Genomic DNA, 71,884 nt, shown 5'->3' on the forward strand with positions numbered 1-71,884 from the left:
AGGCTCTCTGACTTAGTGCAATGGTTTGTGGGATGGTAGATTTTCCATCTCTGGTCCATGAATTAAGGTTAATAAGGAGTCATGGCTGAGGCTAAGATCCTAAAGGTTAGCACTGGATTTCAAAACCCTCAGCTCTGCTTGTGGAATTCTGCTCACACACTCAGGGAATGGTGGATTTGGGATCTGAATTCCAAATGGAAGATGGAATTAACTTATTCCCATTCTTAAGCAACGAGGCTCTGGGAAAGTGCAAGTCTCCTTCAGGGCTTCCAATATCTCAGCCAGTCTTACGTGATGCTCAAAGGAAAGAATGTTCACCACCACCACCACCACCATCATCATCAATAACAACAACAAAAAATAGATATTGAGCACCTCTGCTGGGCAAGATGCTGCGTCCCATGTGGAGTACAAAGATGAGTAGGTGTAGGGACCCTATTCAGAGTATGCCGGATGCTCAAGGCCACTCTGAGTGTGAGAAACATAATCAGGGTGTCCAAGGACTATACACAGGTGCAAGACCAAGGCCATAGCACAAGCATGCCCTTCTATAACCTAAAAGACTGAGTCACTATTTGGCAAGGAGCCTCTTTTGTCTAAGTAGTATAAAGTTGTTACTGACCAGCCACAGGAGGCTTTTCCTATGTAAGGCTGGACTGCTTAGTATGGGGCTGTATTATGCGAAAGATGTGTTACTGACCAGCAGGCTGCTGCTGTGTGGGAAAGATGTATTGTTACCTAGCTGGTGTGCCGCTACTGTATGGGACTTTGCTTTGAAGAACTCTTTTGTCTAGTGGCTCCTTGTTAGCATGGCCATGGCTTCTACAATAAAGACTGTCTTATATACCCATGACTTCTCATGTGTTCTCTGTCTTCCGATACCCAGGGTACCAGAAGGTCCAGTCCCTGGCAGAGGGGCTCGGACCCGGCAGTTGACGTAGTCAGGCAGGATCAGGACCTGTGCACCCAACAGTAGGATAAAACCCCGCCTTTAAGTAGCTTCCAGTCTAGAAGCACATAACTGTAATTCAAGGAAAAATGTCACAGTGTCATGAAGTGTTCTATCTCTGCTTCTAGCTTTTGGCCAGTTTTGTTCTTAATCAACTCCAAAGTGGGGGCACTAAAGGAAAGTAGGTGGGAGCACTAGCTGGTGAGTGTAGCTGGGGCTGCATTTCCTGAGCAGAGCAGGCTTGAGTCAAACTAAGCAGAGACAGTACACCCTGTTAATCAGGGGGCAATAGCCAGGCTGAAATTTGATAGTAAGAAAGGATTTTTGAAAAGACATGCTGAGAAACAGGAAATAACTAGAAGAATGGAAGGACCTCTAGGGCAGCAGAGATGAAGGAAGTTAAAAGCAGGGGGAAAGGACTAGAAAAACAGGCAGGAGCGTGCACAGGAGACTTCCTAGTAGGTCTGTGCTGAGGACACAAAGATTATAACTCAGCAGGTGATAAGCAACAGACAGAAGAGTCCCCCAAGGGCAAGTCCTCCCAGGACAACCTACAGCCAAGTTCTGCGTTATAATGGGACAGCAGTAGGCTCCCTCTGGTGGCACTCGCCAGAGGAAATCCAGACTGAACTTGAAGGGACCTGGCTCTAGGAATAAGGAATTCCGTTTCACAGGGGCACACTCTACAGTCTTCTTTGGCTTTAAACTTTCCTGAGTCTGCTAATTCCGTAGGCAGGGCGGTCTCTTCAAGAGCATTTGGGGTGAAGGGATGCTGGTTGTGGGAGGGGAGCTGAATTTTCTGAATCCCCAGTCGACTGATTTATTGCTGAGTTTGCTGTGTCCCTACAATACAATCATTCAATAAGATTCCAGCTTATTTTGAGTTTGGATTTTAAAGCACCTCCTGAGGAACCAAGATGGCGGCATGGTTAAACAACTAATCTGCTGCCTCGCACAACAATTTCAAAAATACAACTAAAAGACAAAACGTCTACCACCCAGAACCACGGGAAAGCTGGCTGAGTGGTAGATTTACAACTAAGGGGAGAAAGGAGCACAAACGCTAACGCTAAAAAGCTGAGGTACGGAGGCACGCGAATCGGGCTGGCGGCGGGCGACTGGGTGCACGGTTTTTCTTCAACCAACAGGGAGACAAGCTCCCAATCACTCTGAAATCCAGTTTCTGGGGACACTCGGGGGACCCAGACACCTACAGGGAGAAGCTGGACTCTCAGCCATCAGGTCGGAAAGTGAGAGTGACTTTTTTGCAGAGGTGTGCCCAGCAATCATTGTTTTACTGCGCTGGAACGCGGGGCGCAGGGACTTGGAAACGTGGAAAGCCAGAGACGGCTGATGGCAGCCATCGCTGTTGGCCACGCCCCAGCCTAGTGACGCCCTGAGACCCCGCCCAGCCCTGAGACCCCGCCCCGCACATTCTACAAACCCGCCCAGGCTCCACACATCGGCTTTTGCATATAAATGGCCTGTTCTGTGGCAGCTTAACCAAATAAACTGCAGCTCCAATCAGACTGCTCCAAAACCGCCCAAGCAAAGGAGGAGAAAACTAGTTCTTGCTGTAGCTCCTGCTGGGGGACACACAATACACAAGGGTACACCAAGAGTGTCCACCTCAGGTAACTGGGAGGCTGACCCATTGAACCAATAGGACATCTAGTACACAAAGCTACCCTACCAATTCAGGGAAGCAGCGAAAATGAGGAGGCAAGGAAACAGATCACAAACCAAAGAAATGGAGGAGAACAAGTGACTGGACATAGAGTTCAAAACCACAGTTATAAGGTTTTTCAAGAATTTCATGGAAAACGCCGATAAATTCAATGAGACCCTCGAGGATATGAAAAAGGACCAACTAGAAATTAAACATACACTGACTGAGATAAAAAATATTATACAGAGACCCAACAGCAGACTAGAGGATCGCAAGCATCAACTCAAAGATTTGGAACACAAAGAGGCGAAGGACACTCCTCCAGAGAAACATGAAGAAAAGAGAATTCAGAAAGTTGAAGATAGTGTAAGAAGCCTCTGGGACAACTTCAAGCGAACCAACATCAGAATTATGGGGGTACCAGAAGAAGAGAGAGAGCAAGATGCTGAAAACCTATTTGAAGAAATAATGAATGAAAACTTCCCCCACCTGATGAAAGAAATAGACTTTCAAGTCCAGGAAGCACACAGAACCCCAAACAAAAGGAATCCAAAGAGGACCACACCAAGACACATCATAATTAAAATGCCAAGGGCAAAAGACAAAGAGAGAATCTTACAAGCAGCAAGAGAAAAACAGTTAGTTACCTACACGGGAGCTCCCATATGATTATCAGCTAATTTCTCAACAGAAACCATGCAGGCCAGACGGGAGTGGCAAGAAATATTCAAAGTGATGAATAGCAGGAACCTATAACCAAGACTACTCTACCCAGCAAAGCTATCATTCAGAATTGAAGGGCAGATAAAGAGCTTCACAGATAAGAAAAAGCTAAAGGAGTTCATCACCACCAAACCAGTATTATATGAAACTAGTAGCCCGTTTGCACGAAGATTCGTGCAATAGACCTTCATTCACCTGGCTGCCTGCACCAGTTTTCTGCCGGCACCGGGGACCCAGGCCTTGGCTGTGGCCACCGCCTTCTACCTTCTTTCAGGGTCCCGGTGCCAGCAGAAAACTGGTGCAGGTGAAAACTGCACCCTAGCGTCCCTGTGACCCGATCGCAGGAGCGAGCCAACCCCCCAGGTCGGCTCGCTCCTGCGATCAGAGCACGCACCCGGCCGGCGCCCAAGGCCCGGAAAGCCCCGGGCGGCTTCCCGGGCCTTGGGCTCCGCCCGCACCCCAGCGTCCCTGCGATCGGAGCAGGCACCCGGCTGGCGCCCAAGGCCCGGAAAGCCCCAGGAGGCTTCCCGGGCCTTGGGCCCCGCCTGCACCCCAGCGTCCCTGCGACCCAATCGCAGGAGCGAGCCGACCCCCCAGGTCGGCTCGCTCCTGCGATCGGAGCAGGCACCCGGCTGGCGCCCAAGGCCCGGAAAGCCTTGGGCGGCTTCCCGGGCCTTGGGCCCCGCCTGCACCCCAGCGTCCCTGCGATCGGAGCACGCACCCGGCTGGCGCCCAAGGCCCGGAAAGCCCCGGGCAGCTTCCCGGGCCTTGGGCCCCGCCGCACCCCAGTGTCCCTGCGACCCGATCGCAGGAGCGAGCCGACCCCCCAGGTCGGCTCACTCCTGCAATCGGAGCACGCACCCGGCTGGCGCCCAAGGCCCGGAAAGCCCCGGGCGGCTTCCCAGGCCTTGGGCTCCGCCCGCACCCCAGCGTCCCTGCGACCCGATCGCAGGAGCGGGTTCGGCTGGCTCCTGTGATCGGAGCAGGTGCTTCCCTGCAACGGTTTCCTGGTGGGCGTGGTTGATGGGCGTGGCTTCGTTGGTGGGCGTGGCTTGGCGTAGCGAAGGTGCGGTCAATTTGCATATTTGTCTATTATAAGGTAAGATGCTGAAAGGTATTCTTTAAAAAGAGGAAAAAGAAGAAAGATAAAAAATTATGAACAACAAATGCATATCTATCAACAAGTGAATCTAAAAGTCAAGTGAATTAAAAATCTGAGGAACAGAATAAACTGGTGAACTTAATAGAATCAGAGGCATAGAATGGGAGTGGATTGATAATTCTCAGGAGGAAAGGGGTGTCAGTGTGGGGAGTACGGGAAGAGACTGGACAAAAATCATACACCTATGGATCAGGACAGTGGTGGGGGGAGGTAAAGGGAGAGGAGGGGTGGGAACTGAGTGGTGGGGAGATATGGGGGGGAAAAGGAGAAACAATTGTAATCTGAACAATAAAGATTCATTAAAAAATAAAAATAAAAATAAAAATAAAGCACCTCCTTCTCCTTTATCTGCAGCAAAACTCTTCCCTCACTTTACCATGCCCAGCAACTCCCTACCTTTTTGGGCACAGATCCACCCCTCAGGTCCACAGTGCCATGTGGATGATAGCCATAGAGTAACACCTTCCTGGCCTTCTTTTCAAAGGCCTGTGGCAGAAACCAAACCTCTCCAGTCCAAGCCTGGAACACTGACATATGCTCGATATAAGAGGAAGTCTGAACTGCTGTTAAGTATTTGAACAGTAAGAGAAACAGGAAGCAATGAGAAACAAAAGCACCCTCCAGGTCTGAGTGAGTCACAGGACCATCTACTCTGGCAGGCCATATCAGCCACGGCCAAAGGTAAGTGTAATTAGGTTATACATGTTAATTGGTCCCGAGAAAAAGCTGTCTGTCTGATGATGCTGTGTGGCAGCCTCTTTCACTGGAGTGATAACAGAACCACCGCTGAAAAGCCTCAGACTCCCTGGCCGGTGTGGCTCAGTGGTTGAGCATTGACTCATGAACCAAGAGGTCGCCAATTCAATTCCCAGTCAGGGCACATGCCCAGGTTGTGGGCTTGATCCCAGTGGGGTCGTGCAGGGGGCAGCAGATCGATGTGTCTCTCTCATTGGTGTTTCTCCCTCTCTCTCTCCCTTCCTCTCTCTCTAAAATCAACAAAAACATGTGATTTTCATTCCAGAATTATATATAAAAAAAATAAAAGACCCTCAGACTTCCATTGCAGTCTCGATTGCTCTCAGCATCCCGCTCTGGCCAGAAATCATTGGTCCCTATCCAGGACTCAGAGTCCACTAGTCTATATACATACAGACCGAGCTATTACAGTTTACTGGTTTTTATTTTAAATTTTTTTCCACTGTAATTTAGATAAACTTTAAATTTTCCCATAATTTTGCCATTTAGCATAATCACTAACATAGTTTAGGTGTATTTGTTCCATTTATATGGAGCTTCTATAGGTCTATAATTGCAATGTACATAAATGTGGGTTTTTTTGTTAATCCTCACCCGAGGATATTTTATTTCTCCATTGGAGGGGAAAGGGAGAGACAGAAACATCGATGTGAGAGGCACACATCAATTGATTGCCTCCTGCACGTGCCCCAACCAGGGCCAGGGATCGAGCCTGCAACCTGCAACTGAGACTTAAAAGACAAAAAGGTACGTGCCCCTGACCAGAATCAAACCCGGGACCATTTAGTCTGAGGACCAACACTCTACCCTAACCACTGAGCCAAACGGGTTAGGGCCATAAATATTTTGTAAAACATTTTTAATTGTGGTTAAAATATATGTGACATAAAATCTATTATCTGAACCATTTTTAAGTGTAAATTTCAGTAGTACTAAGCATATTCACATTGTTGTCCAATTAACAAATCTCCAGAAGTTTTTCAGCTTTCAAAACTAAAACTCTGAATCCATTAAACAACTTTTCATTTCTTCCTCTCCCCAGACACTGGAAACCACCATTCTACTTTCTGTTTCTGTGAATTTGATTACTTTAAATACCTCATATAAGTGAAATCATACAGTATTTGTCTTTTTGTTACTGACTTAATTAACTCTGCATAATGTCCTCAAGATTGTCCATGTCTATGTGGTAGTGTGTGTCAGAATTTCCTTCCTTGTTAAGGCTGAGTAAAATTCCACTGTTTGCATAGAGCATATTTTGTTTATCCATTCATCTACTGATAAACATTTGGGTTGCTTCCACCTTTTGACTATTGTGCATAATGCTGTTCTATGAATGTATATAAAGTTTTATATCCTACCTTTACACTTCCCATTATAATAGCTGTGTATATTCATATACAAATTTTTTCCCAGGTTGCCCTGGTTGATGTGGCTTCATAGATAGAGTGTCATTCCGTACACCAAAGGGTCTCAGGTTCAGTTTCTGGTCAGGGCACATACCTGGATTGGGGATTTGATCTCCAGTCAAGATGAGGCAACCAATCAATTTTTCTCTCTCACATTAATATTTTTCTCTCTGTGTGTCTCCCCTTCCTTTCCTCTCTCTCCAGAATTCAGTTAAAAGGCAAATCCTCAGGTGAGGATTAAAAAAAATTTTTTTTCTAGGTTGATATATAGCCTTCATGATAATATTTTTTTTTCTCTGTTTCAGTAGTAGCATGAGTCTTTTAAGCCCATTCATGTAAAATTTTTCTACAGTTGGATACTTGAGATATTTTCAATTTTTTTCTAACTGCTATGGTAATTTTGTACCTAGGATATTCCCCCCATATTTTAGCTTTTTTAAAGAATAGATTCCTAAGAAGTGAAATTACTGAATTTAAAAAATACAAATGTTTTATGACTTAAAAGACAAAAGATAGAAAACCAAACCACTTTCTGAAAGAATTGTGTCTACTTGCATCGCTACTAATAGTGTCTACAAAGTTCCATTTCACCATACTCACACCAGCTTCATTGGGTTTTTCTTTACATTAAAAAATTAGACAGGAGGAAGATAAGAGCTCATTTCTGTTTAACAGACAACACTCTGATGATTAATAGTGATGGGCATTTGTGAATGCTAGCATGGTTACCATTGACTGAAATATATATATAATGTATAATATATATGTATTATTAGAAACATGCCTGACATGTAGTAGGTGCTCAATAAATGATGGCTATTATTATTGTTGCTATAGTTTTTATTAATGCCCAAAGTCTGATGATTCTCAGCCTATACCTGCTTTCTCAGACCCTCAGCTCCTCCAAACCATGGTTTTCCAATTATTTGGGGGCATTCCCAGTTTGATGATATCTCAGAAAAGCTTCTTCTTCCCTGTGGAGGTGCTCTACCTAAACCCTTGGCTGCTGGTGTTCTCTACTAGACACAGTTTTGCTTTGCTGGTGGCTGCCTCAGCCCTCAGAGTAACAAAACTGTACTTAGGATGGAGTCAAGGTGGCAGAAGTGTCACTTGGACTCCAAACTGGACTCTACCTTATGCCCAGAGTCTTGTAACTTTTTAAATACAGTTAGTTCCTCCATTCTTGGGCCCTAAGCCCCTCTCTCCATAGAGACTCAGGCCACAGGGTGTGTAAAGGGGCTGAAATTCCATGCTCCCTACAGTAGACAGAACAATGCCACTCCCCCACCTCCACCACCCACCCAGATATATTCACATTCTAATCTTGGAACCTGTGAATGTGTTAACTTACTTGGTAAAAAGGACTTTGCAGATCTGATTCAGTTCAGGATCTTGAGATGGCGATATTATCTTGTAATATCTGGATGGACCCAATGTAATTACATCAGTTCTTATAAGTGAAGAAGGGAAGCAACTGAAAGAGAGAAAGAGAGAGAGAGAGAGAGAGAGAGAGAGAGAGAGAGAGAGAGAGAGAGAGAGAGAGTTAATGTAGGTGGCCTCTAGGACAGTGGTCGGCAAACTGCGGCTCGCGAGCCACATGTGACTCTTTGGCCCCTTGAGTTTTTAGCAAAGGCCAGCTTACAAGTACCCTAAGTTAATAACAATGTACTTACCTATATAGTTTAAGTTTAAAAAATTTGGCTCTCAAAAGAAATTTCAGTCGTTGTACTGTTGATATTTGGCTCTATTGACTAATGAGTTTGCTGACCACTGCTCTAGGAGCTGAAAGAGGTAAGGAAACAGATTCTGTCCCAGAGTCTCCAGAAGAATTGCAGCAATGCTGAGACCTTGATTTTTAGCCCAATAAGACCTCCAGAACTCCAAGATAATAAATCTGTATTGTTTTAAGTCATTAACTTTGTGGTCATTGTTTTAGCAACCATAAAAAACTCATACACTCACCTATTTCTCTTCCCAGGTTTCTTTAAAGATCTTTCCACCTTTTTGCCCTGAATTGTAAGTTCCTAAGTTAATTCATACAATTAGGAGGTTCTCACCAGTTCCACAGTTAGGACATTTCTGCTTCTACTTTTGCTCATTAGTTGTATTTGTTCTTTTTGTAAATTGTTTATGGTCTTTCCCCCACTGACTCTTCTCTTTTTTTCCTCCCATTTTCCTTCTCCTTCCTCCTTTTTAGTTTTTCTCTTTCCTTTCTTTTTCCCCCCTTTTAAAAATTGATCTTCTTTATCTATCTGTTTTATCAGGAAAAAAATGAGACCTGTGGTGCCATTTCGAAATCCCACAATGAGCAATTCTCTCTCACGTGTGCAGCCATCCATTTGTCATCCAACCAAGGAATGTTTACTACGTGGCGGGGGGAAATGGCGACTGAATAGACAGTCCTGTCGTGCATCTCGTCCCAGGGCCAGACTGGAAATACAACTAAATTGGAGAACATTCACCCGGAATTAGCAAAGGAGGCCCAGCTGAGGAGGCGACTTATAGCAAAGAAGGACAGAAGACACCTGGAGACTGGTAGGAAGGGCGGCGAGGTTGCATGATGGGTGGCAGGCTGGTGGGCCGAGAGGGAAAGGAGGAAGCTGCGTTATAGAAAAATCTGTTCCCTTAGAAAAATAGAAGCCCAGCCCACGCTGAGCACCAGAGCTGCATCCCTTGGTGGCAGGCGTAACATCCAACTGTGAAAAGGAAAAGCCACACGGCTGCCAGGGTTTCTGGACCTGAGACCCTAGCCACGAAAGGCAGCCCTCCGAAAAGGCGTCCCCCACCAAAGGTGACCCCTACAAAGGCAGCCCCTGAGAAAGGCGATAGCAGCGTGGTGCTGGTGGGAGCAGAAGCCAAAGTTTTGTTGTTGTTTTTGTTTTGTTTTGTTTTATTTGTAATCTTTAAACCCAGAACACAGGAGTTTTCAGTTGCAACCACTCACCCAAGGCTTTGGCGCAGAGAGGGAGGCATGGACTTGAGGTGCCTGAGGAGAGGCTGGGGAGGGAAACAGGGCAGGGAGATGTGGACAAGCATTAGCCAGGAGTCCTGCATTGGGTCGTTCAGAGGCTTCCAACCCGAAAACGACCATTTCTCCACAAAGGAGCTAGCCCAGTAGCCTCAGGGCAGGTGACAGAACCTGCAATTTGAGCTTTACAGAGGAAACAAAGGCAGAGGCCAACTTTACGGGTCTAAACAGTCTCAAGGAGCCCTCAGTGGCTGGATTAGAAGAGGGAACCAGACTGATAAAAACTCCAGGGTTCCAGCTGATCCCATTGGTCTCCATACAAGGATATATTTTGGGCCACTCGTGGAGGAGTAGCTCTGAGACAGGGAAAAACGTCCATCATATTCCCTGCAAGCAAAACAGCACCAGCCCCACCTAAAGCCCTGTCAGAAACAGACTCATGAGTGATTAGGATTGGCATCTGGCTGACAGGCAAAGAGGGCTGTTTGGCCCTTCCTGCTCGCAGCCAAGGCCTGTGGAGACAAACACAAGCAGGGAACTGATGGATTGCTTGGAGCTTCAACCAGGGTGCTAAACACCAAAACACCGTGCCTGACAGTGGTTAGCACCTAAGTATCTAATAGGAAGCCCAGAACTGGCAGACAGAACAGAAGAGAGGGGCCCTAAGTCAGCTCCTATTGGGCATTAAAACTCAGCTGAAGTGAACTTCTTTCTTTTTTGCACCTTTTTCTTCCTTTCTTCTCTTTTTTTTTACCTCCCATTTTTCTTCTCCTTTCTCCTTTTTAGTGTTTCTCTTTCCTTTCTTTTTCCACCTTTTAAAAATTGATCTTCTCTACCTATCTGCTTTATTGATTTGTTATTATTCTAGTCTCTGTTGCTTTGTTCATGTATCTAATTTCCTCTTCCCTGCTCCTACTCAATTTATTTTTCCCTTTTTCTTCACTACTCATTTTTTCTCTCTCTTCTCTTGCTCTTTTCTTCTTCTCCTAATTTTTTAACTTGTTTCATTTCCTAAATTTAGGCCTATCTGCTCTCTCTTCTTTTATCCTTTTCAATTTTTTTCTGGTCTTCTCATTTCTTTTCTCCCTCCTCTATTCTAAATCATGGTGTCCTCCCCCTATTCCTCTAATTCATTAACCTTACTATTTAATTTAATCTCTGCACCTACAGATTCTGCCCCCTCCCTTTTCTGTGTGAGTGTGAGTGTGTTTGGTTTATTTTTCTTTTCGTTCTGTTGTGTGTTCTCCCCATTTTTTCCTTTTTTCCCCCTATCATTCTTGCTCTATTTTCTCTTTCCTAATTCTCTTTTCTCTAGTGGGCAATTTTGTTGGGGCTATAGGGGTCTTGTGTACATTCTTGTTTTGTTCTTTTTGTGTCATGTATTGTCTTGTATTTTATGCTGTTCGGTCAGCACCTCCATAATGGCTGGCACAACCTGGTAGGGAATGAGCCACATAATCAGACACCCTGAAAGGAGACTCCATCCATGAATAGGACAATAGCATTGAAGACCCACCTACAACAGGAGAACCCAAATATCTCAAGTAGAGGGCCTTCCTAGAACACCCAGCACCACTGGGTCCCACAAAATATCTACTACATAAGACCAACCCCAAAAAATCTGTGTGACATGGCAGTTTGATCTAATACATAGAAACAAATAAAATGGAAGAGCAAATATTGGGAGACAAAGAAACAATCCCAAAATGAAAGAAAAGGAGGAATCACCAGAAAAGGAACTAAGTGAAATGGAGGCAAGTAATTTGTCAGAGAAAGAATTCAGAGTAATGGTTTTAAGGATGCTCCAACAGCTGAATGAGAAGTATGAGCAACTCAATGAGAATTATAAGGTGCTGAATAAGAAATACACCAACATGAATAAGAATTCAGAGGAAATAAAGAATGGCATAGCTTCAATAAAGAACACCATGGAAAGTTTCAACAGTAGACTAGAAGAAGCTGGGAACTGAATTAGTGAGTTAGAAAACAAGGTAGAAAAAAAATGCCTAAGCAGAGCAGCAACTGAGAAAAAAATTAAAAAGCAGGAGAGTTTAAGGGAGCTTTGGGATAACATGAAATGAAACAACATCTGCATAATAGAAGTGCTTGAAGGAGAGAAAGCTGAGCAAAGAATAGAAAACCTGTTTGAAGAAATAATGACAGAAAACTTCCCTGACTTGGGGAAGAAAAAAGTTACACAAGTCCAGGAAGCAAGAAGGTCCCAATCAAGATGAATCCAAAAAGACCTACACCAAGACACATCATAATTAAATTGGCAAACATAAAAGACAAAGAAAGAATCTTAAAGGCTACAAGAGAGAGACAGAAAGTCACCTACAAGGGATTTCCCATTAGAATATCAACTGATTTCTCAACAGAAACACATCAGGAGAGGTCAATGGGGGAAAGGAGAGACATATGTAATTCTTTCAACAATAAAGATTTTCAAAAATAAAAATGTAAAAGATATCCATAGGGAAATTTTGTGGTCAGGATTTTATTTTAAGAGGATGGACTGAATAAAAAATAAATTTTATATGTACAACGAAAGAAAGAAAGAAAGAAAGAAAGAAAGAAAGAAAGAAAGAAAGAAAGAAAAAGAAAAAGAAAAATATGTTTACTAGAGGCTACTGTAGGCAAGACATTGGGATAATATTGGAATGCTAGTGCACAATCTATGACTTTACAGAGGCCAAGGATGTTGAATTTTTATGGCTTGAGAACAACATGTATAGATTATTAAATATTTATTTTCTTTGGTCCCTTGGGTGTTCTAAGATTTGTTTCTTTCCAGAAAGCAATTGGGAGCACGGGAGCTTCTTTGACTAAGTAGCAAGGGACAGGAATTGCATTCTGGTTCCATTTTGTCCTCCAATTTGTATTCAGACTCAGGCAAGAGTTAAAGAGTTTGATGACAGATAAGCACAGATGAAAAACAGTGCAGCCCAGTGCATCTTTGCATAGGGTAATTTCTCTTCTACCTTTCTCCTCTCCAGTCCTGCTTTCCTGCCTCTGACGCAGGGAGCTAAGGGTCTGAATGAAACCTGCTGGAGGTTCCAATTAAATTTTTGTGGACAAAGGGCAAGCTCGGCTTCCTCAGATAACAGCTGGCAATAAATCCATCAGCACATCCACTTTCAGAGAACAGTCCCTGCTGAACTGCTAACAGCTGCCAATATCTCGTTGAGTACCTCACACAAGATGGGCTCTCCGGTAAGAAATTTCTCTGGACAAATTTAATCCTTCCTTGTATTTGTGTCTCTCAAAAGAGAATTTTTATTCTAAAGTAAAGTTTACTACTAATTAGTTAGCAAACGCCTGGTTTGGTTTTTGTTGGTATTTTTAGGTTTATCCTTAGAGTACATATTTTGAACCATTTTACATCATTTAGTTTTCTTTTGCTTTCCTTTTAGCCTCTTTATTTCCTTCCTTACAAATTCTAACTAAATTTGTATTTAGAAATGTCTTGTTGATACAGGATCTTAAGTGACTGCTTGCATTTTCGGTTTGAAACTTAATGGGATTTGGTTCAGTGGGAACCACTTGGTTGCTTAGAGCTGTGGTGTGAATAATGTTCTTCTTCCAGCCCTGATCTTAGAACAGAGTAGCTCAGTACTTGGGATACTTCCAACACTGGAGGCTGACTATTGAATCCCAGTGATAAACATTTAACTTTATTTACTTTTTGTATTATGAAAATAGTCAATAACAAAACATTTAGAAATTATAGAAAAAAATGAAAAAGAAGATAATTTAAGCATCAGTTATAATAGCTGACATTTGGTTATGTATCTTTCTAGTCTTTTAAAAATGTGCAAATCAATTTCTTATATAACTGAAGTCAAACAATAAATAAAGTTTAGTATCCTTTTTAAAACTTGACATCATATTGAGTATTTCCTAAGTCATTGAAATTGTTTGAAAACATGATTTTAAGAGCTATTTATGTATCTCCATTAAAATATTTCATTTATATTATATGAATAATTCAGCAATTTGTCATTTTAAACCTAAATTTTGGACTGCACTTCTGATCATTTTCTAAGGATATGTTCTTAGAAGTAGAGTTACCAAATAAAAGGATATCCGATCATTAGAGTCTGATGCATTTCATGGCAGTAAACTATGTTAAAATTTGTATGATTGGTATTGTTGATACCATAACAGAAGCCATATAAAAGAAAATAAAAAATTTCCCTGAAACTGTTATTACCTGAAAACAGTACAGCCCACTGCATCTTTGCTTAGGGTAATCTCTCTCTCTCTCTCTCTCTCTCTCTCTCTCTCTCTCTCTCTCTCTCCCCTTCAAAATACAGTTACTTAACCAAATAACAGTTTAATAAAATGCTGTTACTTAATGCTGACTAATGATGACATGAAATCCTAAATAGAAAACTAATCATGAATGTTAATATTTTATTTACACAGAGTAACACATCATTCCGAGCAGGGATTTAGAGCTTACACTAAAGGATAGGCGTACTTCTAGTACCACAGAGCAAAGGGAGGTGGTGGGGTACATGCCTACAAGTTAAAAAGTTTGGATTTCATTCTAGCTTGACACCCACTGTGTGACCTGAGACAAACCTCCCAGTTCGAGTCTCAGATTTCTCATCTGTGAGAGGAAAGTGCTGGTCTAGGTCAGTGTTTCTCAGTCGGCAGCATGAGTCACACTTGTGACCATGAGGTATTGTTGTGTGTTACATAGAGACAGACCATAATTTGGTTTTGGCATGGCACATAACGTTATTTTTTAAAACAAGCATTTCAGTTGGTTATTTTAAGTGGATTTGGAAGAAAAGATTGCATAAGTAATAGTGTAAGTAATCCTTAGATATGATGTGATCATGGAAGGTCCTGACACTGATAGGCAGGTGTCTGACACTTAAGAAGGAGCAAGATCTCAAGAATCCTCATCCTATGCTGGGTAGAATTCCAGTCATGAAAAACTGGTAAGCAGTGGTTGGCAGGCCCGCTGGGAACGAGGCAGAGTTATTAAGCTGTATAAGTTGTGAACAGAGCTATGATCAGGTGGCTCAGTTGGTTGGAGCATCCTCCTATACACCAAGAGGTGGCAGGTTCTATTCCCGGTCAGGGCATATACCTAGGTTGCGAGTTTGATTCCAAGTTGGGGCATGTACGGGAAGCAACCGATCTATGTTTTTTCTCCCACATCAGTGTTTCTCTCTATCTCTCTCTCCTTTCCTCCCTCTAAAAATCAATAAACATATCCTTGAGTGAGGATTAAAAAAAAAAAAAAGTGAATAGAGACAGGCTTGGAAAAGTTTCCAAATTCCTGAAACTCTGTACTTTTTATTTAATAGTGAGTTTCACTGGTCTGGGCAGACTTCCCCCTCTACTGAAAAGGCTGCTGAAGACCTGCATTGTAACAGGACCTTCCCTAAGAACCTGGAAGAGAAGACCCTCAGCCCAGTACTCACCATGCTCAGGGCTGTATGGAATGCCCCTCAGCATTGGCTGCAGGAGGGGAGAGAGTCCAGGAAGTTGGTGCTGGTGGTTGTGTTCGTGGCTCTGCTCCTGGACAACACGCTGCTTACTGTGGTCGGTACGTCTGGAGTCTTGGTGTCGGGGATAATTTGCTCTGGGCCCAGCAATACCCACCCCTCTAGCTTTCAGCAGTGAATGGACTTTCATGCTTGAAACGGCCCAGAAGTTTCTGGGAATTGGAAGAGACAGCAGGAAATGGAGTCCGAAGCTTGCCAACCATTGCTGAAAGTTCCAGGGGTTCGAAGATAAAGAGATTCAGAGAGTATCTGACCAAAAAAAGATAGACTGGAACCAGAACTGGTATTACTTCCTCCCCATGCTATCTTCCCAAGGTGCTAATGACTCCAAGTGGCCTCTGGGACAATGAGCCCCTTCTCACTGTTACCTTCCCAGCTTCTGCTCCACCAAAATAGCATACTTTACATGGATACCTAGCTTTGTATCAAAACCTACCTTTCTGGTAGTTCATTCCCTCAGAGTCCTGCTTTTTTCAGTTGGTAGTTATTCATCTTTACATTTGGCTATGCCAGTGTCTAAATGAGTGCTAATGTGTTGCCTCTCTTGGGTAAAATATCTGCTTTGAAACAAGAATCTTTCTGAGACAAATCATTAACACAATATAGTCAGTTCTCGATATGTGGTAGTTCGGCTCTCTAAAGTTGCTGCAAAGACTGAATTTAGCCAATACTGAATCATTGCTCCTAGGGGAACTATATACACACACATCCCATATAGATTATAATCTTAAATCCTAAAAACACCCATCCTTGTAGTTTGTGTTTTTTAAAACACACACACACAACAGTATTTTTTTTTTTATTGATTTTGGAGAGAGTGGAAGGGAGAGGGAGAGAGAAAGGTAGAAACATCAATAAGAGAGAACATCAATCGACTGCCTCCTGCACAGCCCCTACTGGGGATCGAGCCTGAGATCTGGGCATGTGCCCTGACCAGAATCAAACCAGTGACCTCCTGGTGCATGGGTCGACACTCATTGAGCCACACCTGCTGGGAAATTCTTTTTTTTTTTTTAACTTTTTAAATGTTTCAGGTACAGTTGACATTTAATATTATATTATTTTCAAGTGTACAGAGTAGTGATTGGACATTTATATAACTTACGAAGTGATCCCCCTCTAAGTCTAGTCACCTGGCATTATACACAGTTACTACAATACTAGAGGCCTGGTGCATGAAATTTGTGCACTCAGGGAGGTCCCTCAGCCCGGCCTGTGCCCTCTCACAGTCCAGGAGCCCTCGGGGGATGTCCGACTGCTGCCATGAGCCTGGCTTCTCGCTGAGTGGCACTCCCCCTGTGGGAGCGCACTGACCACCAGGGGGCAGCTCTTGCATTGAACATCTGCCCCCTGGCAATCAGTGCATGTCATAGCGACCAGTCGTTCTGCTGTTTGGTCAATTTGCATATTAGCCTTTTATTATATAGGATTATTGATTGTATTCCCTATGCTGTACTTTACATCCCCATGACTAATCTGTAACTACCAATTTATATTTCTTAATCCCTTCACTTTTATTCACCCAGACCCCCAAGCCCTCTCTCACCAGGCAACCATCAGTTTGTTCTCTGTATCTATGAGTCTGTTTCCTATTTACAAAAGAGAAAACAAGGTCTGGAGAGCCGGCCTAGTCCAACCTCAGCTGGGAAAGTTAGCATCTGGTGACTCAAAATTTTCCCTGCTCTCTGCATGCATGTCCGAGAAAACTCATGACAACTCTGCTAGTATTGACTTTGTGGTCACAAATAAATTTTAGCCAGTAGGTGAATTAGCCAATATGGAATCTATGAATGATGAGGACCAATTGTATGATGGTTGAGATCCAGGTACTTTAGCTGATAGTATAATGTGGGTGGGCACAATCTGTTATTGGGATTCAAATCATGTCACTTAGACACCTGCCTTGAACATGAAACTGAACCTCATAGCAATGACCCTGGACCTACTAGTGGTAAAAAGACTGTGTGTTCTTAGCCCTCACCACATGTCCTTCTTGACTTTCAGTGCCCATTGTGCCCACCTTCCTCTATGCCACAGAATTCAAAGAAGTCAACACTTCTCTGCACCTCAGCACTGCCACAACTTCCCGGCATGCCCTCACCTCTCCTGCCTTTTCTACTATCTTCTCCTTCTTTGATAACAACACCATGGCTGTTGAAGAAAGTGCGCCCAATGCCACAGCATGGACAAATGCCACTTCTGGCACCATCGCCCCTCCAGTCACAGGGGCCATTTCATCCCATAAAAACAACTGCCTGCAACACTCAGAGTTCTTGGAGGAAGAGAACATACGAGTCGGGCTTCTGTTTGCTTCAAAGGCCGTGATGCAACTTCTGGTCAACCCATTCGTGGGGCCTCTCACCAACAGGTATCTCGTGGGTGCTCAGGGGCTCAGGAACAAGAGAATGGGTTAAGCCTTAACCGCTAAGGTATCCTAAAGGTGGTTAGAAGGGAGAAAGAAGGAAACTCTCTTGTCTGCACCCCAGGATAGTCAGCTGTTAGAAAAGCTGGTTACCCCAAAGCAGTGGTCGGCAAACTCATTAGTCAACAGAGCCAAATATCAACAGTACAACGATTGAAATTTCTTTTGAGAGCCAAAAACCGACTTCTGTGCATGGGCCACGAAGTTTCAATCGCACTGTACATGTGCGCCCGCGCGTGGTATTTTGTGGAAGAGCCACACTCAAGGGGCCAAAGAGCCGCATGTGGCTCGCGAGCTGCAGTTTGCCGATCACGGCCCCAAAGGATAGCATGATGTTGATGAAATGCCATGGGCTTCCAATTTTCTTAGTGATGTAATGACTAGAATGCCAAGAAGGGAACCATGAAGAGAAGTATGCCATTGATGTTTATTTTAGTGTCCTAGAACTTGGCTCCCGTAGGATAAGGATAGGAATGGAACAGTCCTATTGTAAGCTAGAAAACAGGCTTCTTAGCAAGTTGTGCTTGGGATTACCTGACTTTTCAAAGGGGTGTACACCCTGACTAGACTATCATTTCTGGAAAAGAAAATTTTAGCCCTGGTCTATGGGAAATTTTTTATGTTTGTTTACTTGTTTATATGCATTCACATGTCATATCTGTTCTCTACATCTGCACTCAAATAAATGAATTTCTCTTCCCAATTACATGAAAATATATAGTCCAAGTTTATGGATGCCTACTGGAGCTATATCTTTTTTTTTAAATTCCCTTTTAGGATTGGATATCACATTCCCATGTTTGCTGGCTTTGTTATCATGTTTCTCTCCACAGTTAGTAAGTAATTTGCTTCCTCGTTTCTTCCCTTCACTGATTACCTTTGATTTTATCACATGCACTGCAGGGAAGACAGCAGGATCAAGCTAGCTCAGTGGCCTATGATACTGATTTAAATGCTTTGCACCTTCTGGTATGGGGACTAGAGCAATAATGGCAATTCAGCCTGGTTGGAATTTGTATATTCTGCTATAGACGATACTTCACTTTCTTCAGCAGGGGAAAACTATGAAGGCTGTTTTACTGTGTATGTTATAGTGTGTGTGTAATCCCTTGGGTGAGTTCAGAACAAACCTCGCATCTTCGGGAAGAGGTCATATTTTTTTTTTTTATATGAAAAGGTAAAGGACAACTAACAAAGAATCTAAATTGGACAAGAGCAATTGGAAAAGTCCCCAAAGTCTGCTGCCTTCAAATAAGAACATTAAAGGTCAGGAAATGTTCTAACTTAGGAAAGTAAATTTGCTAAAGAAACAAGAGAAAGACAAATAGTTCATCCAGTAACCAATAAACATTCCTAATAAAATATAGATGGAATAAGAGCAGTAAGTGAAAAAAAAATATGTCTGGAAATTGACCCTGAGAATTGAAATAAGCAGGAATGAATGAAGTGGGGTTCATGCGGGGAAGGCAGCCTATGGACCCACTGCTGACTCTCCTACTGGAACCACGGACTTTCTTATCCCTCCGGTTTTTCTCACCACCTTTCTGTTACTTTCCTGCCTTTTTATTGCTTCTCCTCAGGCGTTCTTCCCTTCCAGCACAGGGCTTGCCTCCTATCTTTAACAGGAGTTTGTCTCATTCAGGGCGAAGGCCGCAAAGTGCAGGAGCTGGATGAAGTTCTGTCTTAAGCTTACTTAAGACAATTCTAGCTGAATCAAAGAAAATGAGGATATTCAAGTTAGACATGTTTATTGAACTTCTGGGGGCTCAGCCTACACTAACCAGTACGTTAAAAATGAATAATTTACTCTGTTTCATCAAATGAGACGTAATTCATTCCACAAAAGTTGATGGCAAAAGTCACTGAAGGTTTCTAGTTCCCCAGGACTTTATGATGCTGTTACTGAACCGAAAGTGTTTGTCCACCCAGTGGGAGAGAGCCAAACCCTAAACACTGAGAATTGCAGGGGAGAAATATTGGCTATTTTATTATGAATGGCACCACTCAAAAGCCCAAACTCTCTGATGGCATGTAGGGTACAGTTACATAGGGCAAAATCACAAGACACCATGGGTTAGGGGCTCAGGGTCATGCTAAGAGCTGATTGGTTGGAGATGAGGTAAGAGTAATAAATAATTTTTTTGTAAAGGATATAGGAAGAATCAACCTTGAACAGATTGGAAATCAGAAGGCCTGGGAGAGGGCCCTGGAGGCCAGGCAAGGAAAGACCAAGTGTATGCATGTTTGTAGACAATGTGATCATGTCGGGAAGGAGTAAGGAGTTTATAAGACATCAAACAAGGGAAGACATCTGTAATGAATGGGCAAAGGGATTTCAGTTCTGCTGATGCAGACACTCTGGGAAGGAGTCTTCTGTCTTTCGGGGGCTTTGCCCTGAAACTGGAGTGAGACATGTCTGCAATTACCAGCCTTACCACCAACACCCTATAATTTAGTTTTTGATAACATATTTCTATTTGGTTCTCAGTTTTGTGTATGTTAGTCTCTAGTAGACTGAATCTCTTCAAGGGCATGAACTGAATGTCTCTTTAGTTCACATCTGCTAAGAGCCTAGCACAGCTGCATAGTCAGTGTTGCAGTACAAGATAAGGGAAAATATCTGATTGGATAGAAAGATATTACTTTAATATCTACCCATCGCTTGTGGCCCTTCAAGTACACATAGCTTTTTAGCCCCATCCTTCAGATGACCCAGTAGGGCCCAAAAGTGGCAAAAGCCAAACCCAGGTGTTGCATATGGATGATCCAGAAGTAGGGTCTAAGAACAAGTTCCCAGTCCTGGGCATTGGACTTGGTAGACAACCCTGATTCCGGTGGATAGAATGTTGGATGTTGGGCTATGGAAATGTGGAAATCCAGCTTCCATCTAACATGTGGTGAATCGATTTATGCTTCTGTGGTGTCTCAGTCTCATGCTAATTAAAATGCAATCCTCATTAAGGGTGGGGGGTTAGAAAGACAACTCCAAGAACAGGGAGCAGTGAGCATGCTTAATTAAAACATATGCAAATGGCTCATCTTTGTAATATCACGGGCAGGTTTTCTGGTGGCCAGGGGACAAAGACAATCTGCTAACTGGAGTATTCTTGCTGTTCTCTTTGTCCAGTGTTTGCTTTTTCTGATACCTATACCCTGCTCTTTGTGGCTCGAACCCTTCAAGGCATTGGATCTTCATTTTCATCTGTTGCAGGTAACACTGACATCTTACACACACACCTGCACACACCACCTTGTTTATCATCGTAAGACCCTATTATATAATTTATATGAAAAAAATATTTTAAAAATAGCCTAGAAGGCAGAAATTATGATTCAAAAACAAGGTAATTATAGTGTTGCCAGCAGTGCCTATTAATTCCTCAGGCTGACATAACTCCCTCTGGTCATGTTAGATGCAGCTAGTTCAGGTCAAAGCAAGCCCTAGGTAAAACCATGAAGTAGGCCAGGCTTTTACTTAATGCCACTCTGTGGCCTTTCCTCTGTTCCCTCTTACCACTTAATAGGAATAGTAATGTCCATGCTACCAGTAACGCCAGCACAGTTTGCAAAGTGTTATCAAATACAATATTAATGTTTACACATGAGGGAATGGACATGAGAGCCCAGCTCACACTCTTGTCCAGGCACTTGGCACTGTCCTCCTTTTCCTTGGGCACCCCCATTGAATAGAGCAATGCTCTGTGTTCATATGCGTTCCCTTCCTTGGTCTAGTCACTCAGGGAAATGTGCTAGGAAATCATAACATGATATGAAGTGCAATGTCATGGGACAATGGTATTCTGTGTTCCCTTCTAAGAGACTTGCACTTGCAACAATATTCTGAACAGAGGGAATGAGCAATGTGGGAGTTTGGGGGAGCAGCGGGAAAATATTTGTAAAATACTATGGGTTAAGTGTTGTAAAACCCCTCAAGCTGAAACTCAAGCTAAGATGATCCCTGAAGATATATCAGGGTGAAGGCCATGGACCCTGTGAGAAGGCAGACAGAAAACTCCTGCATTTTCACTCCTCCTGTCACCTCCTTCAGGTCTTGGGATGCTGGCAAGTGTCTACACTGATGACTGTGAGAGAGGCCGTGCCATGGGAATCGCCTTGGGAGGCCTGGCTTTGGGAGTGCTGGGTAAGTGGCATCTGGCCCCAGATCTAGGTTCATAAGGGTGGAGTGCTGCAGACTCTTTGAAGATGGCTCCAGGAGGCAGGTGATCTGCCGGGTCATGGAAAACAATATTTTCCTTCTTTCTCTGTCCAATCAGAGTTTGAGTCCTTCTGAAAGTTGGCCCTGGAAAGGTGAAATCCCTTTCCCTTTAAGAAGCTGAATAGCTCTTTGGGGCCTGGGAATGGTCCAGAAACCTATTCTAGTCAAGGGAGTGAATCTCCCCATGTCAGCAGCCACTGCCTCACCTCTGCATCCACACATGGCCAGCTTTCAACATGAGAACATGCTCTTTGTCAGATTTTGCGCTAAATGCATTACAGACATAATCTCCTTCATTTCTCAGCACCATGCTGCGAAGGAGGAATGATTACTGCAGTGTAGAGATGAGAATAGGAACGTTTAGATAACCATCCAAGGTCACACAGCCAGGGAATGCCGGAGCCACGATACAGATGCAGATTTTCCGGGCTTGACCCCCAAGCTTCAAGCCATAAGGCTGTCCTTTCTTTGAAGTTCATCCCTGTTAAGGTTTAATTGACTAGTCCAACAAGCCACATACTTTTACTGAGCACTTACTACATGCCAACCACAATGCTAGGCCAGAGGGGCTATAGGTAAGTAGGAGCTTACAAGCTAATTAGGGAGAAAACACTAAAAGTCTCTTCCCTGGCTCACACCCCACCCTCTACCACCACAGGGAAGAGATGGAACAAAAGCCCTGCTCTTTGTTAGTACCCACCTACCCAAACACCCAAGCTAAAACTGCTGCATCCCTGTCTCCTTTCTCTCCTCTCACTCCCAAATGAATACGCCCATTGTATTCTCTACAGCCACTTCCTCACAGTCAGCTCCTCATCATGTCTCAGTAGGAATGTGGCACCAGTCTCCTGCCTGATCTCTTCCACAGTCTCCTTCCTTCAAGGTGCTCCAGAAAAAGCTCCCAAGCCCAGAGCTGGGGGTATTTCTCCCCTGCTTAAAAGCACTGATGTTTCTCCCTAGCCTTCAAAGCCAAGTAGATGCTTTATCTGGATATACGGGCCCTTAACTATTTGCCTTCAACCTTCCCAACTCTACTCTTTCTCTCCCAAATACTCATATTCTAGTAGAACTGACTTTCTTCTATTTCTTTTCCAACCACACTCTCGTTTCTGACACTTCTGTGTTCTTCACACACCGTTCTTCCCCACACCAGTATTATGCACCTGACAAAGCCCAGGTGGCTTCCTGAACGCACTACACTGTGCTTACACAGCACTTTGTAGCTGGAACCTTTACTGTTGAACTTTACTTTTTATACCACGTTCTAATTATTTGGGTTCACCACCATGCTCATTTTCTCCACTAAAATGGAAAGACCTTGGAACCAGGTCTTCTTCATCTCCGAATCCCCAGAACCTCCTGTGGAGCTCAGCCCCAAGTAGGCCTTCGGGACACACTCACTGGGGCCATGTGGGCAAGTCACGCTGGCTGGGAACTGGCCCTCACCTCTGCAGTCTCCCTGCTTTGCCTTTCCAGTGGGAGCTCCCTTCGGAAGTGTGATGTATGAGTTTGTTGGGAAGTCTGCACCCTTCCTCATCCTGGCCTTCCTGGCACTGCTGGATGGAGGTAAGTCACCACAAGAGGCACGTGCAGGCGATAGCCCCGATCAGGTTGGGAATGCAGTGTGCTGTGGTGTCAGTCTTGGCATGTTTGAATGGATTGAGGACTAGGAAAGTAGAGAGTTAGATCTATATGTGACAGAGTGAGAGCAATGTGGCTGTTATTGGAGCCGCCAACAAATCAGTGGTTAAACTGAACTGTCTCTTTCCCTCTTTCCTTCTTAGCACTCCAGTTTTGTATTTTACAGCCTTCCAAATTCTCTCCTGAGGTAAGTAGACACCAAGCTCCATTGCCAAGAGATTTATAGAATGACTAAGGTGGTGACCCAAACGTCCCTAGACCATCCCTCCAAATTACAAGAAGAAAGATGAAGGGAAATGGAGTCAGGGGAAGTGAGAATTGTACTGTGATTCCCAGATAGGGTCGTATTTAAGGTAGTGTGCGGGGTGGTGTGGGAGTCTGGCTTGATATTGGACAAAGGTGGAGGAAGGGCCTTATGAACAATCAAAGAAACCTTTTGAAGTACACACACACACACACACACACACACACACATACATATATACAGCCATGCATCGCATAACAATGTTTTGGTCAACAATAGACTGCACATACCATGGTGGTCCCTTAAGATTATAACAGAGCCAAAAAATTCCCATTGTTTAACAACCCTGTAGCTGTTCTGACAGTATAGCCATGGTAATGTAGCAGCATGTATCACTCGTGTTTGTGGTGTAAACAAACCTAAGGGGCCCTAGCCAGTTTGGTTGAGTGGATAGAGCATGGCCTGCAGACCAAAGGGTCCCGGGTTTGATTCCAGTCAAGGGCACGTACCTTGGTTCCAGACTCCTCCCCGACCCGGGCCCTGGTCAGGTCTTGTGCAGGAGGCAACCAACTGATGTGTTTCTCCCACATTGATGTTTCTCTCTGTCTTCCTCTCCCTTCCACTCTCCCTAAAAATCAATGGAAAAATATCCTTAGGTGACAATGAACAAAAACAAAACAAAACAAAACACCTACTGGGCTGCCAGTTGTATAAAAGTATAACACATTAAATTAGGTGCAGTACATTAGGATAATGATAATAAGCAACTATGTTACTGTTTTATGTACTTACTATAGTATACTATTTATCATTATTTTATAGTGTGCTCTTTCTACTTATTAAAAAAGGGATTGCAGTACACCATCAGTGGCCTCATATATCTCATGTTTACTGTGTCTCATGTTTGCATAATTTTCTCTTGTGCTTGATTTAATTTCATGTTGTTTGTATAGTAATATGCTCTTCAAGCATGTCAAACTTAAAGGCTAATGTGGGCCAAATAAACAAGGTTAAAGTTTATGTGGGCTGCAAAAAAACAAAAGCTTCAATTTTCATAGAAACATAGGTTTATTTCGATAGAGACATGCTGAATACAAAGGGATGAAATAAAGGAATAATCGTTAACATAAAATAATGGAACATTTTAATAAAAATTAATATTTTTTTCTTGAACATTAACTTACCAGACACTGAATAACTGTACAAATTATAAGCGTAATGCAAATAAACCTATTTTTCTTGTTCTCCAAAAGCGAAATATTTCCTGTTGTGCACACCAAACAAGTCAGTACAAGACTAATGACATGGCAATCGGCTGCTAAAATATTCGCTGCTAGTATTAGTGGAAAGAAATAGTGCACCTGCGCATAAGGGAAGTGAATGTAAAATGATTATAGTAATCAGTCATTAGCAAATGTTGTATTTCATCATTAATAACTAGTAGCCCTGCACACGTATCTGTGCACCAGTAGGTCGCTGCTGCCCTCCTGTAGCTCTCCGCCAGCTTCCCCGCAGCTTGCTGCCCTCCTGTAGCTCTCTGCTGCCCACTTGTAGTTCGCTGGCCCACCCTCCTGCAGATCTGTGATCCGGTCATTATGTGGTCAGTTGTTACGCCTCACGGCGTAATGAATAATTGGCATATTCCTCTCTTATTATAAAGGATTATGTATAACAGGATATTGTAAAAATTAAGTTACAAAATTTTTATTAAAATGTTTCTTACATACCGTTATATTGGCTAGGCCACAAAAATATTTGTTGTGGGCTGCATGCGGCCCACAGGCCACGAGTTTGACATGCTTGTTGTACATGCTTGTAGACTAGAAGCAATTAGCTATATCACATACCCTAGGTGTGTAGTAGGCGATACCATCTAGGTTTGTGTAAGTGCACTCTGTGATGTTCACCCTAAGACAAAATTGCCTATTCGCATTTCTTAGGATGTATTCCTGTTGTTAAGCAGTATGTGACTATATATATATATATATATATATATATATATATATACCCATCCTATATAATAAAACCCTAATATGCAAATCGACTGAATGGCAGAACGACCAGTCGCTATGATGCACACTGACCACCAGGGGGCAGATACTCAATGCAGGAGCTTCCCCCTGGTGGTCAGTGTGCTCCCAGAGGGGGAGCGCTGCTCAGCCAGAAGCCAGGCTCATGGGGAGTACAGCGGCAGTGGTAGGAGCCTCTCCCACCTCCATAGCAGCGCTAAGGACCCCTTGGGGGATGTCTGACTGCCAGCTTAGGCCCGCTTCCCACACTGCCGGCTTAGGCCCGTGGGGAGCAGGCCTAAGCTGGCAGTTGGACATCCCCCAAGGGGTCCCAGACTGCGAGAGGGTACAGGCTGGGCTGAGGGACCCCCCTGTCCCATGCACAAATGTTGTGCACCGGGCCTCTAGATAGGTAGATAGATAGATAGATAGATAGAGCCATATATATATAAATATTTTTGCCACACCTGTGTATTAAATATCTATATTAAACTCATGACTATATATGTATATATAAACTTAGTGCATGAATATATGTAGATATATATAGATATATATCTACAATATATATATATATATGTAGATGTATATATAGATATATATATACATCTACAATATATATATCTATATTGTAGATATATATCTACTTAGTGCATGAATATATGTAGATATATATATTGTAGATGTATATATATACATCTACAATATATACAATATATATATCTACAATATGTAGATATATATCTACTTAGTGCATGAATATATGTAGATATATATATATGTAGATGTATATATATATCTATATATACATCTACATATATATATATCTACATATATTCATGCACTAAGTTTATATATACAAATGTAGTCATGAGTTTAATATAGATATTTAATACACAGGTGTGGCAAAAGAACCAGGAAGGAGACAATGACTTTGGGATCTGCACATCCATAGTTATAACACCCCAGATCTAGAGAACACCTTAGAAGCCATCCAGGCAACCTGTCCCCAAAGAGCATCCTTACAGACTGTCATTCTGTCTCAGTTAAATATCAGAGTTTATTTGATTCCAAGCCAAAGATGGCTCTGGGAAATCCATATCAAACCAGGAAGAAGGGGAGAGAAGAAAAGAATGCAAAAATCATGGCAACATTTGTTCTAAATACCTTGAATTTGTTGCCACGTCAGGCCAAAGTGTGGGTAACCTGGGAACCCACTACTTGTAATTGGCATCTGAAGTTGGGGTAGCCTTGAGGGACTGAGCCCTGGCCCTGTGGGGTCTGTGCTAACTCCAGATCTGTACATTCTCAGATTCTGTGAAAATAGGAGAAATTTATATACCATACAAATGGAGTTTTATTGTCCATGTTCTCAGAGTGCCAAGGGGACTCCGCTCCTTACACTTCTCAAAGACCCTTATATCCTGGTGGCTGCAGGTAAGTTGACAAAACTCCCCCTTGGGTTGGGAGAGTCTGGGTTTCAGGGCCATGTGGTTCACAAAACTGTCCCCCCAGGTTCCCTCTGCTTTGCCAACATGGGAGTGGCCATGCTGGAGCCCACACTGCCCATCTGGATGATGCAGACCATGTGTTCCCCTGAGTGGCAGCTGGGTAAGTGACCTTGGTCCCCAACTCAGGCTTGAGCAGAAGTGTGTGCCACAGCCCTTCCTCAGGGATTAGAGAAGCATCACTAGGTCCAGGTCTTCAGGGTCACAGGGAGACAATGTGCTTCCTTCATAGAATGACCTGCCCATCCACACCTGTAAATCAAGCCTGTTTGGGTGGGTAGTGCCTCCAAGAAGTAGCTCAAGAAGGACAGGGTGGGAGGGGCTGCAGGGCTGTAGAGCAGCAACTTCCTGTGTGGTAGAACCATTAATGATTTCTAGTCAGAGGACCTAGATCAGTGATGGCGAACCTATGACACGCTTGTCAGCACTGACACGCGTAGCCATTTCTGATGACACGCGGCCGCATGCCGAGGATGAAACATTTGCTGCTCCTGAGGATGAAACATTTGCGACTAGAGTCTTGGAGTTAGTTTTTTCCTCAAAGTGACACACTACCCGAGTTATGCTCAGTTTGTTGGCGAAGTTTGACACACCAAGCTCAAAAGGTTGCCCATCACTGACGTAGATTTTCATTTCTATTGATTGGCTATGCAAACTCTGCAAATCACAGAAACTTTCTAAGCATCACTTTTCTCATCTCTAAAATAGACATCAGAATACTATCTAGTTCAAGGGTAATTAGAGGAATAAATGGCAGTCGTGCACTGTAGAACATTAATATGCATCCCAATTACCATCCATATTTTCTCTCTTCAACTCTCCTTTGCCCACATTGCTTTTTTTGCTACCTTTTCACCTCTGAAAAGGAGCCCTCACCTAGGGAAGGTGCTGGTCTCTGTACCCCAGTGGAGAGCTCTGGGCCCAGGAGAGAGGCCTGCAGCCTCCTCTGCTCCGTGGAGAGATGTCCTTGTGACCTATCTGAGCTTAAAGAGGAGGCACTGGCCCTTTCCAGGAAGCCCGAGGACAGGGACAGAGAAGTCTACGTGCAAATCGCTCAGTCACTGCAGGGAGGAGAGGCTCATGGGGCCAGAGGGGAAGCCGATAAGGACCTGATACGGCTCAGCATGCAATAAAAAGCACTAAATCTAATTTTTTAGGGGACGATTCTAAGCAAGGTTACCAGCCCCAAATTGAATTTTTCTGGGCTGCAGCTGCCTCTGACCATGACAATTAATTGAGTTAGTCAGTGCTTGGTGCCAATCAGCATCCCTGACCTGAGGTTCTGGCTGTGCAGGTGGGAACCACAGCTCAAAATAGCCCTTCTCCAGCCTTCTTTACTCAAAAGAGAGAATATTAAAAGCAAACCAGCATCTGTCAGTGACGGGTGAATTGTTGACTTTGGGCTTAATTGTAATCGTCACAATAGTTTCCATTAGGCAGCACTATTGCCTCTCCGTGGGAGAGGCAGAGTGGCAGGTGAGACCTGAGGAAGCGCACAGGGTGATTTCCGGGGGTCCCCCTTGCAGGCCAGGCTGTGACAGTAAGTCAGAGTTCAAGGAGGCTTTGTCTCCCCCGTCCTTTACAGCGTTCCTCGGAGCTATCTTTATCAAAACTGCCTGGAAAGCTTGTTGAAACTCAGATATGGAGGCCCCGCCCAGCAATTCAGTGAAACAAGTTTGCATGCCTAGTCAGTTTCCGGGTGATGCTGACCCGGCCTCGGTGACCACACTGAAAAATATTGTTCTACGTGAAGATCACCTCTCAGTGCTGGGAGGAAAGGAGACGAGGCTTTGGGAGGGATTGTTGTCCGTGACTGAGCACTCTAATGGCCCACGTGCCTGCTGCTCTCACCGAGGGGGCGGGAGAAATACTCGAGCTTTGGAAACAGGCCGCCTGGGTTTGAATCCTGGTGGCCACTTACTGATTGTGACCTTGGATAAGTTTCCTAACCTCTTGTGGATTCCACTCTTTTTATTTATAAAAATGGAGCCGCTTTTCAGAGTTGTTTTCAGGATTAAGTGGATCTATGAATTCTAAAAGGATTCGCACCATGTATGGACTATAGGATATACTCAGGAAATCAAAATCATTACTGTTGTCATAACTGTTTTTTGTTTAAAGCACTTTGACAATCACGACTGTGTAATCCCCACCCCTTGAAGATGTGCTATGAAAAATATATGTGTGTTTGTGGACATACAGTCTGGAACACCTGTTTTGTACAAGATGTCACTGAAATGCAAGCTATTCCCGGGCCTTAAAGAACAAGCCACTCTGATTGAGGAAAATCTCATTCAGAAAGTTTCACGCCATTTAACATGAGTGTAAGAGGATGATCTAGGACAGTGGTCGGCAAACTGGGGCTCGCGAGCCACCTGTGGCTCTTTGGCCCCTTGAGTGTGGCTCTTCCACAAAATACCACGTGCGGGCGCGCACGTACAGTGCGATTGAAACTTCGTGGCCCATGCGCAGAAGTCGGTTTTCGGCTCTCAAAAGAAATTTCAGTCGTTGTACTGTTGATATTTGGCTCTGTTGACCAATGAGTTTGCCGACCACTGCCCTAGGAGGCTAGAGGGCTTCCTAGGGGAACTTGATTCCAGACAATCAGGTAAATAGTTGTCTAATTTTTTTTAAGCAGTTAAACATAAAAAAGTGGATGCGGTTTGAAACAGATTGCCACGCTGTACAGGTTGACTAGACAAATCCAGTGAGGTACACTTCACTTCCACCCGCAGAAGAGAATATTAAAAGCAAACAAGCCACCCACCAGTGCCTGGGGAATTGTTGACTTTGTGTTTAATTGTCATCATCACGACAGTCTCTATTAGGCGGCACGTTTCCTCTCAGTACAGAGAGGCCGAGAGGCTGGCAAGGCCCACGGAAACTCCCACAGCGGATTCCAGGTAGTCCCTTGTGCCAGAGCCATCTGGCTGCCACATTGGAGGTGTGGGTGGTAGAAACACCTGGAGTTGGAGTGAGAAGGCCTGGGTCCCAGTCCTGACCCTGTTTCTCACCAGATATTACTAGGTAAGGCCAGTGCTCAGAGGGTACTTCACCTGTGCCAGGAGCTACGAAAAATGGTTGCTATGCATCATGTCATCTAAGCCTCCCAGCCAGCCTATTAATAGGAATTATTATCCCCATAGTTCAGAGGTTTCTTATTCTGACCCAATTTCCCATTGCCCTCCCCAACCCTGAGCTTTATGGAACACTCTGTCCTGGGCAAGGTCCCGGTACCCTCAGCCTCTTCTCTGTACACATCCCTCATCTCCTTGCCCTAACTGAGACCTGGATGTTTCCCGAGAATGCTGTTTCATGCAGCCCTTTGGTGGACGCCCATGTTCCTCCTTTGCTCTCCTTTGCTGCTTCTGAATCATTTCTTCTTCATTCTCCTTCAAAGAACCCCACTTCTTTGAAGATCATGTCGTTAAGTTATACTACCCACCCCTCTTCCCTTCAATCATCCACCAACCCCTTACTTACCCCTTCTCATTCATTAAAGCTATCAACACTGGGCTCGTTTTCTTTTTCATCTCTACTCCTGTCACTGTTTTTGGTGACTTCAGTAACCAGGTGGATAATCCTCTGTTATTTAATTTTACTCTTTTGCAATGATCCTTTTCTCCTCTCCACCTTAACCAATCAAACCTTCATATAATCTTGACATTGACATCATCATTCATTATATCGCCTCTGAAATCTCCGTTCTAAGCAGTCCAGTTATCCCCTTCCATACTCCCTGCTTAGGTACTCTAATACCCCCATAGCAACACAGTTTGGCCACTTTGAGATCACTGTTGGCCTCAGTTCTGTTTTGCTCATGTCTCCACTTCCTTCTTTACTCAGCGTGGATCCCATCATGCCACTCCTTTGAAAGCACTGGGATTCCTTTGCCATTCTTCCCCTGGGGTTGTCACCTGGCAAAGCCTTGACTCTGGTTACGTCCGTCTGGTAGCCAGCTCCTTGGCTGCGCACAAACAGTGGAACGGGACTATAGGGAAACACAACTGCACTGTTGGTCTCAGCTTAGATTTATGGCCACTACCATCTTTTTTAAAAATTTATTTTTAATTATAGCTGACTAAGGTAAGTTTTTACACTGTCAAACAATTTTTTCTAGAAGTTTCCTCGTAATGTTCTCCTTCCCACTTTCCAAAATGACTATTTTAGACATCTCCATTCAGACCTCTTATACAACCTCATCCCTTCACTTTTGTCATTCTCAACTCCCAGTCATGGAGAAAATAGAAGAAATGAGAAAGGAGCTCACATGTTCCCATCACTAAGCATACTCACTTGCCTGCACCTGCGCCCACATCACTGCCGTCTCTTTATGGCTGAAGCATCCCAGCTCCTATCAAAGGCCAAACTCCTTTTTTCCCCTTTTCTCCTGGGTTTCACCCCCTATCACCTACTCCATTGGCTGCTCCTCTCCCCATTTCTATATCCTCCCTCTCTGCTAACTTTTAAAGGTAGGAGTCCTCAGAACCTCTGACCTTTTGTCTATTCTTTTCAGTTTGATCTTTGGTAGTGCGCCCAGCCATTCCATGGCTGTAGGAACCATGCATAAACCAGTTAATGGAACGTATCTGTTGAGGATCTTTCTGCAGAACTCTAGACTTGTGTGCCCAACTGCCTGATGTCTCCAGTGGGACATCTAATAGTCTTTCAAGCCTTTCATGTTCCCACCAAGCTCTTTCTTCATCTCCAGTCTCTAGCCACTCAATTCATTAGGGCAAAAACCTAGGTCATCCTTGATTTTTCTCTTTCCCCCACTCCTCTGCCTGTCCCCAATCCAACAGGAAATTCCACTGACTCTACCTGCAAAATACCTTCACTTCTCTGTATAGTGACTTCTTTTTTTAAAATCATTATTGTTGAGAATATTACAGATGTACTCCCAATTATCTCCCTATTGCCCCCCTTCACCCAAATACCCCAGGTCTTCACCCCTCTATTGTCTGTGTCCATGGTTAATGCATGTATGCACATAAATTCTTTGGTTAATCTCTTTCTGCTCCTCTCCCTCTCCCCTCTGAGATTCATCAGTCTGTTCCAATTTCCATGCCTCTGGTTCTATTTTATTCATTAGTTTATTTTGTTCATTAGATTCCTTGTTTGTTTATTTTTATACTAGTAGCCCATTTGCAGGAAGAATCCTGCAAGCGGCCTCGTGCGCTGCCGCTGCCACTGCTGTTGCAGCCGCCACACCTGCACCTGCTCCGCCTCGCTCTGCCCCACCCAGCCCCGTCCCGCCCAGGCTTTCCCTCTGGCAGCCACCTTGCTTTCTGCTTTTCCTCCCTCTTCCTTCTAAGTTGTCTTCAGTCTTCACTCCTCCCTCCCTCAGCGTATGCAAATTAACTGCCATCTTTTTTGGGTAATTTGCATACTTGCCCTGATTGGCTGGTGGGGCGTGGCTTTGACTGGTGGGCGTGGCTTGGGCATAGCGAAGGTGTGGTCAATTTGCATATTACTAGTTTATTAGGTAGGATTCAATTATTGATAGCTATGTATTTATTGCCATTTTATTGTTCATATTTTTATTTCTTCTTTTTCTTCTTTGTCTTCTTCAAGACCCTTTAACATTTCATGTAATACTTGTTTGGTGGTGATGAATTTCTTTAGTTTTTTCTTGTCTGGGAAGATCTTTATCTGACCTTCAATTTTAAATGATAGCTTTGCTGGATAAAGAATCTTGGTTACAGGTCTTGCTTTTCATCACTGAATATTTCTTGCCACTCCCTTTTGGCCTGCAGAGTTTCAGTTGAGAAATCAGCTGACAGTAGTATGGGCCCTTTCTTGTACATAACTAACTGCTTCTCTCTTGCTGCTTTTAAGATTCTTTTTTTTTGTCTGTAACTTTTGGCATTTTAATTATGATATGGGCTTCTTTGGGTTCATCTTGTTTAGGACTCTGAGCTTCCTGGACTTGTATGTCTATTTCTTTCACCAGTTAAGGGAAGTTTTCTGTCATTATTATTTCAAATAGGTTTTCAATTTCTTCTTCTCCTTCCAGCACCTCCATGATGCAAATGTTGGTATGCTTGGAGTTGTCCTAGAGGCTCCTTATACTATATTCATATTTTTGCTCTTCTGCTTGGGTGTTTTTGCTTCCTCATATTCCAAATTGCTGATTTGATTCTTGGCATTCTCTACTCTACTATTAGTGATATGTAAACTATTCTTCATTTCATTTAGTGTATCCTTCATTTCTGACTGGCCTTTTTTATGTGGTTGATGTTCTCACTAAATTTCTTGAGGTTCTCATTAAGTTTCTTGAGCATCCTTATACCATTGTTTTGAACTCTGTATCTGGTAGTTTGCTTGCTTCCATTTCATTTAGTTCTTTTTTTTTTTTTTTTTTGGCCATTTCTTCTGTTCTTTCATTTGCAACATGTTTGTGTTTTTGTTTTTGTTGTGTGTCGTGTTTTTTTTTTTTTCTTTTCTGCATTTTGGCTGCTTTCCTGTGTTTGTTTCTATGTACTAGGTAGATCTATTAGTATGTCTCTTGGAATTGGTAGAGTAGCCTTGTGTAGTAGGTATCCAGTAGGGCTAGTCGCTCAGCCTGCCCATCACCTGAGCTGGGCACTCTAGGTGTACCCCTGTGTGGGCTGCGTGCACTGTCCTGTTGTAGTTGAGCCTTGATTATAAGGCAGGAATTTCACTTCATAGGAAGTATGTATGTCTTTCTCTAAAGCTCATGTTCTTATACTGATAACCAAGGGTATTTTATACATGAGAATGGCATATTAGGGCTGGTACATTAAATGTATTAAAATCCTGCTCCTGAGGAATGCAGAGGTATGGGAACCTATGTCATCTGCTCTAGGTTTGCACAAGGATCTCCAACCCACAAATCAAACTGGTTTGCAAACCTTGAAGGATATCTGGAGACTTCACCATATTACAGGAAATAAGGTGTTTTAGAGTAAGTGGGGCATGTCCTGAAATGCTGACCTGTGTCTTTCTACAGGTCTAGCTTTCCTGCCTGCCAGCATCTCCTATCTCATTGGCACCAACCTCTTTGGTGTGTTGGCCAACAAGATGGGTCGGTACGTAGATGGGGATCTGGGAAGAACAAGAGAAATGTAAGGTAGGACAGACTTTTGAGGATGTTCCTGCACATGAGATGATGAACAACTTCCCTGAGGTTGAAAGTTTAGTACAAGTACACACAGACAAAAAATGCCCACTGTGAGCATGGGGCTGGTTAGGTGGTGAGAACCCTAAGGAGAAAGGATGGTCCTGAGCTGGTTGCTGTAGAAGAGGCAGTGAATATTTGAGGGAAAATCTTTACTTTCCAAATGTTTATTGTCCAATTGAAAAGATAAAATAACCCCACAGAGAACAGGTATGAAAAAAAGCAGTTCTCTGGGTCAGTGTTTCCAAACTGTGTTCCATGAAGCCCTCAGAGGCCACCAAGGGTTGAGGACTAAGCGGTATCAGTCTGGATCCTGTTCCTCCGTAATAGTGAGAGTAGCTTTAATTTTATATTTGTAGTGCAGCATAAAGATTTTTAAAATAACTTTTAAAAACACTGCTGTAGGAAATCAGAGAATGAAATAAGTTTTGGTTATTTGTGTAAGTGGTTTCTGAGATGAATCTTGAAGACCTAATGAAATATGAATACAGGAGTGATTGTCTGAATTGGGAAATAGCAAGAATCAAGTTTGAGTGTTACTTCCAAGGGGCCAGTGCCTTGTCAGTCAACTGGTTCCTCTTCTACAGGAAGGGAGAATAGTTACCATTACCTCCTCTGCTTCTATATGGAAAAAAGTATGCAGTCAAGAAAGAGATGGAGGAAGGAAAGGGCTCACCTGGATACAATCTGGTCTTGTAGAGATGCATTCATCTTCTGACATCCTACTGGGTTCTGGAATTAGGAGTGGTAGGACTAGCCAGTGTGGTGGTGATGAGGTGGCAGGTGGAAGGGATCTCTCCTTTTGGCATCATTTAATGACAGCTCTTTTTTCCCAGGTGGCTTTGCTCCCTGATTGGCATGGTGGTAGTAGGTATCAGCTTGCTTTGTGTAAGTATAATAAGGTCTAATTGAGACAGACAGAGAAAGAAAGAGAGACACACCCAGAAATTTAAACACCACTTTCCTTTAAAATGAGCAGAGGGTTGACTTGGCAAGGACTGTCAGAAAGGCCATTTCTGCCTAAGTAGGCAGATATAAACAACTGAAAGAGATGCCACCAGGCATCCCATTGAAGAGAGGTAAGGAAGGAGAGGGAGAGGGCAGTGGAGGGTTGAAGTTGGAGGTCTGAGGCTCTGTGTATGGGCATATGAAGCAATACATGTTGGTATCTATTTCTGGGGCCAGCAAGATGGTGCATTTTATGGCTTCATTTATTCATCCTATCCTGACAGAACCCCATAAGCCACTAGGTGAGCCATTATCTGTGCCTCAGCCTCCAAGACCAGAATACTAGATCGAAGAGGAAAAAAGAGGGCTTTTCCATTTTTTCAAGAGTCCCTTCAAGCTCTCTAAGCTGTTATTATCTCCTCTTCATAATGGAGACCATAAGCACACTTACAGGCTTGCCAAGGTAATCCGCATAGACCACAGCAGTGTCTGGCATATAGTGAGCCCCAGTGAATCTTAGCCAATATTATTAATAAAATATAAGTACCCCTTGAGGAATCTTTCCCAAAGTTATTATCAGCCATTAATATCAAAATGATACATTAAACCCTCTGAGGGGTGAGTGTGTTGAAGTAGCAAGTTTGGGTGACAGATGCCCAGGGAGGAAGGTAATGAACCAGCAGAAGAGAAAAGGAAGGCTTCCATGGATGTCAGGGAGGATGAGAGGATGAGCTTGCTAATGTGGCTCCAAACCATGACACCTGCCCTCTAGCTTTTGGGTAAATGGTTGTTTATATCTCCTCTCCTTTTTGCTCCAGAGGCTACCAAGTTAAGACTTGGATGATGTTGCTAACAGAAATGAGAGGAACTCCATTCAGTGAAGAATGAGGATAGAAGTATGTGTTTGGGTGGAGGGGTTGGAGGACAGGGAGGAAGAATCCATGCAACAGAAAAGGACCATTGTTATGCTATAAAGCAGTCAAATCTGAGGTTCACCGTTGATCTTGTCACTTATTAGCTCTGTAACTTTGGACAGATCGAACAGTCTAGTGTTCCTATCTTTAAAATGGAGGTAAATAGTCTTCTTCATAGGAAGTGTGAGAATCCAAACAAGTGGTATCTGTGGCACAGAGCACGTGAGTGCATATCATGGAAAAACCCTTTGTTGTGCTGCCTGCACATGACCCAGCTGGACTCCTGATGAACTCTCCCTCTTTTCCTACTGCAGGTTCCTCTGGCTCGTAATATTTTTGGCCTCATTGGTCCCAATGCAGGGATTGGCTTTGCCATAGGTAAGGAGTGCCCTTCAAGGAAATAAGAAGAACCTAAATGTTGGCTTTGGGTCACATCAGAGGAGGTCTATAGAAAGGTAGAGGGATGAGGAGGGCAGCTGGCAGGGGTATGGTGAGATGGGCTCATATTCCTACCTGGAATGGGTGTCATTTTGAGTGGGGGGACATCAGGCTAAGGAAGTGGACTAAAGGGAGGAGGGAAAGGGAATATGCACAGATAGGGAGGGGCCTGGGGGTATTGCTGGCAGAAGGTATTCTGTTTGCTCTTGTTACAGGCATGGTGGATTCCTCTATGATGCCCATCATGGGACACCTGGTGGACCTGCGCCACACCTCCGTGTATGGGAGTGTCTATGCCATCGCTGATGTGGCTTTTTGCATGGGCTTTGCTATAGGTAAGTTGGTGAGGGGAGAGGGGAGCACCCAGGACCTGGTGTCCCATCTCCCTTTTCCACTGTTTATCAGCTGGACGTGATGCTTTGAGGCTGATCCTCCCAGGGTTCTGGAGACATTTGCTCCTGTGATATCCTCTGGGTCACCTGCTGACCCTCACCTGGTGTCTTCAATAAACACTGGTGACTTTGATTTATCTCTCACAGGCCCATCCACTGGGGGTGCCATTGTGCATGCTATCGGTTTCCCCTGGCTCATGGTCATCATCGGAGTCGTCAACATCATCTACGCTCCTCTCTGCTGCTACCTGAGGAGGCCCCCAGCCAGAGAGGAGAAGCTTGTAAGGGGCTCTGACTACTGCTAAAAACAACCTTGTTTCTTTCCAGGTCTCTCGCATTCCTTTTCACTCTATGCTCTTACTTCCTCCTTGTTTAATCATCCCTCTGCTTTGCCAAGTGTTCTGATTCCCTTTTCATCTTTACCTTTCTTTTGTGGACTTCCTTAATTTCCCTTCTCTACATAACCACTTCCTCTCTTACACCAGGCAGGTAAGCAGGGTCCTTAGTAAACAAGGAAAATGGGAATTTTGCAAAGAGTTGTGAGCAGGGACCTTCAAAGGCATTTTATAGTTGCTGTAGGTACTAGCAAAGCGTGAATTACCAAATTATCTCCCTAAAATGGATAGAATTCCACTGGGTTCATTCATTCATTCATTTATTCATTTGTGTCTACCATGATCCTTACCAGGTCATCTCAAACTATCAAAACCTTAGGGGAGAGAATCACCACATATGATTTTAGTTGACAAGATACTTTCCTCTTATTGAAGCATGAGCACCCGGAGGGCACAGGTGGGTTAGGGATGGATGTGGTGGCTGCTCAAAGGAACCACAGAAGAAAGGTCTGATTGGGCGGGGGAGGGGGAGTATGCCAGTTTTAGCTGTAGCCTGCACTACTGCTGTTAGGATTCAATTACAAGATATCAGATGTTTACCTTGACTAGGGTTGCTACAGCTAGGTGCCTTGGGAGGCCTGTGCACGTACATGAAGCAGAAAGAGGGTCCTATGCTTGTTCCTTCCGTCTTTCCTCAGCGACCCTAGACTTGGCTGAGCTAGCTGGGAAGGGAATGAAGAGACTGAGTCAAGATGTTCAGTGATTTCTCTTTCTGCCTCTTGCTGCAGGCAATTCTGAGCCAGGAATGCCCAATGCAGACCCGGATGCATGCAGTCCAGAAGTCCGTGAGGGCATTTCCACTGGGGGAAGACAGCGATGAGGAGCCTGGCAGTGGGGAGTAGCAGCAGAAGGTGGTCCCTGAGCCTGTCACGTGTGGTTCTATGGGGCTCAGACCTCAATGATCACCTCTTTCCCTGGAACCAGATCACCATGGGCTGCTCAGTAGGCTTCATTTCCCTCTCCCCTGGTGTCTCTTAACCTCCCTCCCATGGATGCCAGCCCAGGTTCTCTCCTCACCTGTGTAACCCACAGCTCTCCCTCTCACGTCGATGCCTCAGGTGGCCCTTCTTTTTTGGGAGGACAGAGTGATGCTTTCTCCTAGGCTTCTGGGAGGCTGATTAAACTTGCACTGTGACAGGTTCTGCAAGGTGTGACTCATTTCCTGGAGGCAGCAAAGAGCACAGTGTGCCCCTGAAACCAGTGGGGTGACTGACAAACCTCATTTCATCTGTTGTCTGGTTTTCTTTGGCACATTCCCAATAGATTCTCAGGGTTTTGTGCTCTGTTCCTCCCTAAGTTTTTCCGGCTAGGTTGAGAAAGCTTCCTCAACATGGCACTGCTGCTAAATTGCCAATCTGGGAAATCTTTTGCCTGGTGTGTAGTGTTTTTTTCCCTGTGGCAGAGCCTACAGCTGCTAATGTGACTTTTTCCTCAGTGAATGGAGGAGTCTTTTTTTTCATTACCACATGGAAGGGAAAGAGCCTGTTTCTCTTACGCTTGAGTTACTGGCATTCTCACTGTTCCCTCTGTGGACTTCCACCTTCCCTAAACCTCTTACCAGTAGACTCTGAGAAATAAAAGTAGGAGGACAGAAAAGTATCTAATACTCCCAAGATTTCATGGGAATAAGTACAAAGCAGCTGCCCTAAAATCCTCCCAATGGTGAATTTCCTAATTCTTTCCTAAGGATCATAATGAGGCATTGTTCACACTTGTTGATGAATGTGTTATTGCATAATTCTGACATGGTAAACTAGACGCTCTTTTATAGCAAAGGAAATCTGTGGGCAAATACATTTGATACTATAAACATTTTGACTTGTTGCTACTTTTTTAAAAACAGTTATTGAGCAATGGGGTTTCAAAGAGATGGGAGACATGACACTCTTAAGTAGCTTCCCATTTTGGAGGCAAACAGGGTATGTATAGTATAACAATGGGCAGTACTGTAAGTTAGTGTCCACTCTTTTCATGTACAAAGAGACAGGGATGCTCATGGTCTGGGTGGGAAATAATGAGATGAAGGCAGAGGCAGCAATGGAAAGACCCACAGGTGTAGGCTACAGAGTGCCTGGGTATCAGATTGGGGTGTTCAGGCTTGACTGTGGCATACTGCCTGGCTCTGATTATTGCACACCTGTGTAGGAGTTTGGTGGGTGCCGTACAAGCGCCAACTCATCAGTACACATTCAAGTTGAACCTCAGTGAATCTTATCACTTGGACAATGGGTGACTGATTTATGGATATGTTTTTAGGGGGTGGCATTAACTAAAGTTGCCTGATATGCAAAATCCATGTGCTTATATCGTCATTTAGTCAGGATGATAATTGTCTCATTTTGAAGGAGCTTAATGATAAAATTAGGAAGTCACTTGTCAAAGTATGTAAGCTGTAACTACAGATGCAGGCTGAGAAGAGGCCTCTGTGACTGCTGTGCAAAAGGGGAGTGGGTCAGGGGTTGGAGGGGTCAGGGGCACTGAGAATGAGTCACTGCTGATTCTCACACCCATGTGGAGGAGGATTTATAATAAAGGATTGGCTTGTTACAGAAATTGTTAACACATTGAAACAATTAAGATTTTTAAAAAGAGAAAGTCATTCTTGACTTGCCCGTTAACATTGTTTAAGCAATTTATACTAATAATAGAGGAATATAAAAATTGTCTGGAACGCCATCACAGTAACAGTAATGACCAAACGGCAGGCTATGTTGGGTTGACAAGGCCAGCAGGGGGGTTAGTGAGGGATGACCAAATGACTGAACAGGCAGGCTGCATGGGGCGACCAGGCTGGTAGGGGGGTTAGTGAGGGATGATAAAACAACTGAACAGCATGCTGCGTGGAGCAACCAGGCCAGCAGGGGGGCAGTTGTGGGTGACCAGGCCAGCAGGGGGGCAGTTAGGGGTGACCAGACCGGCAAGGGGGGCAGTAAGGGGCAATCAGGCCAGCAGAAGGGGGTAGTTGGGGGCAACCAGGCCAGCAGGGGGTGCAGTTGGGGGCAACCAGGCCAGCTGGGGGGTCAGTTGGAGGCTACCAGGCCAGCGGGGGGGCAGTTAGGGGCAACCAGGCCAGTTGGGGGGGGGCAGCTGGGGCAACCAGGCTGATGGGAGGGGGCAACCAGGCCAGTGGGGGGGCATTTGGGGGCGACCTGGCCAGCAGGCAGAGGCAGTTAGGGTTGGTCAGGCTGGCAGGGGGGCAGTTAGGAGCCAGTGGTCCCAGATTGTGAGAGGGATGTCCGACTGCCAGTTTAGGGGATTGGGATCAGGCCTAAACCGGCAGTTGGACATCCCCCCAAGGGGTCCTGATTGGAGAGGGTACAGGCTGGGCTGAGGGGACCCCGCCTTCTGCGCACAAATTTTGTGCACTGGGCCTCTAGTATAAAACATATTTAAGGAGAAACCAATATAAATAATTTATTCAGACAAGAGTGAACACCAAATACAAGGTGTTTCGGAGATGCTTTTTATTGTTGATCAGAAATAGGTTATAAACATAGCCTGAGTATGAAACCTATAAAAAGGAGAATCACATAAAACAGACAATGGAATTTGTCTTTATTAGTGACTTTACAAATGCCACGAAGAAAAGAATGCATGGTACACTTCCCACATTTACAGATGACACTAAGTTCTTCTAAAAATGAAAATACCAACCCAGCGAGAATGAGCCACAAGAAGGATTGTTGGTTTTTTGTTTTTTTTAAAGTAGCATAAATTGTCCGATGGCCTCCACTGTGAGGAGGTTGAGGATATGCATTTCCCTTTATGGAAGTGAGGAAGTGCGGAGATTGTAAATATGCTCATAGGGTGAGAGGCTCTGAATCACCAATTACAATGCAGCAAAGAAGACACCGGAATGAATGAGCATATTGAGCGTTCTCAGAGTGTTGGAAACAAACCAGAAGACATTTTATTTCCCAAGTACAGAACCTGGGGTGGAAGCCATGGCACCAAAAGTTAAGGCCTTAACCATGTAGTCAGAGAAAATGCAGAAGGGGCATGTGAGATGATGAGTGGGTGGTGTGGAGAGACACAGGAAAGTCCTCACAGGGTTTCAGCATCCCCGTTGAGAAGTCCAGTGCCATTTGATTCTAGATCCTTTGTTATTTTTGTGTGTGTGTGTGTGTTTTTTAAATTTCTTTATTTATTAAGGTATCACATATTTGTCCTCATCCCCCCATTCCCATCCCACACCCCTCCCCACGCATGCCCCCACCCCCCTGTTGTCCTTAACCACTGGTTAGGCTCATATGCATGCACACAAGTCCTTTGGTTGATCTCTCCCCTTTACCCCCACCCTCCCCTACCCTCCCTCTGAGGCCCGACAGTCTGATCCATGCCTCCTTGTTTCTGGGTCTGTTCTTGTTCATCAGTCTATGTTGTTCATTATTTCCCCTAGATGAGTGAGATCATGTGCTATTAGAAATACACTTATAAGAACCGAAAATGAGAAAAGCAATAATGATTATGCTGACAGGCAAATGAATCAGTCTGTAGTGAGTTTTTTTCTGGTCCAACAGTTCTTTTGAGACCCAATTTCAATGTCAAACAGTTCCTTATGTGTACATGTCAGCAATGACATTTCAGTTCTGGATGGTGGACAAATGGTGGTAATGCAGGTCCGACTCTCTCTGGTTTGGTCCTGGGCAACCTGCAGTGACGCACAGCTTCTGTCTGCTAGTATGGCAAGGCGATGTCAGTGTCTTCCATCTCTGGACTGCTTCTCTTCTGTCTTCATGGCTGGAGTAGTCCTGTCGATTCCTCTCTGTTGCCGGAATCCACATGGTCTCGGAGTTGTTTTCTGAAAATATACAATCATATTCTCGACCAAAAGTTAATAAAAGAATATTTTCTATAAATTTGACTTGGGATCCTATTTCATTTTTTGCCCAAATGATTTTCCTCTGGCTTGTTTTGACACCTTGTGTGTTTTTCATGGGTGTCTTACTTTTAGCCTTACAATTAATTTTCTAAAGTATTAATTTTCTAGATGTAATTTACTTACAGGTTATTTTTCCTTACATGATATTCTTCTACTATCCCCCCCTTTCTTGATTTAAATATTAGGAGGCTTTTGAAAATTTTATAATGTAGTCTTTATGGCTTTTAAATTTTAATTTTTGCACTATAATATTACTGTTTTAGGTTCATTACATGGTGCGCAATTTTATCATGAGATGAACTACCAATAAAAATTTTAGTTAACACTTTAGGAACACCTTTTTGTCCAGTACAATTAATTTTTCTAGCATATTTGCTTGTTTCAACTAGCCAATTTAAATTTGCCTGAAAACTTGACTACTATTTTACTGTCAAATTTATTACTCTAACAACAACAACCTTATTTTACCCTGTAAGTATTAGTGGAAGGGATTATTTGCCTTCTTGAGTAGGTCCTGAGCATTCCTGGTGGTAGGCTGGATTTAGATATCAAAAACCCACTTCCCCATACCATGGGTACAAGACAACTCAAACAATTCTTGTTGGAATGAGAGGGTGAATCTAGATCCTTTGAATGGGATCTGCTGATGCTGTTGGCTTTTAGGATCTTATATCAAGTCTTCTGAAATTTCACAATAATGGCTCTTGGTGAAGGGTTTTTTATTCATTGTGCTGCAATCCAATAGACCCCTTCAATTTAGAAAATCATGTTCTTTTATTCTAGCAATATTACTGTGAGATCTCCTTGATAATTTCTTCTATGTATGCCTTTTGCTTTCTCTTTTTAAAATGTTTTTTATTGATTTCAGAGAGGAAGAGGGAGAAAAATAGAAACATCAATGATGGGAATCATTGATTAGCTGACTCCTGCAAACCCCCCCCCCACCCCCTACCCCCCCACACACACATACACTGGGGATAGAGCCCACAATCTGAGCATGTACCCTGACTGGGAATCGAACCAACTGTGACCTCCTAGTTCATAGGTTGACTCTCAATCACTGAGCCACACCAGCCAAGCTGCCTTTTCCTTTCTTTATGGAAATCCTATTTGTTGGCTGTAGGCTTCTTGGATTGATTGTTATTCTTTCTTTTTCATTCTTTTGAACTTAATTTGTTCTGCTCTCTGAGAGATTTTTCTCAATTCTACATCCAGCTGGTCTTTGTAATATATATTTTTTTCATTTTAACTATAATTTATAAGAGAGCTCCAATTTTTTATACCCTCTTAATCTCATTTCATGATTGCAATTTTTTTTTTATCTCTCTGAGTGGGTCAAATTATTCTTTTCTCCTTGCATTTGTATGTTTCCTTGACTCTGGTGTTGGCTCATTTGAGCTGTATTTCACTATGGAGACTTTCCTTTGAAAAGCTCCTGGAACTGTGATGACAGGGCTGTGAACACCTGTGATGAGTTCTTTTCTGGAGAGCTCACCAATATCAGTGTCTGTTGGTCTTGTCTCTAAATTTCTCAGTGCAAACACTTCCTGCTGGTGTGGGGGATGGGCGAAATTAACATATTTTGGAGCAAAGTGGCTTAAGGGGGTTGGGGCATGCAGTGGAGTTCAAACTTGTCACTCTCACAGTGTTGCCTGTAGAAGTGGGGTTCTTACACAGAGTTGCAAGAAAAGCATTTCGGGACCCACGCATGGGTGAGAGTCATTGGAGCAAACACAAAGGACTCAAAGAAGAGTCCCCAGGTGCCGGGTGTCTCATTCATGACCAGGTGGACCAGATGGCTTAGCTCTGTCCCATTGTGGAAGAAGTCCAGCCTTGTCTTCACCAAGCCGAGAAGAAGGGCCAGAGGCTAGAGATGTGCCATTACCTCGCATCGGAAGGACATCTGAAGCTGCCACAGCTCAATTTAGTCCATGACAAAGCTTAGTCCAGCTCATCCAGCTAGTCCCCATCCTTCTAGTTTAGTATCTTCCCCCCTGCACTCCATCTGGCACCTCGCTTGTGTACGTAGGCCCACGCTTGGGGCCCACCCAAGCTTGGGCCTGAGAGGCTGCTGCAGAGAGAGAACATGCATGAACAGGCAAATGAATGGGCAAATGTGATGGGCCTTTGTTAAGCTTTCATTATATTACCTCGGGTTTGGGAAGGGGTAAGTTTACTTTCTTGCTTTGCTTTTTTAAAATTTTTATTTATTTATTTTAGAGCAAGAGAAGCAGAGAGAGGGGGCGGGATTTGTTGCTCCACTTATTATGCATTCATTGATTGATGTTTGTATGTCCTCTGACTGGGGATCAAACCTACAACCTTGGAATATCAAGATGATGCTCTAACCAACTGAGCTACCCTACCAGGGCAGTCTTCATTCAAACTAAACAATCTCTTTTCTGGCTCTTTGAGGGCTTGTTCTTGGCCTTCCCCCTATCCAATGCCTTTCCTAGATCTGTTGGGGTTTTAATCTAATTTTCCCCCAGTTAGATGCCTCCCTTTTATGGTCACTATCTTGGCTCCTACTGCGCATGCACCCAGCGAGGAATTTCCCCTTTACTGGAACTCCCTCAACCCTCTCTGCCAGTAATCTGCAGGAAACAGACCAGTGGTTCCCTTGGAAGGTTAGAAAACCTGTCATTCTCCCTATATGGGTAAGGGTGAGGATGTTAATCCCCTTGGTGGGGATGCAGCCATCTCCTGGGGGTCTGAAGCTGTAACTTCCAGACCTAAACTTGATTCCAGACTCAATCAGACCCAGCAATCCAGCAGCTCCCGTCTTTTGTTAATTTCTAGCTACCTAAGCTAACAACTGTTTGAAGTAAGGCACATCTCCTCTGCCTTCCATTGGAGTAATATCCTCTGGTTTTGAGGTTTTGTTTATTTGCTTTGCCTCTCTGGTTCCATTTTTCTACAGAATAAACCCTTCTGCCCCAGTGACAGGTAAGCTATTTGCTAACTTCGGGGTACAGTGGAAGGGATCTAGGTGTCCTTATATATACTCCCCTCCCCAACAATCTGCCTTTTTTCAGCCCCTTATCTTGCACCACCTTCAATTCCTAATTATTTCTGCAGTTCTGCGACATAAATTGACTTTATTTTATTGGCATCTCCTTCTGTCTGAATTTGCTATTTGGACATCCATTTTGCTAAAATTTTCATCAATTTTTAAAAATAGCTGACAGGGAGAGAAACCAAGATGGCGGCATAGGTAAACACCTGAAATTGCTGCCTCGCACAACCACTTCAAAACTACAACTAAAAGACAAAACAGTCATCATCCAGAACCACAGGAAGGCTGGCTGAGTGGAAATTCTACAACTAGAAGGAAAGAGAAAAGCACACTGAGACTCAGAGGAGCTGTGGAAGTCAAGTGCAGAGGTACGAAGGTGCGAGCGTGGAAAGGGCTGACAGCTGAGGACTCGGTTGTCTTTCTCAATTGGGAGAGAGACACAAGCTCCCGACTGCTCTGAACTCCAGTTCCGGGTGAGACTCTGGGGACCCAGACTCATACGGGGAGAAACTGGGCTGTCTGGCATCAGGTGGAACTCAAGGATGGCTTTCTCTCAGAATTTGCAGTGATTACCACAGGACACTGAGACCTGGGGGCCTCTTAGGGCAGGGCTGACTGGAAGCCATTGCTGTTTGCTCCACCCTGAGACTCTGCCCCATCCAAGCTGTGCACAGAGGCTTTTGCATATGAATGGCTTGGCCCTTTGCAACCTAAAATTACCTAACAAACTGCAGCTGGGTCAGAAAGACCCAGAATACCCAAAAGAAGGCCCAAGGCCCCACAGCAGTTTGCATTGCTTCACAGCTGGGCCTCATCTGGGTACCTCCAAACCCCAAACAAAGAAGAGAAATCTGCAGATCTCTCCGTAGCTCCTGCTGGGTGGCCTCAGGCAGAGGCTAAATTAGCACCTCCTTGGAGATCCAAGAGCCAGTGTACCCAGTGGTCAGAGTGGGACCATCCAGATTAGGGACACACTCAGGGGGCAGACTCAGTGAGCACCAAAGCCCCACTGAAGCAAGTCTTGCCCCATAAGGGTGTTTCCAGCACAGAAGTTCTCCCATTGTAGACACAGCTGATCCTCACAGCCAATTGGCCTGGTGGTCAGTTCCTCCCAGTGATACTAAAAATAACTGATAGTTCGTTTAAAAAGGTTGATTTAAGCATCTGCAATGGTGATTTCCACCTGGACTCCTGATAGAAGTAATCTGCTTAACAATCTCTGGACTGTGTAAATCAATGAGTCACTTGTGGGTCCTCATCCCCAAAATTCCTCAAGTCTTAGAACCTTCCCCACAAGGAGTCTCGCTTGTAGTGATTCTGAGTCTTGGAAGGCGTCTGAACTGGCCCTATCACCTTGAGATTCTTTTTCTTTGCACCTCTGATCAAGGCAGCACACACCTTCTCAAAGACTTTATGTTGCGCTAGTTAGAGTAACCCTGATTCACTGAATGCCTCTGGTTCCAACGGGCGTCTTTAAAAGCCATGGCTGTGGCAGGGCTTCCTGACCAACTCGTTCCTCAGTGATGAGAAAGGAGCGGGAATGAAGCTGCACTGAAGCTGCAACCATTTTCCTCAAAGAGTATCATCAATTTTTAGCCAACATTTTCATCCCGACAAGTGTTGCTATCTTTCATGTGCAATCATTTACTTTCTCCAAGTCTTTTCTTCTGAATCCTTCCATAGGGTAGCTTTTGGAGCTTATATGTGTCTCTATTCAAATCCTTTCTGCTTATTTAAAAGAATATGGGGGGAAGAGGGGGTAGCAGAATTACACAATTTAAATTTGCTTATGAAGACATTGAAAAGAGCCAGAATTGAGACAAGCACAGAAGAGAGTTTGGTCTGTGTGTCTGTGCTTATTGCTCACATTTGCTGGAGTCCTGTGAAGTTAAGGGCCTTATTTCTCTAATTGGCCTGACTATTTTGTTAGCAATCAGCTGGGTCAGAGCCATGGCTGAGCTTGTTTTGCTATGCACAGTATGTCCGGTATGCAAGGTTGTGGGGGGTGGGTTTGGAGGCAATGACTTTGGGGACCACCACCGTGCTGACTGACACCTGCATCCAGAGTACTTTCCAGAAATTGTGGAAGCAGCAAATCTTGCCGTCCAGCCCCACTCTGGCAGCCCTGAGTCTCCCTTGGCCTCCAGCCCCTGCCCTCTGAGCCCAGGAGTTTCTAATGGCAACCACTTGCTCTCATTCCTCACAGGTGATCCTCTCTCCCCTGTTGGATCACATGTTGCTCCACCTTCGCTCTGTCTGGTCACATGGGTACCAGCAGAAATTCTTCCAAGCCTCTGCCTGTGGATGCCTCTTCCCACTGTCCCCAGCACTGAGGCGGGTCACTTGGGGAGCACTCAGGAGGGGGTGGGGGAGAGGGGCAGTTACAATGCTTGGATCACTGTCTTGACTCAAGTTCTAGGATTTTTCCATCCCCACCCCACTGCCGGCTTCTCAGTCAATTTTTCCTTTTCCTTTCTATTCTTCTTCTCCTTCTCTACTTCTGCTTCCCCCGCTTCTCTCTCCTCCTTTTAAAAAATTGTCTATGGTATACATATAGTAAAGGGCACTAATTTTAAGTGCATGCTGGGTAAATGTATGGACGTAACGACCACTGTGCGTAAAATGTAACACAAATGTAACGACCACTCAGGTAAAAATTCAGAACACTGCTCTCACCTCAGAAGGCTGTACCTCCTCAATCACCTGCCTCTTCCCCAAGGCAATCAGTTCCCACTCCTATCCCCATACATTGCTTTTGCCTGTTCTTTTACTAGTAGTTCTCCAATTACTCAGGTCTCTCTTTATTTTTCTCAACATGATTTTATAATTTCACTAAATTTCTTAAAGGGAAATCTATGAGATATTGGTCCTCTGAAATATGGCATCTCACTCCACCCTCCTGGGTTAAATGTTACTGTCCCCACTTTACAAATGAGAAAATTGAGGCTAGAGGCTAAATAATCAGCATGAGCTTAGTCACGTTCTCACATAAAAAGTAGCAGGATCCAGATTTCATCTCAGGTTAGCCTGGCTCCAGAGTCTGAGCTCTTTCCCCTATAAACTATTATCTCAACAAACACCTTCTGCTCATGAACAAAAGTTAACTCAGGGTACTTTTTTTGTAGCAGGGAAGTGTTACTAAAGTTTGAATGAGCATGGGAACTTTTCTGCATATTTTGAGAAATATGCTATGCAGCCTTCATATCTACTCCAATGTGGTTTTTCCTCCCTCCTGAGACACCTTCCAAATTGTTTCTGAAACTGGCCTCAGATTTCCCATGCTTATGGCCGACTTGCACAATCAAAAGTAAAGGTCAGTTCCCCTTTCTCTCCAGAAGAGGGCAGTAAATTCCACACTAACTGATTAGACTCTGAACTCTATATGGAAGGATTCTGCCAGTGACTATTCAACAATTATTGTGAGCCTTTACAGCCTCTTACAAATTTCCAGTAACACTTATTTCCCACATTCTGTTCTCCCTTTCCCCCTTTGCACTCATCTACACCCTTACCTCCCCTCCAACGTCAGCCCGTCTGAACCAAGCCTCTCACTGTGCCCTGCTTCTGACCTCCTCCCAGCCCTGAAGGGGGTGGATGAGGATTCCGTTTTCCTTGGGCCAATCCTAAGAAGTTGTTCAGGAGTTTGTGTGAATGACTTGCCTCAAGGTAACTGTGAATGGCTGACTTCTAGCGAAACAAACATTGCCTAACATCTGAGGAGTACTGAGCAAATCTAGAAGAGAACTTTTCAAATAGCATTTAACACTGCAAATAAAAGTAGCTAGCACTTAGTGTCAGGTACTTTTTATTTTATTTTTTCTTAATTTCTTTAAAAATATATTTTATTGATTTTTTTACAGAGAGGAAGGGAGAGGGATAGAGAGTTAGAAACATCGATGAGAGAGAAACATTGATCAGCTGCCTCCTGCACACTCCCTACTGGGTATGTGCCCACAGCCAAGGTACTTGCCCTTGACCAGAATTGAACCTGGGACCCTTGAGTCCGCAAGCCAACGCTCTATCCACTGAGCCAAACTGGTTGGGGCTGTCAGGTACTTTTTAAACACAGGAGCCCACAGAGGCAGGTACAGCCTCTATGTAGCCTTGCATGTGCAGGTGAGCTCCAGATTCACGGTGCAGAGAGACGGGAGGAGATGGAGACCTGGGGTGAAGCCAACCTCAGAGGAAGGTGATGGCTGCAATTTAAGAGCTTGTGTTGGCGCCAAACTTGCTGTTGATCTGGGGTCAGTGGGCCAGAGCCATTCCCTGACCTACTTAAACCTCATGAGGGTGAGTGGCCTCCTAGCTCTGACGTCCTGCAGCCCTCCTGGCTGTGTCACTCATCTGGGTTTTTACACACTCGGCCTGGTGTTTCATCTTTACGATCCCGAGTGGAGGAATGGGATCTCCCCCAGCCAGAGTGTGGGCTCCTCAAGGGAGCTGCACACTGCGCTGCTCACTCTTCGGCCTTCTTAGAACTTTCCACAGCACATGGGCTTAGGAAATCTTGACTGATGGGTACTTAGGGAGTCCCAGTGCTAGCGCTCACTCGCTGGCCTTTCCCAGCCTGGGTCGAGGTGTCCTCATCCATCAAACAGGGAGGTTAGTCCTCACCAACCCTATGGTTCTGGATCCTATGCATCCTGCTTCGTCTTTTAGGGTCTGCGTAGAGAAATGACGAATAACAAAAACAGCACTTATGCCCTCGCTGCTTTGGCCTAGTGGATAGATTGTCGGTCTGTGGATTGAAGAGTCCCAGCTTCGATTCCAGTCAAGGGCACGTACTTCAGTTGCAGGCTCAATCCCTGGCCCTGGTGGGGATGCGTGCTGGAGGCAACCAATTCATGTGTCTCTCTCACATCGATGTTCCTCTCTGTGTGTGTCTCTTCCTCTCCCTTCCCCTCTCTCTAAAAATCAATGGAAAAATATCCACGTGTGAGGATTAACAACAACAACAAAAAATTAAAACACACACACACACACACACACACACACACACACACACAAAACAACCAGCAGTCACTAGGGGGAAGAGGGGAACTGGGGAATGTTTTACTGACCTGTGGTTGGCAAATCTGTTTCATTTCTGGGTTTCTGCTTTTGAGTGTGGGCATTTTTCATGTCAATATCAGAGCAGTTCTGAGGAGTCAAAAGGGAGCAGGAAGTTTTGGTTGGAGACATCCTGGGAGGCCCATTGCAGCCCCCACGGAGGCCACTCCTCCCTCTTCAGAAGCAGCAGAGGCATTAGAGGTGGTGTCACTGAGAGGATGCAGAGAACTGGAGGACATGGCTCCCCCAGAGGCCTTGAAGACCTGTCACCAGCAGAGCCTACCTCAGCTTAAGACTGAATTGCAGCCAGACCTGCATGCCCTGGAGTCACGCCCCTTCCCGGAATCCAGTCCCTTGACACCCTCCCCCCCCCCCCCCCCCACATCACCCTTTCCTAGGGGGCAGCCACGCCTTGTTCAACAGGCCATCTGGTGGGTTTGGGGAAAGACTCCAGCCCTCAGGGTTCAAATACCCAGCAGCAAGTCCTTGCTGCACCTGTCATTCACTCAGAGCCCTCAAGAGGGCAGCACTCAAGGGCCTGTTTCTATCTGTATGTGGAGCTGTGACTAACATCTGACCCAGAGCCCTGTGGGAAGGCACAAATGGCAACGATTCTGTTGACATACAGGTCACAGGCTCCCAAGAACTTTGGGAAAATTTCCCTTCCAGAACATCTTTGTGAGTTTAGCGGGGTCTTCTGGAGGCTGGATTTTCACCCAGAGGAGTGACAAATAGTGGGAAGGAGGAGGAGAAGCCACTGGTGCTAACGGAGATGCAGCCTCTGAAAACTGGATCTCACTTTAGGGTGCCAGCACTGGGAAGGAGGAAAACAGACAGGCTCACAGGCTGAACTCATCACTACAAGCCCCTCGGTTATGCAGTGAGTCCAGCCAGGCAGAGGGAAGCCCCCTCAGCTTGACCCGTTGCCATGTGATTAGCATGTGTCAGTATAATGGAGGGAAAGGATTCACATAAATGAACGAAATATTACCAGGCTTCGGTGACCTGTGTGCAGTCATGAAGTGAGGACTTGGCACAAAAAATCCTCATGCTTGCATTGCCCCGCCTGGCAGAACACGCAGGCATCGTCTCGCTGCTGTCCGGTGCTGGTGTCTTCACCAACCTGGCCAAGGGTCCGGGGATTACAGCCAGCTGTGCCCTCTGAAAATCAGGGGAGGAGGCCAGACCTCGGCACATGAAATGTTTGGAGAGTAAGTCAGATAACTTCTGTGTGATCGTTCTGAGTCTGTTTCTCCATTCCCCCCAGCAGAGCAGAAGTTTCCACTTTCAACGGGAATTGTGGCAGGATAGTAAGACGCTAGGGAAATTCCTTGACAAGTGCAATAAGGGAAACTGAGACAAAATCATTAAACAAGGCCAAATGATTTGAGCAATTTACAGTCAGCTAATGAATCACAAGGCTTTATCTTCCCTAACCAAGGACACCTAGGAGCAAACGGTTTACACATTCCGGACTGTCCCACAGCAGAACGGCCTTGATCCTGGTCCCTCTTCAATGTGTGTGTGTGTGTGTGTGTATGTTTGTTTTTTTAATCCTTACCTGAGGCTATTTCCCATTGCTTTTCAGAGAGGGTGGAAGACAGGGAGGGAGAGAGGGAAAAAGAGAGAGAGAGATCAATTGGTTGCCTCCCAAACATGTCAGACAGGGGGGATGGGTATTGGGGGGAGGGTGGTGAGAAGAGAACCTGCAACCCAGGTTGGTGCCCTTGACCAGGAATTGAACCCGTGACCCTTCTATGTGTGGGCCATCACTCTAACCACTGAACACACCAGTTAGGGCTCAATGATGTTCTTTTTAAAAATATATATATTTTTATTGATTTCAGAGAAGAAGAGAAAGAGAAAGAGAGAGAAACATCAATGATGAGAAAGAATGATCGGCCGCCTCCTTAATGATGTTCTTAATGAGGTTCTTTAAAAATGAAACTAACCAGCCCGGCTGGTATGGCTCTGTGGTTGAGCATCAACCTATGAACCAGGAGGTCAGGGCACATGCCGGGGTTGTGGGCATGATCCCCAGTGGGGGGCGTGCCGGGGTTGGGGGGGCAGCCGATCAATGATTCTCTCCATCATTGATGTTTCTATCTTTCTCTCCCTTTCCCTTCCTGCTTGAAATCAATAAAAATATATATTTTTTAAAAAATGAAACTAACCAGAAAATAACGCCTGACCTTCTATACACACATTTTGATGAATCAACAAATTGAAGGACACACCTGAAAAGTTAATGAATATTCTGTTAAGACCCTCCCCTGAGACCTCCCTTAGGATTCTGGCCAAAGAGAGAGAAAAAGCTTCAAGACAAAGGAGCCACAGCATGCTCTCCATAGAGCACACCCATGCCCTGTATCTCTGCTGTTTTTCTCCTAAACCCTAGGGGACCCCATGAGACTTGCAATGAGAGGAGCAGCGGCAGCGGCAGCGGCAGCTCATGCCAGGCTTACCCCCTGAACCCGTCTCCAGGCCCCCTTTTTCTCTGACTTCCCAGTGAGCTCACTTCTGTCACCATGACTTTAATTTGTCAGAGAGCAGAAGCAGCCTGGCCTGGGCTCTCTCCTGTTGTTTTGTCTAGCTCCATGGTCGGCAAACTGCGGCTCGCGAGCCACATGCGGCTCTTTGGCCCCTTGAGTGTGGCTCTTCCACAAAATACCACGGCCTGGGCGAGTCTATTTTGAAGAAGTGGCGTTAGAAGTTTAAGTTTAAAAAATTTGGCTCTCAAAAGAAATTTTAATCGTTGTACTGTTGATATTTGGCTCTGTTGACTAGTGAGTTTGCCGACCACTGGTCTAGCCTAAGCTCTTCCTTTGTCTCACTGTCCCCAGCTTTAATAAACAGACTCTCAAAATCACCTGGACTCCTGTTGTGAAATCTTTCCTACATGAAGTCCAGAACCCACACACTACCGGCGGGCCCAAGGCACATCTGCTCCAGGCCCAGACCCTTCCGGTAACAGAATCACAGACTCTTAGCACGGGCAGAGACCTGATGGGTGTGAGGCCATCTGCCCTTTCTCTGTGGCCTGGACAAAGGGTGTGGTCCCTTGGGCTCACACACCTCTTCTCACAGGGACCTCTCTACTCCTCCGCTGTCCTTTCTGCTGTAGAACAGCTCTAACAGTTATCGAGTCATTTCTTATCTGGGAAAAAGATTAAGAGAGATCAGGGAGAGCTGGGTACTGGTTTGGGGAACAGAGATGCCCCTGGCTGGTATCCTCTCTGCGCTGTTGGCAGGGAGACAGCAGCATCTGTTGTTCTGCCTCGTTGTGTGACCAGCCTGGGCCAGCTGTCCTCTTCCTCCTCTTCTTCCTCCTCCTCTGTGTCCAGCCTACACTGATTCTTCAGACTGGAATGAGTTTCCCTTATACTACATAGAAAGCTTGTGATCCTGCTCCAAGATCTAGCTCAAGGGCCGCCTCTTCAGTATCGTCTTCTCTGACTTACCCAGGCAGAGCCACTGCCTCTGTTACAGCAGGAGTGCTTCATGCAGCTGCCATATTTTTACAACCATTTCCTTCCCTGGACTCCAAGCTTTCCAGGCTGATTATCAGGTCTTATATCCACCTGAGTACCTGTCATAGGCCCAGCATACTAGTACAGTGTGTACTCAGTGAATATTGGCTGCTGTGACCCATCTACATCTGGATGTAGAGAAGTATATATACACTTCTCCCCTACCCGTCTCTCCTTCCTTTCCTCCCTTTCTTCTTCCCATCTTTCTCTCATGTCCTGCCACAAACTCTTGCCTGTGGAGGACAGACAGGAATGTCCTCAGAATAAGCTGTAGTTGTAGGAAGAGGTTCAGAATTTCTCATAAAGCTCTTGAAAAATTAGTTTGAAGCACCTTTTAACTTAGCAATTAGTAACAGCAACTTACAAATTAAAAGCAAGTTTCTAGGCTGGTGTGCCTCAATGGTTGAATGTCAACCTATGAACCAGGAGGTCATGGTTCAATTCCCAGTCAGGGCACATGCCTGGGTTTCAGGCTTGATCCCCAGAAGGGGCCGTGCAGGAGGCAGCCGATCAATGATTCTCTCTCATCATGGATGTTTCTATCTCTCCCTCCCCCTTTCTCTCTGAAATCAAGAAAAATATATTAAACTAGTAGCCCGTTTGCACGAAGATTCGTGCAATAGACCTTCATTCACCTGGCTGCCTGCACCAGTTTTCTGCCGGCACCGGGGACCCAGGCCTTGGCTGTGGCCACCGCCTTCTACCTTCTTTCAGGGTCCCGGTGCTGGCAGAAAACTGGTGCAGGTGAAAACTGCACCCCAGCGTCCCTGCGACCCGATCGCAGAAGCGAGCGATCGGAGCAGGCACCTGGCTGGCGCCCAAGGCCCGGAAAGCCCCGGGCGGCTTCAAACTCTGTCCTGGTTCTGCACCCCCCCACCCACATGCACCTCAAAATTACGTGAGACCCAGACCCGGCCCGCGCCACCCCCCCACATTGGGCTAGATCCAGACCTGGCCAGTCCACCCTTGTCAAGCCCTGCTGGGCAGGGGACGTAGCCTCAGGTCCCCAGGCCCGGTGCCAGGATGGGGGGGCGTGGCCTGAGGTGCCCCAGCCCAGACTAGGGTCCCCCGTCAAGCCCAGCCAGGCGGAGGGGGTGGGGGGGTGCAGCCTCAGGTCCCCCATCAAGCCCTGCTGGGTGGGGGGCATGGCCTTAGGTCCCCTGTCAAGCCCAACCAGGCAGGGGGGTACAGCCTCAGGTGCCGGGGTGGGGGGCATGGCCTGAGGTCCCCCGGCCTGGCGCTGGGGTCAGGGGAGCAGCCTGAGGTCCCTTAGCCCAGCACCAGGACGGGAAGCACACCTTAAGGTCCCCCAATCAAGCCCGCTGGGCAGGGGGCGTGGCCTGAGGTCCCCTGGCCTGGCACTGGGGTGGGGGGTGTGGCCCGAGGTCCCCCAGCCTAATGCCAGGGCGCAGGGCGCGGCCTGAGGTCCCCTGTCAAGACCTCCTGGGTGGAGGATTCTGCCTGAGGTCCCTGTCAAGCCCTGCTGGGTGGGGGGTGTGGCCTGAGGTCCCTATCAAGCACTATGGGGGCGGGGGAGGGCGTAGCCTCAGGTCCCTGCTGATTACTCATTAAGGCTCCTTATGGAAACTTGGCTTCAGCTGTGGGTGCAGCCATCTTTGTGACTGAGTGATGGTCAATTAGCATATTCCCTCTTTATTAGATAGGATTATCCCCATCCTTACTTTTATCTCCCTACCAATCAATCCTTTTTGTTTTATAGCACTCAAATGAATTACGAGTATGTGGTGAACGCACCAAACTGTATTATATGCAGAAGTGTCTACTGAAGTGGATTTCCTTCTTTCTTTCTTTTTTTTAAAATATATTTTATTGATTTTTTACAGAGAGGAAGGGAGAGGGATAGAGAGTCAGAAACATCGATGAGAGAGAAACATCGATCAGCTGCCTCATGCACACTCCCTACTGGGGATGTGCCCACAACCAAGATACATGCCCTTGACCGGAATCGAACCTGGGACCTTTCAGTCCGCAGGCCGACGCTCTATCCACTGAGCCAAACCAGTTAGGGCCTGAAGTGGATTTCTGAGGTGGTGTGAGAGTCTGATTAGAAACCCTTCACTCAGGGTCCCCTTTGTCCCTCTGTACCCAGGGGTGTGTTTGGCCTGCCTTGCGAGGAATGTTGTAATCCGTGCACTTTGCAATCAACCAAGCGTCAGAGTGCTTCCTGACAACTTGGTGAGAATTAATTTCCAGACTTACTGGTAGCTTGAAGCTTTGGGGCTAACCTTGTCATCCCTGAGTGCTCTGTGGTAGTCCAGCCAGCAGGGGGCGCTCTAACCCTCCCCCACAGCTCAGAAGAGGCTGGGGCCCAGGAAATCCCTGACACAGCTCAGAACTGGAGAGAAGGGCTCCTCTCCCCTCCCTGGGTCTGCATTCTGCAGTCACCCTTCCGAGATGGTGGGGATTCTTCCACTTTTCTGGATCTCCAATAAGGGGAATTTCACTAATCTCCACCAGGGGAATCAGAGCGGCAAGCCTGCCACCACTGCGCACTTAACAATGCCTGGAATTAATAAACAACAAAAAAAAAAAAAAAAAAAAAAAAAAAAAAACAATGCCTGGAATTAAGATGTGGGCGTCTTTTCAGTATAATTACTCGAGGCGTTACACATTCCTCTGGCCCAGCCCCTGAACCGTGCCCCGGCCTCAGTGTGAGGACGTCACCTCGGGGTCCTGGGGGCCCTGGGTAACATAAGCGGTCACCTCGGGGCCCTGGGTAACATCTGTGGTGGCTCTAGATCAGAGGTTTACACCTGGGCCTCCCAGAGCTCTACACGATCCATGGAGGTGTGTGGGCAAAGTTTGGGATCACCCACAGAAATATGGATTAAACAGGGGATTATGCTGCTTGGGGAGCTAAGACGAGGGGCTGGGACTACTGCTCTGGAGGTCTCTGAGCTCTGCTGTGAGGCTCTTAGTCCCCCCACCCCCGCCCCTACCCCGGGTCCCCCAGGTCCAGGCCCCCAGGCTGTTGGGTGAAGCAGTAAGGACGGTCTCATATATATTCACACTGAGATGCAAGGGGTTGGCCACAGCGTGGGCCTCCCTTGACAAGGCCCCTCACATTTTGATGCCAGAAATTTAGCTTCCTCTTGGATTTCTTGGCAAATTGGCAAGAGAAGTATTGGGAGGGAAAGGGGTACTGAGCCTGCCACGGGGAGCAGCGGGGAGCAGCATTCCTTCCACGAACACCTGTGGGCATCTGCTGTGTGCCTGGCACTGTGCCAGGGGCTGGTGCTAACCAGAGAGATTGCTCTGGCCTTTGAGGGGTTCTTTGCCGGGTGGGAGAGGGCTCGGGGCTCACACACGCAGGTGGGAGGACATGACATTTATTAAGTCGACAAGTTGTGTTAGGTGCTGTAATAGCCACAGGGCCTGAGGCTGCTGCTGGAATTCAGTGCTGGCCCCAGCTTCCAGGCCTGCCTGCTCCCAACTCGCTCTAGGATCTTAAAAAGAGCTTCGGCCTGCGGACTGAAGGGTCCCAGGTTCGATTCCAGTCAAGGGTGTGTACCTTGGTTGCAAGCACATCCCCAGTAGGGGGTGTGCAGGAGGCAGCTGATCGATGCTTCTCTCTCATCCATGTTTCTAACTCTCTGTCCCTCTCCCTTCCTCTCTGTAAAAAAAAAAATCAATAAAATATATTTTTTAAAAAATCCCTTCCTCTCGGTTTCAGGTTTCTTAGCTCTTGTTTACAGATAGGTGTGTGTGTAAAAGCTGGGGGGGAAAATCCAGATATATAGTGGCATTCATATCTAAGAAATATTGTGCGGTTACCTTCAAAAACATAGATGAGTCTCAAAACATAATGTTGAGAGAAAAAAAGCGGGACACAAAAGTCACCTTCTGTAGGCGTTCATTTACTAGTATACACAGTTCAAAGCCAGGCGAAGCCAATGCGTGGGGTTGGAAGTCAGGCGTTAACCCAGGAGGAGGCAGGGGCGTTGCTGCAGGGCTGGTGGTGCTCTTGCTCCTGGGTGTTTTTTTGTTTGTTTTTTTGTTTGTTTGTTGTTGTTTTTTAAATATATTTTTATTGATTTCATAGAGGAAGGCAGAGGGAGAGAGAGATGGAAACATCAATGATGAGAGAGAATCATTGATTGGCTGCCTCCTGCACGCCCCACACTGGGGATCGAGCCAGCAACCCAGGCATGTGCCCTTGACCAGAATCAAACCTGGGACCTTTCAGTCCGCAGGCCGACACTCTACCCACCGAGTCAAACCAGTTAGGGCTGCTCCTGGGTTTTGATCGTGGATTCATAGTGCATTTATTCAGGATTCGTTCGCCTTTTCTGTGCGTAGCTGATATTTTATTTAGAATTTTACTTAAAAAAGAAATGAAGAAACAACTGTGTTCTCCCTTCTGGCGTTAATCACGTCAAAGAGCTTGGATGGGCACCTAATGTGGACCATCCCTCAGGGGGAGGGGAGCCTCCTCACGAGTCTGCCTTCCCAAAGCAGGACCGTGGGCTTCAAACCAAGTTCCAGGCCAGAGCCCGGGGGGAGGGGGAGCGGGGTGGTGTACTCAGGGCAGGGTTTTATGCAGCCCCAGGCCTTTACAGTTTGTATACACACGGGGAGCCACCCCCAGGACAAGCTGGGAAGCCTTGCCAGCACCCCAAAAGGCTCCCTTACCCAGCCAGCTAAGCCCCAGGGTAACCATTATTTAGGCAAGTTGTGTTTTCCTTGTTTTGCTTAATGGACATTCAGGTAAGACTTCATCTGAACCAAGTTTTCTGAGGAAAAGAGTTTTTAAAACTTAAAGTTACATTTACATGGTCCTCCTAGGAACAACTTTCTGTAGACATTTAAGAATCCCCTGCTAGTTTAACACAGTTCCCTCTTCCCCGGAACCCAAGTGGGAGAATGGCCTGTGCACAGTGGCTAGAGCAGGCAGGAATCAGGGAGAAGGCACCCAGAAACGCTGGTCCTCACGCTCAGCTGCAGGCCATCCGCTCTAGAGAGTGGTCTCTGAGGTTGCGGGCAGAGCTGGTGCTCCCTCTTCAGCGCCCCAGCACCAGGTGCATCCTGCAGGGGCTGTACCGCCATGCTGCGTGTGTGCCTGTGAGGGAAGAAGCATCTTACTCATTCTCCACCCCAGCACCAGGAAGGAGGGCTCGTTTATGGCGGGTGATGGGGCAGGTGGAATAATGGCTGACAAGAGAGGCCCAGCCTGGCCCGTGTGTTCAGTGGTTGAGCATCAACTTATGAACCAGGAGGTCACAGTTCAATTCCCGGTCAGGGCACATGCCCGGGTTGCGGGCTCGGTCCCCAATAGGGGGCATGCAGGAGGCACCTGATCAATGATTTTCTCTCATCATTGATGCTTCTATCTCTTTCTACCTCTCCCTTCCTCTCTGAAAAAGAGATATCTTTTTTTTTTTTTTTAAGAGAGAGGCCCAAACCTAATCCCAAGAACCTGTGAATGTTCATCTCACATGGCAAAAGGCGCTTGGCAGATGTGATTAAGGTCAAGAATCCTGAGATGGAGAGATTATCCTGGATTTTCTGGGTGGGTCCAACCTAATCGAATGAATCCTTGAAAGAGAACTTTATCCAGCTAAAGTCACCGTCAGACTGAAACGTGACAACAGGAGGGTCAGAGAGATTCCACATTGTTGGCTTGGATGATGGGGGAAAGGGCCACAGGCCAAGGATCGTGGGAGGCCCCTAGAAGCCAGAAGAGCAAGGAGATGCATCCCCTCCTATCCCCACCCCTGAGCCGCCAGCCTCTGGAAGGAACACAGCCCTGCCAACTCCTTGATTTTAGCCCAGGAGACTCTTCGGTTTTTAACTTCTAACCTGTAAAACTATCCTATATAATAAAAGGCTAATATGCAAATCGACCTAACGGTGGAATGACCAGTTACTATGACGCGCTGACCACCAGGGGGCAGATGCTCAATGCCGGAGCTTGAGCGGGCCTAAGCCAGCAGGAAGACATCCCCCGAGGGGTCCTGGACTGTGAGAGGGCACAGACCAGGCTGAGGGGACTCCCCACCCCAAGTGCACGAATGTTGTGTACCAGGCCTCTAGTACATTAATAAGTACGTATTGTTTTAAGCCACTAAATTGTATCAATATAAAACCAATACAGATACAAAAATTGGTAGAGAGAAAGTTGAATGATAGAATTAGGAAAGGTTTTCCACTTGTTTTATGTAGATCCACCAGGAGGAGCCCAGAGCACACTGTTCAAACCTCATCCTCTCCTTTGAAGCACCAACTTTTCCATTTTCAGGGAGTTTTTTCCAGGCATAGAAAAACGTCACTCTAAAAACAGGCCCAGGGAGAACTGTGACGTGGTTGTCCTGTTCAGAATGCACAGAGGCCGGTACCACTAAGTCTACCTCCAGGACTAGGGTCTGCTCACTGCAGTTTCTTCCCTGGCCTGGGGCTCCCAGGCAGTGCCCCACTGCCGAGCTGCCAGCCAGCTTCCTGCCAAATATAACCTACCTGGCCCTTTTGCTTAAACACAGCTGGTGATCCAATAAGCTTATTTACGCCACCTGTTCATTGCCTCTGCTTCCCCTCTGTCTGCCCCATCCCTCTCCTTCCCTGCTTCCTGAAACCCTTGAAGAATAATTTAAATGTGCTAGTTCATCCATTCATTCATATATTTTTATGATCATCGTTATCATTTAAGCTTCTGTGATGTATCAGCAATTGTACTAGAAAAAACAAAGTTAGATAAAACCTGGCTCCTACCTGTCCAGCGACTCAATGTTAAAGTGGGGTCTGGGGCTGGGACTCTGTTAGCAGAGGAGTAACTGCTGTGGGCACAGAAGACACTTAGGTTCAACCATCCTGGAGGGAGGAGTTGGGGGAGGGAGACTTGCCGGAGGAGGTGATGTTGGAGTTGGACCTTGAGGATGGCTAAGAGTGTGCTTCTCCTGAAGGAGAGGTGAGCAGCAGAGATGGGCTGGCTGTTCAGGAGCAGAAGGGAGAGCTGGGTGAGTGGTGGGTGTGGCTAAGGTCACCTGGCAAAGGACAGCAGGGTACCTTTGTAAAGAAGCCTAAAGGCCAAGCCAAGGAGTTCTGACATTAAGTTAGAGTCAGTCAGGATTATTTAAGGGTTCTATTCTTGTCCTGACATGGCCATGTTTGTACTTATAAAAGATCTCTTTGACAGCCACGTGGAGGTTCCTCCGAAGTGGGGAGCTGCTATGAGCAGGAACGTGAGTTAGGAGTCTCTTCAGGACAAGTGAGAAAAGAGAAGGACCGGGAAGGGGGCTGCAGCAGAGATCACGGAGGAGCAGGAGGAGCCCCCAAAAGTAGGATTTATAGGACTTTGTAAAGGTGAAGAATAGGAAGAGTGAGGAATACAAGGACTTGTCAAAAAAATATGGCCTAGTGCTTTGAGTTAGGGAGATGTTTTCCATGATGAAGCCTTTGGCCGAGATTAGGCATAAAGAAGGAGGAGCAAGAAAGGGACAGCACTAGCTGGTTTTGCTCAGTGGGTAGAGCGTTGGCCTGTGGACTAAAGGGTCCTGGGTTTGATTCCGGCTACAGGCATGTACCATGGTTGCAGGTTCCCGACCCTGGTTGGGGGCATGCAGGAGGCAACCAATCGATGTGTCTCTCTCACATAGGTGTTCCTCTCTGTCTCTCCCTCTCCCTTCCACTCTCTCTAAAAAATCAGTGGAAAAACTATCCACAGGTGAGGATTAAAAAAAAAAAAAAGGAAGAAGAATAAGGGGACAAACTTTAATTAGAGGCCTGTAGGACGTACAGACATGGCTGAGGGGAAGAAGCCAGCAAAAAGTAAGCGAGTGACTATAGGTAAGCATACTTACAATTTAAACAACCAAAGGAAGAACTATGGTGTGAGTTCTCAGTACTGCTGGCAAGCTTTTGAGGGAAGCCCACAGTCAGCAGCGCCCCTGAAATCCTGCCCAGAGCCCTGAGGTCCCCCCTCGCCTGAGTGGACAGCCAGTGCCTGGCTCCTGGGTGTCTGAGAGGAGGGGGTTGTGTTAGGGCTTTATTTCTGGGGAATGCCTGAGAAGGGGAATCAGACAGAACCGCCAGAATCACACTCGGTAAGCCACATCACCCCTGCACCTCCACGGTCACCCTGGGAAAATGAGAGTAACATCTGCCTTCAGGGGCTGTGTGAGGCTAAATAACATCCCACATGTGAAAACACCAAACGGGAGTGTTGGGTGTTTTCAGGAGTGGCAGGTAGACTCTAGTTCCTGTTTTCGTACTATTCCTACTAAGGGGTTCCCGTCAATGAGAGTTCTTTTTCTCAGAGGCCATTAGCAGCCCGATGGTTTGCTTCATTCTGTGTTTCTGTGATCATCTCTACACACATCTCCCAACATCCATGTCTGGAATCTTCCCAGCCAGGAAAGGGAGCCTCTACTTACTGCAGTTGCTTGATATTTAGTACAGAGCTAGACAGCCCGAGGGCTCAAAAACCCAGCTGCTGAACCCCCTCATTCAATAGGCTTAGGGGAGGGGAGTTGGGGAACCAAGCTTGGGAAAACAGCATGTTTCCCACTAGAAAATTCCTGGTCTGCCATCTTTCTTAGAAAGCCCGCCCTGGCGAGTCAGATCATTGGCCCATATTGCCGTCCCATGAGCAGCAGGTCCCCTGGCATGGGCCCTGCAGAAGGTTTATCTACTTGCATACAGCTCCTGGTGCCCAACAATATTTAGCTAGCCCGGACTTTTATTTTCCTAACTGAAACACCAGTCTGCTGGTTTTAGGAATCTTGCCTTTATCCTTCCTGTAGCGATAAGGTTTCCAACATGCTTCCTATTGAAGAGTTAAACTTAATTCATCCAAGGAATGGTAGGGGCAATGGGAGAGTTAAACATCAGTGGTGCTGGCAGTGAGGAGGACTGACAGGGAGAACTCTCTGCTGGCAGGAGTCTCTGCTGCTCGGGGTATCATGTCCAAGCCCCTCAAGGCATCTGGCCAGTGCTTTGGACAAACACGCTGCTCAAAACATGTTTGATGAGGAGGTGAACGCACGAGGGTAAGAATGAATGGATTTAGCTCATTTACTCACGAGGCAAAGAGAAACATGGACTAGCAATGGGAATGGACTTGGGAAGAGATAAACTGGTAGATCACAGTGTGGGGACAGGGCAGAGTGAATGTGGGAGCCAGCATGTATATTTCAGTGTGTGCCCGAGGCCCATCAGCCTTGGAAGCTGACATCAACCTCACAGAATTCCAAATGCCTGTGCCCCTTAACACTATGCAAGAAAGTGGATTTTAGAAGACTAAGAAAATCATATCCTAGAAAGACTTCTCACAGGGCTTGTCTTTGGCTGGGAGAGGCCAAGTAAGGAATTATTCTAGCAAAACTACCCAGCCGGCTTTCTAACCTTGGGGCGGGGAATGAGAGCATCCTGGTGATGTTCTCTGGGCATCTCTTCAATTGGCTATTGCAAAGGTTGAATAGAACACGTATCATGATAACTCAGATTTTCATGGGGTTGTGGTTTGTTTCTCTTGAGTTTCGGGGTTCAGCTCAGTGTTGGGCTGCATGTTGGGTGGCAGAGTCAGTGGTGGCCACAGAGAAGCTGTGTCATGAAGACAAGAGTGTCTGCAGGGAGCACCTGCAGCAGGCAGCAGCAAACAGGTCGCAGAGTGAAGAAGGAGCCTCCAAACAGTCTGCAGGCTTCTTGGGCCTCCAGACACATTGGGTCAGTCAGGGTCCTTAATTTCAGGGACTTCATCCCTGATTTTATTCTGTGGCCTTGACCAACTGAGAATTTTCAGGAGTATCCTACAAAACCTTGTACTCTGCTAGAGAGAACAGGTCCACTATCTCTCCCAGAGTGTAGGAATATTTCATCTTTAAGGAGATAGAGAGATTACGTTGCTAATTCATTCCTTGGTTAGCATTTGTTTTCACTGTATGAGTGTCTTTAACTCTTACACATCGCGTAATGTGAGCATGCAAAAGTATGTCATTAAAAGTCTTCAAATGATCTAGGGAAACGTCAGTAGGTCCAAGTCCCATCATGAGGGACAGTGGGTCTAGAAGACTCTGGGCTCTCCTTTCTGAAGCCACTTCCGTAGCAGGGTGACCTCCAGGCCAGAAGCTCAATAAGCCTCAGTAAGAAAGAGTATGAGTTCCTATTTCTCTACTGATCTGAGGAAACAGTGCCTACCCCATGTGAGAGGTACTGCCTACTGTTAGGTTTGATCGAGCAATTGAATTGATACCCCTCCCCCGGGAACTGGCTTTTCAGGTCATTTCACTGTGGACATTCCCTTTGACCACAATTCACTTGCGGTGACCACATTCCATTATCTCCCCTCCGGGTACGCATAAAGATGTCTCCGCCCAAGAAAAAGCCCACCAAAAATTCTTTAAAAGCCACTGACTCCCATCACTGGGTGCTGGAGCCATCCAGGCTCAGCCACCTGGTGCGCGGATGATCAAATAAATTCGTAATCCCTCACCACTCTGGCCTCGTGCATTCCTACTTCAGCGACCTAACACCTACCCTACGTGAGAAGTTAGAAGTACTGCCTGGAAAGAGAGGCTAGTGGAAAGTGCAGATATAAGAAACATTAGAAACATTGAACCCCATGCCTAGTTCTGTGGAGAGTAAGGTATTAGGGAACCCTCAGTGTAGGGGAGCCCTTGCTGATCAAATCAGGGAAAATGGGAAGAGGTTCATTTGAAAGAGACTCTAAAGGTGAAGATCAAGAGGTGATTGTGAGGAACTGCAGTGCTGTCCACCCACACTCCAGCCTCCATAGAGTGGGGCTGCTTTTTAACTGGTATCCTCAGAACTTCAGGAACCCTATTCCCCTCAGTTGCAGTAGAAGAACTTCTTTCAAGTTCCATTTCACAACAAACAACATCGGAGGGAGATTCCAGGGCAGGGGCTTAATATTGTTAATCAAGCCAAGACTATTGAACCAATAACGTCTTGAACAATTATGTATGCCCAGCACTGTGTTAAGCACAACATGGAATTTATATATATAAAAGGCTAATATGCTAAGTGTCCAACCATCCGACCAGTCGCTATGACGTGCACTGACCAGGGGCAGATGCTCAACATAGGAGCTGCCATGACTCACACTGGTCATTTACAGAGAAACGGCACTGCGGACCTTGGCGCTGACAAACCAACACTCGGCTTCCCCCAAGTGGGACACAGACCCCACCACCACCCCGGAGTGACACCCTACCAAATCGCAACTGACGCTGCTGAGACCCTATGGCACAAAATGTGGCCTACAACCCAGCCCAGCCCAGAAACAGTGGCTGTGGGCTCTGGGTAATGATGTTACATAACAATGCCCGGCTTCCTCTCCCTAGCAACTAGCCTCCTTGGAGTTTCTTCAGCCCAGGAACACAACTTGCTTTATAGCCAGGTGCAAACATTTTATACTTTAATCAAATGTCTGTGAAGCATTTTCCTGTGCCTCATCTCATTTGATCCTCACAGAAGTCCTGGAGTAGGTAGTTAGGGACTCGGTGGAATCCTATTTTCTCTTCATTAGCCAGAAAACAGAAATTTAGGAAGCTTAGAAACTTGACCTGACTGAAAAGAAGAAAGAAATGGTGGAACTTGAAAATGACTTCAGGTTTTCTCACTGCGCAGAATATAGTCAAACACTGCTGCACTTAAATATTTTACCCTTTGTTCTCCCTGTATGATCTACAGTAATAACCTGCTTTGTGTTGATATTTACTGCTGTGGTGCTGACAATTACCTGAAAGAGAAGGGGTGCTTCACTGAGCTGGAAAAAGCTTAGCTAAATAAGAAAGCAGATCTAATTAAACAGGTTAATTCTATATATATAAAAGCTAAGTTGACTTGTGCACGAGCGATAAATATAAAGCTCTCACTGGCGCCAATTGCACACGTGTGTTTTGATCTGTCATTGTTGACCATGAATTTGGTTGACACTTCTATTATAGAGAAAGGGCAAATAGGAATATTAAAATATTTCTTCTAATTAATTTCCTTTCAATGTGCACGAATTCGTGCACCAGGCCTCTAGTATAGAGATAAAAAGGGTGTGAATCTTGTCATCCAGGAGCCCTCAGCTGGTTAGAGAATAAGAACTATCCATTATAACCTGGCAGTTAAGACCAAGAGCCAGGCCCAAGCAGCATGCTGTGGAAGTATGAGAGACAGACAGAGTTCAAGCAGGGAGATCTGCTAAGGCTTATCAGAGAAAATAAAATCTAAGCAGGATTCTCAAAACCCCTGTTTTGCCAAATTCAGGGTAGGGATTACAGTAAGATTAGCAACACACTTGGCTGGGTGCAAAGTGTAAAGGAGTGCTAAAAAGCTCAGCAATCAAGATTAATAGAATTTTAATTAAACATTAAAAAAAAAAAAACAGCCGAAACCGGTTTGGCTCAGTGGATAGAGCATCGGCCTGCGGACTCAAGGGTCCCGGGTTCGATTCCGGTCAAGGGCATGTACCTTGATTGCGGGCACATCCCCAGTGCGGGGTGTGCAGGAGGCAGCTGATCGATGTTTCTCTCTCATCGATGTTTCTGGCTCTATCCCTCTCTCTTCCTCTCTGTAAAAAATCAATAAAATATTTAAAAAAATACAAAAAGCTTATGATGAACAAAACATCAAAATTTCCATAAAGACAAGATGTTTGATTCATGAGCCTGCATTCTTAGACGATGGGAACAGTTGTTTTCAATCAGCTCTTGGTCCCCTAACTGGAGATTTTAAGAGGATTGACAGTGACCCACGAACAGATTGGGCAACACACGGCTTTGTGATTGCAAAACTTTTATTAACTTTTGCATCTGATTCCACATAGGAGGGCACATCTGACAAGTGTGCAGAGGTGCATGCATTTTTTATTTTGCCTCAACTTCGCTATGGCTTGACTCAGTATGGCAGGTTGGTAAAGAGGGAGGGACATGGGGTAGGAAGCATTAGAGTATTTCAGAACCACAGGGGTTATGAATAACATATATGAGAGGTTGTAATAAGTGAGAAGGCTGGAAAGTTTAGAGTAGGAAAAAAAAAAAACATGGAGGGCTTTCTATGCTATTCTGAAGACATTTGGAATTAATGCTGTAGACATTTAAGAGACCACTGAATGTTTCTGAACAAAGTGTGAGCACAGCCACTCAGGGCCAACTGTTGCAGAGGCAGGAGGGAGCAGCAGTCAGAGAGGATGAGGCAGGAAACAGAATCACCGGAGAGCAGCCACCACAAGAGCCAGGAGAAGGGAAGGCCACGCCACACCAGGCGAGGTCCTCAATAGACTGAGTGTTCCGTAATATGCCTCCTGAGGGTAACACCTGCCACACTAACATTCCTGTGAGGACAGGCAATGCATGCCATCCTTGTTCCCAATGATGACACAGCAGCCCCACTGAATGGCTGTGACCTCTGGGTCACCTGGCCTCCTTAAGTTTCTAAGTGGAGGTGCCATGACTTCCCTGAAGTCAGCCCCTTCCTTCCTGCTGTTCTCAGAACTGCCCCAGGGCACATTTCAGCGAAAGTCAGAACCCCACCTCAGATGTGGGAAAGGGGTGGGAAATCAACGCTTAGCAACTTTTCTTTTCTTTTTTTCTTTCCCACCTAGTGGGAACACTAAGAAAAAAATAAAGCTTTTGCAAAATGTGGACAGATTAGGGAAAAGAGCTCATTTTGTAAAATGCATAGATTGTTAAACTGCACCAATTCTGATCAGTTACCTGGGAAAGCACCGGGGTCCCAGGGGCAGGAAGGGCTGCCTTTACCCCTGTGATTAATCCTCTTGTGAACGGATCATGTAGACAAGATGGCAGGTCGGAGGTTCAAACTACATCAGGAGGATGAAAAATAATTTTAAGTTTTGTCAAAAGAAAGGAATACCCATTAATATCCAGTTACTAAGGGAATCAACAAATAATTTCTATTTGCACATTAAAGTCTCAAAAGAAGTTCTCTTGAATAATATTTTTAGGAAGCATTATTCTAGTTAGAATATGATCTTGAAGATGTAAAATTGAACCTCTTGAATTATTTCCAAAAAACATAGTTCCCTTAATGTAGACAGCTCTTTCTTCAATTGGCCTGAAATGCTAAGTTGGACTCAAATGAGACCAATTCACATTGTCAATATCAAGCGCTGTGGGGGTGCCCTGGTGCTTAAGACCCTGGCTCCCCAGGAGAGTGAGCTAGCCTATTGGGAAGGTAGGAAGTAAAACAAGAGAAAACGTTACCCAGCAAAAAACGTGAACTATTATCTGTCTTAGCTCAGACTGCCATAACAAAATACCAAAAACAGGGTACTTAAACAACAGAAATGTATTTTCTCACAGTTCTGGAGGCTGGAAGTCCAAGATCAGGGTATCAGCATGGTCGGGCCCTGGTGAGAGACCTCTCCCTGCCTTGTAGACAGCCACCATCTCCCCATGTTCTCACTTGGTCCTTCCTTAGTCCTGCACGCATGCTGTGTGAGGGGGGAAGGGAGTGGAGAGGAGGAAGGAGGGTGGGAGGAAGAGAGAGAAAGAGAGAGAGAAGTAAGGACGAGAGAGAGAGAGAGGGAGGACTCTGGTGTCTTATCTTATAAAAGACCTAATTTCATCAGGCCAGGGCACCTGTCTTCATGATCTCATCTAATTCCAATCATTTCTCCAAGGCCTCATCTCCAAACACCATCACAATACCAGTTAAGGCTTCAACATATGAGGTTTGAGGGATGCAAACATTCAGACCATAACATGATTGAAGACCACAGCTGTGGGAGATTGACTGATTGATGAAAGTGAAACATACACACAAAAAAACAAAAAACAATTCTGAAACACAGGATGGAGAGATCACTTTGGATGAAGGAAGGTGCTGTGGAAGCCATAAAGTTTGAGCTACACTCTCAAGAAGGAGCTGACTTTTGGTTGGACAAAGAAGCTCAGAAACATAACTTAGGGAAGCCAGAAATAGACACCTTGAGCAAAGCCCAAATGACAGTGGCCTGGAGGGAGGCAGAGGACAGGAAAGAAGTTTCATGTTGAGCAGAAATGGGAGCTAAAGAATGATGGGTGTGTTGAGTCGGGGGTGTGAGGAACTGCAAAGGCCAGGTGTGGGGTAGGGGAGGGGAATCTGGCTTCACCTCACTAGTGGTAGGGAGGGAGCCCAGTGAAAGTGGTGGCCCAGGAAGATGGTTTGGGCAGGGCTCTTCAGGGTAGATGGAGGAGACAGGTGAACTGGTGAGGAGGCTGCAAGAATGCCCATGTTGTAGCTGGCAATTCCTGGCTGTGTTTTCTCTCTCAAAATTGAGGAGGTTGCACAACCTAGTAGAGTGTGCAAAAGTCCAAGGGGCTCTTTCAAAATCTTTGTCTCGTTCAGGCTAAGGAAGCGTGAGAACAACAGGAGGAGAGCCAAGAAGAAGCCCCCAGCCCACAGAGAACAGGAGCAAATACCTCAAGGAGTTGGAGACAGACAACCTGATGAGATATATTGATTAGAGAGATTACTCTGGGGCTTACGCACTCACTGATGAAAATCTATTTCAGCCCTGGCTGGGTAGCTCAATTGGTTAGAACATTGTCCCAGTATGCTAAGGTTGTGGGTTCGATCCCCAGTCAGGGCACATACAAGAAGCAACCAATGTGTGCATGAATAAGTGGAACATCAAATTGATATTTCTCTCTCCCCCCCTTCCTCATTCCTCTCTCTCTCTAAGTCAATAAATAAAAATAAAAAAGAAAATATATTTTATCCTGCCTATTAGGAAGCATTAAGACACTCCAAATACATCCACACTTCTCCCCTATCCACAGGGGAAGTGAACTAGAGAGAACACAGAATTAGCCTGATTTTGTAAGATTCACTTTTCCACTAAAAAAAAAAAATCACTTTCTATCCAAACAGGATATCGCTGCATGGTTCTCTGAAAATCATTTCACAATTCACATTGCTGAGTCAAATGATCCTGAAATATATGACCATTCCTCCCCCGAGAGCCCTGATAACAGAATTTCATTATATTTGGCAAGGAAAGCTAGAGACACATCCTTTTAGGTGAAAGAGGACCTGATTAAACTGAATCAGTCAAACTCTCCACAGTTCTGAAGGCCCAAGTCAAGATATAACAACAAGCGGTATCTGCCTCGATTTCCCCCACAAGTTTGTTACTTCAGTGCCTAGATATGATAGAGATGTGGCCAGTTCTGACACTAAAGCCAGCGGTTCCTGAAGTGTGGTTCATTCAGCCTTGTTCTGAAGACCCCCAAGATAAGAAGTTGCCTGGCAAGCCGCCTGGCCGGAAACTGTGTCTGTCGAAGCAATAACATTATACTATCATGTCCTATCATGTGTCGAGTTATGTTCAGACCAAGACAGAAGGTTCTATTTCTGACAGTCTCTGCTGAAGGGTCTTGAGCCATGCAATCACCTATCTCCTCCTTGATCGAAGAAAACTTTAAAACCAGAGAGCAAGGCCCAGCCAATGTGGCTTGATGGTTGAGCATTGACCCATGCACCAAGAGGGCACTGGTTCGATTCCCTGTCAGGGCACATGTCCCGGTTCCAGGGGCGTGCAGGAGGCTGCTGATCAATGTTGATGGGATTTTTCTCTCATGCGTGTTTCTGTCTCTCTCTTCTTCTCCCTTCCTCTCTCTCTAAAAGTCAATAAAAAATATTTTTAAAGAAAAACAGAGCAGGTTAATCTGAAACCATTTTAAAATAATATCAACTGTAATAAAAAAAAAAAGAAAGAGAGAGGGGGGGTCTCCTCTAGTCTTGAGAGAAATGAAAATTTAGTATATGATGTGCAGGTTAAATAGAATTTATTTTCACTTATAATAAACTAGAGGCCCAGTGCACGAATGTGGGGATTGGGCCAAAATCGGCTCTCCAACATCCCCCGAGAGGTCCCAGATTGTAAGAGGGTGGTTCTCGGGTGACACATCCTGGAATCGGGCTCCCTCCTCTCTGGTTCTGGGTGCATCACCCGAAGTGACCACTGCTCGGCAGCTCCTGCATTGAGCGTCTGCCCCTGGTGGTCGGTGCATGTCATAGTTACCTGTGGGAGCGTCTGCCCCTGGTAGTCATTGTGCATCATAGCTACCAGTCAGACAGTCGCTTAGGCTTTTATCCTATATAATAAAAGGCTAATATTCAAATCAACCAAACAGCAGAACGACTGGTTGCTATGTCGGCACTGACCACCAGGGAGTAGACAACACAGGAGCTGCCCCCTGGTGGTCAGTGCACCTCCCACAGGGGGAGCACCGCTCAGCCAGAAGCCAGGCTCATGACTGGCAAGCACAGCAGCCATGGCAGTGTTAAGGATGAGCTGTCAATCAGACATCTCCTGAGGGCTCCCGGACTGCTAGAGGGTGCAGGCCAGGATGAGGGATGAGGGACCCCCCCCCACACACACACCTGTGCACAAATTTTGTGCACTGGGCCTCTAGATCATATATATATATATATATATATATATATATATATATATATATATCACTATTTACCACTAGGTGAATAATTTCCATACACATATATATATACATGTGTATATGGAAATTATTCACCTAGTGGTAAATAGTGATAATAATGTCATCTTTGATTTATATGGCACCTTATAGCATCCAGAAACCCCCTCATTTGGTCCAATAGGAACAGACAGGAATTATTTGCTCCACTTTGTAGATGGAGACACAGACATTCCATGAGGTCATGCTCAGTGCAATCAGTGGTTGGCAGAGTCAGAATGCCAAGCCAGGTCTCCTGACTGCTGTCCACAGTACCTTTGGAACACTGAAAAGGAGGCTCTGTAACACAAACCTCTTCCTTTTCTGAGTAAATGATCTGTAAAAATTAGGGTTACAACAATTTATAATGATGATTGTCAATGTTATCCATTGACAACCATCATTTACGATTAGAGTAAAAACACCTAATTTTCTGGTCCTTCTAATGCAGGCAGGATAAGAAGGAAACAGCTCTTTCATTACTTTCTGTTCTACTTTCTATCAAGTTATCCTTTGACTTTCACCTCTCTACCC

At 45.4% G+C, this 71,884-nt stretch overlaps 1 protein-coding gene across 2 annotated transcripts; it reads left to right on the top strand.

Annotated features, from left to right (window-relative positions):
- The first annotated feature begins 15,078 nt into the window (after window positions 1–15,078).
- Window positions 15,079–38,271, top strand: SLC18A1 (solute carrier family 18 member A1). 2 transcript variants are annotated; one of them, XM_028132386.2, is made up of 15 exons: window positions 15,079–15,202; window positions 17,166–17,529; window positions 18,361–18,419; window positions 20,711–20,794; window positions 21,632–21,724; window positions 23,276–23,365; window positions 23,584–23,627; window positions 27,070–27,130; window positions 27,209–27,304; window positions 34,175–34,253; window positions 35,179–35,230; window positions 36,519–36,582; window positions 36,858–36,977; window positions 37,182–37,315; window positions 38,158–38,271. In XM_028132386.2, exons 1-15 carry the CDS (start codon window positions 15,079–15,081, stop codon window positions 38,269–38,271), a joined length of 1,578 nt encoding a protein of 525 aa, XP_027988187.2. The 2 variants fall into 2 exon arrangements, with proteins under 2 accessions (XP_027988187.2, XP_054572784.1); XM_054716809.1 differs by lacking the exon at window positions 27,209–27,304.
- The last annotated feature ends 33,613 nt before the right edge of the window (window positions 38,272–71,884 follow it).

Source organism: Eptesicus fuscus, chromosome 6 (assembly GCF_027574615.1).
Source record: "Eptesicus fuscus isolate TK198812 chromosome 6, DD_ASM_mEF_20220401, whole genome shotgun sequence".
NCBI lineage: Eukaryota > Metazoa > Chordata > Mammalia > Chiroptera > Vespertilionidae > Eptesicus > Eptesicus fuscus.

Bases quoted from the DNA above. Each gene is read 5' to 3' on its own strand.
- SLC18A1 (XM_028132386.2), top strand. From the start codon at position 15,079: ATGCTCAGGGCTGTATGGAATGCCCCTCAGCATTGGCTGCAGGAGGGG. The intron at 35,231-36,518 runs GTAAGTATAATA...TTCCTACTGCAG, and splicing joins TAGGTATCAGCTTGCTTTGT to GTTCCTCTGGCTCGTAATAT. The intron at 36,978-37,181 runs GTAAGTTGGTGA...TATCTCTCACAG, and splicing joins TTGCATGGGCTTTGCTATAG to GCCCATCCACTGGGGGTGCC.